This window comes from Vulpes vulpes, chromosome 12 (genome assembly GCF_048418805.1).
Source record: "Vulpes vulpes isolate BD-2025 chromosome 12, VulVul3, whole genome shotgun sequence".
In the NCBI taxonomy this organism is placed as follows: Eukaryota; Metazoa; Chordata; class Mammalia; order Carnivora; family Canidae; genus Vulpes; species Vulpes vulpes.
The window spans coordinates 144,185,470-144,243,627 of NC_132791.1; the positions used below are offsets into that span (position 1 = coordinate 144,185,470).

Consider the following 58,158-nt stretch of genomic DNA (forward strand, 5'->3'; position numbering starts at 1 on the left):
GTGCAGCTGCACTGCTGAGGGACAGTCTGGTTTTCACATCTCAATCAATGATCAATTTATGTCTGACGCAAATGCATCAACGTTGTTATATTAAGACGTGAATATTACAAGAGCTGGCAGTTCTGAGCCTGCTGCCCACTCAGACCAGTAAAACCCAGCCAGTGGGGGGCCTCCTGCTGCCACCACCCCTCCCACAGCTCTGTGGCCTCAGAATCAACCTCGCCTCTGTGCGCCTCACTTTCGTCAAATGAAGGAGTGATTCCAAATGGGCCAAGGGTCTCTTGGGCCTCCTGGCCTGTGGCTCCTCGGATGCCCAGATAAGCAAATATTTGTTGAGCAGTTACTATGTGGCACGCCCAGGGCTGGCAGGGGCTGCCCCACCCATTGGAAACACGGACCTTCAGAATAAGGCAAGCAGGGCACACGCACAGGGTGTTATGCACACTGCTAGAACTCCTACTGTGTGCGGGGCACCAGTCTCCATTCGTCTCATTGGCTTCTCTCATGGCCACTTGAAAGGGGGTGATTTGATAAAGACCTCAGCAAGGGAGGAGTCCAGAGTCCCTTTCCGCAGCTCTGCCTGGCTCCCTTCAACACTAGAGGGAGGCATGGCATGATCCACACCCCCCCCCCAATACCCACCCCCCCCTCAGCTACAGGGGGCGGTGCCTCCTAGGGCTAGGAGCCGCTCTGCTCATACAGAAGGAAGCTCTGGGGCAGGTGTGGGAGCTGGTTGGAGAGACACTCCCCCGCAACCCTGTTCCTCTGTGCCTCAGTCCCTGCACCTGGATCATGGTTGTATGTGCCCTAGGGAGGCTGCTGCCCCACATTGCCCAGCAAATGCCTGGGTGTCAGGTGCAGGACAGCTGCTTCTAGGATATGATTGAGAACTGAATTCCATTCCAGGAGGTTGGTGGGGAGGGTGCGATATAGACCCCAAAAGCAGTGGCCTGGGGGGTCAGGCTTTCGCCTTTGCTGGACATTCTTTCCTGGACGATCCTGGGCAAAAGACACTTGCTGTCTCTGTGAAATCGCTCTGATAGCGGCTCTTGGGAAAGCTTGAGGCCCAGGGACAAGACCCTGCTTGATGAACATCTAGGTGGGTAGGGAGCATTCTAGGATTGAGGATGCCCTGCTGGTAACCCTTGTCCCAGGAACTGTCAGAATCCTAGACACAGAGATCCCCCCAAGGTGTTCCGGTCCAGTCCCTCGCCAAGACCTTTTGCTGGGACTGTCTTCCAGTTGAGGGGCATCCTGGCTCCCTTGGTGACCCACGGAGGAGCCTCCTGGGAGGAGTGCCTTGGGGCCCATTCCTCCTGGGGTGGAACTGTGGCCTCTATCTTCGGTGAAACTGGGCAGGGGACAGTGGGAAGCTGGGTCACTTCCAGGGAGAAGGAGGAAGTTTCCTGAGAGGTTTTGGTCCTCTGGGAGACTGGTCTCTGAGGAGGAAACAGAAACCAGGACACTGTGTACGAGTCAGGGGCAGAGTGGGGTGTAGGGCTGGGATCTCCTGCGATGCCCCTTCTCTCCACTGCACCCCTTAGTAGCTGTCTAGGAGAGGGGACAAGGGCTCTTGTTCTGGGGACAGGCCTGGCTCTGAGTCCTGGCTCTACCTTCAACAGCTCTGTGTCTCAGCTTCTTTACCTGTAAATTGGGGCCAGTGAGCGGATGTAGCCCGCTTATTGTAGTGATGCAGAAATAATCCCAGCGGGGTCCTCAGCAAAGAGAGCCTCAGGCATCTCGAGTGTGCAACCAGTGTAGCTGTTCCCCAGCCAGAAGCTGTACTAAGTGCCTTAGGTATGCTTCCTATCCATTTAATCCTCACTGCAGCTCCAAGAGGTAGGAATTGTTACTCTTCGCATTTGACGATGTGAGGATAGGGAGGCCCAGAGAAGTGAAATGACCTGCCTCCACAGCTGGTCAATGGGATTGGTGGAATTCAAACCCTGGACGGCCTGAGGTGAGTGAGTTCTCTGGGTGGCTTGGGCCAGGTGGTACCTACCAGCTGCCAGGGGCCCGGAGCCTGGGGCTGGGAGCCTAGGGCTGGTGGGGCCTGCAGACCTCTCTGTCTGAGCCGCCAGCAATCTGGGCGGTGGCCAGAGAGCCATCCTCCTTGGTTAGAATCCTGCAGCCAGTCGCCCTGCTGTGCAGACACATAATTATATTTCACATTAAAGGGGAAGCTGGAAGCCAAAGGGGCCAGGGAGCCCTTTGAGGCTTGTGCTCTGGGCACAGACCTGCCTCCTTGGCCCAATTCTGTGGCCCCAAGGCTGAGCAAGGGGTCAGACTGGTGATAAAATGGGGTCTTCCTGGGCCAAGGCCCAGCTGGGCAGGTCTGTCTGCCAGGATGAAAGGCCTGGGCCTGGCGGGAGGCTGAGAGATCTGAAGCTCAGACAATAGGCCCCAGGAGGCTGGGAGGGTAGGGCGAGTGGGGACAGGCTAGGAAGAAAGCCTGAGCCTTGCAGGGGTGGCTAGAGAAGAGGGTCACATGGGGGTCAAGTCAGCAGAGAGAGAGAAAGAGAGAGAGAGAAAGAGAAAGAGAGAGAGAGAAAGAGAAAGAGAGTAGGGGGGAGGAGCACTGAGGAGAAAGCAGGAGATGAGAGAAGCCAAACACCACAAGATGGGGAGGAGAGATGCTATGACAGAGGGGGAAATGATGTATGTATACGAGTGTGCATGTCTGGGGTGCAAAGAGAAAGGATTCCATGGGAATGATGTACAAGCCCGGATCTGTGTGCACATATGCACACGTGCAGATACCACTCTGCACTCACACGTCTGAGTGTGGATGCACCTGTGCACCTGCACCATCATGCATGTCAGGGCGTGTGTTTTGCGTGCTTGCATGCCGACGCCTGAGCTGCTGTACCCGCCGTGTGCCCGCGGGTGTGCAAGATCTCCCTGCCTGTGTGTGCGCCGGCCATGCACCTGTGTGTGCGCGTGTCCCTGGAGGACATGCCTCTGTGTGTGTGTCTGTGTGTGCGCGCGCGCGCCCCGTTGCGCAAGTGGCTGGCGGTGTGTGTGTCGGGGGCCGCCCGGGGCTGGGGGCGCTCTGTGCCAGGCTAGGACCCGGGTGGGCGGGGGCAGCGGCGGTGCGACGCGGGGCGGGCGTGCTCTCGGCGGAGAGTTAGAGGAGTTGCCGCGCCGGGCTCGGGTGGCAGCGGGCGCGGAGCTGGGTGCGCGCCGAGCTTCTGCCTCCAGCCGCCTCCTCGCCCTCCATTCCTCTCTCCCCGCCTTCCCCGGGCCTTGCCGCTGCCACCGCCTCCCTGGGAACGGTAGCCGGGGGCGAGGGGCTGGCGCGGCCGGAGGGGCGGGGAGGCGCGGGGCGCCGGGGCGTAGAGGGGAGCGCGCCCGGCCCTGCCCGGGATCAGATAACAGCCGGCGGGGGAGGGGGTGGGCCGGCCGCGCTCCCAGCCGGACCGAGGGACGGCCGCCCGCCGCGCCGCCCAGAGCGAGCGCCCCGCGGCCGGGGGCGCCGTCCAGGCGCGCGCCCCCGACCCGCGGCTGACCTGGGGGGATCGGCGCCCCTGACCCACGCGCGCCTCGGCATGGAGCGCCCCCGGGGGCTGCCCTGAGGCAGCGGCCGCGATGCAGCCAGCGCGGCGGCTGCCAGGGCCAGGAACGGCCGCCCGGAGCTCGGAGGACGCGGAGCGCGCCGCGCCCGGGGCACTGACCCAGGTAAGTGCGCGGCCGCCGGGCGCCCGACCCCCGGGGCCCGACTCCAGCTCCCCGGAGGCCTCTCCCGGCCCGGAGCGAGCACGAGGTGGTGCTGCAACAGGGAAGGTGGGGCGCGAGGGTTTTTTTCTTCCTCCCTTTTTTTTTTCTCCTCCCTTGGTGAGCCATCGGAGGAAATGCTGACTGCGAGCTTTTCTTCCCCTGCCATGTCTCCGGCTAATGCCACCAGGGAACTTTGTTCCTTGCTAACCTTCGTCCTGGGGGCGCTCCGGGAAACTTTGAGGCACCCTCGGCCCCCCTCTGGCCGACTTGCACACGGGGGCTCGGGAGGGAGCGTGGGGAGGCACTTTCGCGTGCGGCATCAGTCCTAGGCGTGACCTTCCCGGAGACCCCGGGATGGGAGTGGGGGTGCAGAGGGGGACACAGTCTAGGAGTGGCCTGAAGATGCCCTCAGTCCCCAGACCTCGGGGTCCTTGGAGTCCTTTCTCTTTCCCACCTCCTGCGCTTTAATGGAGTAAAAAACATTCTGGAAATGGTGTTTTCTGCTAGCCAGCGAATGGGCAACTCCAGCCGCACCTTTTTGGTTTTAGAAGTCAGTCTTGACCCGGAAAGGATGACCCGTCAGCTGAGAAGCCCCCAGGGTTTCAGGATAGGAATCCTCCCTATGTGCTCAGCTCTGCTCTGGATGCCCTATGAGGAACCTGGGTAGGAACCAGGGGGCTCTGAGGAGTGACACCTGGGGTGGGGAGCTGCTGGGGGCGGTGGGGGCGCTTCGGATGTGAGTTGAGGCCGGAGTGCATGTCTGTGCTGCCTGTTCTGTTTGAGTGTGCACCAGTCATGTGAATATTTTAAAACCTGTGTTTGGCATGGGAGGTCACAGGAAAGTGTTTCTTTGGATGTGGTCTTCTGTTCTGGGAGGTTCTCCTCCCTCCTCAGAGCTTGGACTGGCTGGGAGTTGGAGCCATCCTGTTTCCCATTTCCTAGGGGGTGTACCCATCTAGGAGCACAGTGCGGCCCGTGACGGTTTCTACTTTATCCTGTGCTCCCTGTGCCCAGATGGGAGCCCTGGGACAAAGTGCTGGGCACCTCCTGTCCCCCATACCTATCACCCGGAACCCAGGTTCACAGGCTCTGTCTCCCAGGAGCGTGGAGGCGCCCACTCACCGCTGAAAGCAGCAGCCGCCTCCTCGAAGGTAGAACCCAGAAGGCGTTAGCCTCCGGCCTACCCCTCACTCCTCCCTTAGGTTCCGAAGGACGGCCATTCCCGCTACCTTGCCTCAGACTCCAAGCTCACTTTGTGCTAGGTTGCTCCTTTGTGACCCCAGGATGTGGCCTCCTCCCTGGGCCGCTGCCAGGTAGCCAGAGAGGGTCAGAGAGGGTCAGGGAGGAATTCCCTGCCCTGGGGCCACTGGAGGCCTATGGTCTTTTTTTTGTAGAATGCACTCTCCTCTGTTCTGAGAAGATCACCCCCCTCCTCCCGCTGGGACCCCAAAGAGAATCCTCGGCAGTCTGCCCTCAGCTTTCTGGTGGCCCTTCCCTACAGCCAGGGGACTGGAGGTTGGCATCTCCAAGAAGGGGACCTTGGAAGGGCTCCCTTCAGGTGGGGCCAAGACTCCTTCGGGAGGAGAGAGCTGCTTGCGCATTCCTGGGGATGGCATCGGGTGCACTGGTGTGCCAGACAACAGGAAGGACCCCCCTTCTCCCCTGGTGCACCACTGAATGCATATAGAGGGTACTGTGTAAAGGCTAGGGGTTGGCACAGCTCTGACTTTATTGGCCTTTCCCTGGAGCCCCCTCCCCACCATGCCCACATGCCACACCAGACTGCCGTACGGCTTCCAGTTGCTCAGGAAGGTGCAGGTCGGTGCCTGGTGGAGGAGGGATGTTCAGTGAGCTGTGCTGTGCTGGGAGAAGGATATGCCCAGAGAGGGGCAAGATCTTGCCCAAAGCCAGACAGCGAGTCAGGGATTTGAGCAGACTCCTCCACCTCGGTCTTCCCGAGCCAGGGAGGCTGCCCCTGTCAGGCTTCTTGTCCTGGGGCCACAGCTTTCCTGAAGCAAACCAAGGTGGTAGTGGTGGCCCTGAGGCAGGGGACTGGTACTGACAACAGCGACGAGAGGAGTAATAGTAATAACATCAGCATCGCCCTGCGGTTATGCGGTGCTGGGGTGGACTCTGCTTGCGGGCACTTTCCTCTGGGCCAGCCAGCCCTCCAGTGCCCCGGGCCACAGTCGGTGGCACCGGGCATGGCACCCGGATGCCTTGGCACACGCCTGGGGCAGAAGCAAGTGTGTCGTCACTCCCGGCAACCTCTGTGGCCCTTGCCGAGCCCCAGGGCTGCGGGCTGCTGGTGCCCCCCAGAGCCCACCTGATGTCCACCCTTCTCTCGCTGCTCCCAGGCCTGGCTCTGGGCCGGGCCTGCCTTCTGACAGGTGCACCTGGTATGTGCTGCTGGGCCCCCCTCCAGGGCTTTGCTGTGAGTGACACATGGGCACACCTGCCCCTCCCCTGGGGCCTGCAGCTGGAGCCCTGCCACCGGCTGGCTGGGAAAAGAGGCCGAGAGGGAGGCAGCGCAGGGGCAGCAGGAGGGGTGGAGGCTGGGCCGGCCACTCGAAGGTGTGGTGGGCGTGGGCTCCTTCTCACGAGCTGGCTGCACCAGGGGAATTGGCTGCGTGATAGGAAGACAGCCAAGGCCGAAGATGAAAGAAAGACAGCCGGCTGGAAACTGGGCCGCGGGCAGGGCAGGGAGGTTGGAGGCTTCAGAGGAGCCGTGGGGGTGGGGGTGGCATGGTGGGGTGCCAGGCTGAGGCAGGCGGATTTTCCAGAGGAGCTGGGGCCGCAGGCAGGGCTGGAGCCCTCACTGGGCACTGGCTGAGGGCCCAGCACTCCGCCACCTGATTTAATTTCCTAATGGTTTGCCAGTACGGAGGGTGGCACTAGCTCCATTGTACAGACAGGAGATCTGAGGCCCAGGGAGGCCCTGGGAGGACTGGAACCTGTGTCCCTCCGATGCCAAGCCCTGGGTGCCGTCCCAGGGCCAGAGCCGCACCTTCCTTCATGCCGCAGACACTCGGCCCGGCTGCCTTTGTGTGCCAGGCCGGTCGTGCTGTGCCTGAGTGCCCTCCGAGTGCCCTGCCATGTGCCCCTCGTGAAGGCCTGGGCCTGCTGTCAGTGCTCGGGAGATGTTTGGTGGGCCTGTGTCTGGGCTGCTCTGTGTGGCCGTGGAAGCGTCGATGGGGGCTCCTTCCTCTGTGGGGTGCTGTGATCTATGGCAGGCTCCCAGCTCTGGGGGCAGAGACCCTGGCACCATGTGCTGTTTCTGGCATACAGAAGGTGCTTAATAAACTGCGGTGGAATAGGTGGAGACCCAGCCCCTTCCCTGGAGCATCTCACTGTTTGGGAGGAGGCTCTGGGGCAGATGGCCAAGGCGAGTGAGGCCTGTGGTGTGACTGTGGCTGAGTCACTTCTCTTACTATTTAGCCTGTCATCTGTGAAGTGGGATCAAAGCCTCTGCTGGGGAGGCCCCTGAGAACACCTGTGAGGGGAGAGTAGAAGAGGGAGCTTCTGGATGGAGGGGGATCTGTATAGAAATGGCGGCTTGGAAAGGGAACCCATGAAGGAGGGGAATGTGAGCATTTGTGGTGCTAGAGCCTTGAAATCTGTCATTCCAGGGCAGCTTTCCCTGGGACACATGGGGAAACAGGCCCATGGAGGGCAGCAGAAGGAGACGGCCTCAGATGCAGGCCTCCTGCTCCCACTGTGTTCTCTGTACCCCTCCTCCCTTCTCTCCATCCACCCCCACTGATGTGCCACAACTCAGGTCTTCCTGCTCAGGTGCTTGAGTGGCACCTGCAGAGGCAGCATGAAGCTGAGGACACCTTGGGGACCCCTGGGCCAGCCCCCTAATGGCTTTCAGTCCTCCACACCAGATGGAGTACTGTCTGCATGGCCAGATAGGAACAGGAGCCCCTCTCTCATTGCTCCCAGGGAGCAGGTCTGCCCTGGCTGTGCCTTAATGCTGTCCTAGGATCAGTGGGCCCAGCCTCTTGGCTCCTGCTGGGGACCTGTCCCTCTCAATCATCTTGGACTGAGGTCTGGATCTCTGGAGGACTCAGGCTTGGAGAGGGCCCAGGGAGCACAAAATAAAGCCTTCAGAGTGGCATGGCTGCTTAAACACCTACTGTGTACCTGACATGGTCTGTGTCCTTTCATCTCAGCCTTGGGCTCAGGATCTTCCTGGGGTCCTTTTCTTTCCTGCCCCAACTCAGAGTAAAAGCCACAGTCCTCACTGTGGTCCACAGGGCCCCACACAATCTGGTCTCCACGACTGCCCTCTCTTTCTACTGCTGCCTTCCTGCCTCTGTCCTTGCTGTGTCTCCAACATAGGTGGCCTCCTCCTGCCCCCGGGCCTTTGCACTTACTGCTCCCTCTGCTCAAAACACTCCTCCCCCGATGTCCACACAGCTTCCTCCCTCACCACCTTCAAGTCTTGTCCAAATGCCACTTCCTCTGTGAGGCCGCTCCTGGATCATACCATGGCCATACCTTTCCCCAGGGTCCCTCTCCTGCTTTTTTTCCACTGTAGAATGTAAAGCCAGCTGCCTCATGATGTTTAATTTGCTTATCTTGTGTATTGCCTGTCTCCCCTGCTGGAATGGAAGCTCCTGAAGTGCAGAGGTTTTGGTCCAGTTTGTTCACAGCTACGTCCTCAGTGCCTACAGCAGTGCTCAGCAAACACGTGGGGAATGGGTGGGTAGGGTCATCCATGCATGGTCCTTGATATCTGGTCAGGGCTTCATAGCAGCGGTAGCCAGAATTACTGTCCCATTCTGCAGATGAGAAAAACCAGGCCTCAGAGAGATGACATCACTATCCTGGAATTTTGGGGCTCATGGGGGGCAGAGCCAGCTTTTAGACCTTTCCTCTGAGCCCTTGGTCTGCCATCTGTCTATGTGAGAAGGAGGGAGTTGGCATTTATTTCAGGCCCCGACTCTGAGCTCTTTTTGCCTGACCTCACCTGCTTCGAGCTCTGAACCTTGCCACATCCCTGCCCCTTGGCCTGCTTCCAGCTTAGGATATCTCCCACCCCAACCCTGGGAGGGGGGCAGGAGCCATTCTCATTGTAGATCTAAGCAAACTGAGGTGCAGAGAGTCAGGGCCCTTCAGTCCTCAGCGCTTCTCTTCTCGTTGGTAAATCTCTGCTTTCCTTCAATAAAATGTGGGGGGGCCGGGATACAGGGGTTCGGGTGGTGGAGGGAACAGTGTCTCCATTTCTTGCCCAGTTAAGCATTTTCACATGCCCATTGGCCATTCGTGTTTTGTCAGTGTGTTTCACCTCCTTTGCCCAGTCTCTGTTCTTGAGTATAACACCCAGGTTTTAACATTTTTTTGTTTCAAGATTTGCCATTATCAACTTTAGCAGCTTCCCAGTTGTAAAAAGAACCTACAAGCGTTCTACTTGGCAAAGCACAGCCCCTTCCATTCCCCGGGATCATCCCGTCACCTCTGACAAGCTCGGCCTTACAGCTCTTCTGTGGATGAGTGGACAGGTTACAAGGTGGTGGGCCTTGGCCAGGGCTGCTGAGCTTCAGCAGGGGGGTGGCGGTGGGGTGGGGTGGGGGTGGGGAGGTGGGGGGGCCAGGCTGTTTGGCCAGATGTGCCAGGGCGGGGCACTGGCTCTGGAGGCTCTCCTCTGGGGCAGAAAAGGGAACGTGTCTCGTAATGAGAATCAGAGCTCTCGCCAGAGTGTCTGTGACTGTCCTCCACCTCTGACCCGCCCCTGCTCTGCGAGTGGCTGTCCTAGGCAAAGGGGGCGACCTGACATTCCACCCGTGGGAGCGGGCAGGCTGATGCCCAGAGAGAGAGGACTCCAGCTGGAGGTGCTACAGCGACTTGGAAGCAAGGTGGGGGAGGGGTAGTGGTCGAGACTGTCCCCCAAGAGCTCCTTGCAGCTGTTTGGAGACTCACTTAGGAGAACTGGGGCCAGGAGGAGGGAGCGGGTAGAGAGCTGTGTGTGTGTGTGTGTGTGTGTGTGTGTGTGTAATGGGGAGGCTCAGAGGCCGAGGACAAGAGAGGTCAGGGAGGGGCTGGGCAGCCCGCACCTCCTGCCCACCTCCCTCTCCTCCCAGCTGCAGCCTGAGCCCCCTGAGCTGGCTGCTCCAGCCCTGCAATTCTCCGGCACTTAAAGCAAAAATAAATCACTGCCAGCAGCTGCCGTTCTGGGTGGTAGCGGCCGCCTCCCTCCTGCCCCCGACCCTGCGCCTCTGGTCTCTTGGTTCCAGGCCAAGACCAGGCCCGTGGGGGGCCTGAGGAGGACCGGAGAGGCCTGAGGGGAGCTGGCCCTGTCCCTTCCCGGGACTAGTACTCGGTGAGGCCCGGCGAGGCCCGGAGAGCACGGGGCCGTCTGGGTCACCTGGGTCACCTTACAGCCAGAGGCAGATGTGCCGTTGGGGGTGCCCAGGGTGCAGGGCTTCCCTGAGGCCTTGGCTGTGGCCTTGTGGAGGCAGGGCACGGACAGGGCCTGGGAACCCCCTCAACACGACACCCTTGGACCAGCTGCTGGCATCTCTTCTGCCGGCCCCTGCCTGCACCTCTCCGACAGGTCTCAGAGCGGGGCAGGATGGTAGCGCACAGGCTCCGGCCAGTCGGAGTGCGGGTGCCATTCATGCTTGCCACCCCTGGCTCCTGAGTCGGGTGCTGGGCCCTGTACCTGTGTTGGTGGCCAACGTCTGGGAGGTGGAAGGGGATGAAAAGAATAAGTGAACGAACACGGAAGTCAGCATCGACTGCGTCATATTTTTGCATTACTCAATTCTAGTTTTTAACTACCTGAGTGTTATATGCTCGTGGTAAAGTATGAAACCAGCGTAAGGGGGGAAAGTGAGCTGCTCCTCCTCAAACCCTGTCTCCACCTCATCCCGCCCCAAAGCTTTATGTTCTTGATGGGACCATTATTAGAGAACTTTCTGGATTGTCTGAGTGCTTACGCAAACTCGGGAATGTAGTTATATAAACACGCCTCCTGTCCCTGCTGGTGCCCTGGTGCTCCAGACCCAGGGACGTCGTCCTCTCTCCTTTGATGGGCACTGGGTTGAGGGCTGAGTCACAGAGTCTCCAGATCTTAGCTGTGGAGTCTTTGAATGTACAGAGCCACCCAAGTGCACAGGTCATGGATTCTTTGAGTTGTGAAGTTGTAGCCTCTTTGAGACAGAGAACCTAGAATTGCAGAATTGGCGCATTTGAGCCCTGGAGGAGGTGCCGAATCCTCAATGGGGTACCTCCTTCTTCAGAACTCTCTGGGAGCATTGGGAGAATCCAGATCTCCTGGCTCCATCCCCAGAAATTCTGGTTTGGAGGATCTGGGGCAGAGCCTGGGATCTGCGTTTTGCAGTCTTCCCAATGGTGCAGCCCCAGGGCCGGATCCCACCCCCTCTGCATCAACCCAGCTCTCAGCACAGCCTGAGCATCACGGGGAAGGTGCTCCCTGCCATCATGGGCTTCTTCACAGTACTATGGGGTTTGGGGTTGGGGGGAAGGGCCTCTGTTCTGGAAACTGGTACCCCCACCCTGCCCCGCCCTGCCGAGTCATCTCTGAGCTTGTCCATCTCAGGGTCCACCACCTGCTGGGCCAGCCCTGTCCTTCCTGTCACCTGGTTTGAGCCAAATCTGAAGGAGAGTGGCTGCCTTGTTCCTGAGGGCGCCTGCTGGAGAGGATCTGCTAGTCTGAGTCTGAGTCTGAGAGAGGTGTGGATCACCCTTGCTGTTCTTCCACCCCAAGACTCAGTTTCCTCATTCACAGAATGGACAGGAATATTGTGCCTGCATCTAGGCCTCCACTTCTTCATCCCCTTTTGGCTTCGGCATTGCGGTCACGGCAGGGCAGGGCACAGGGCAGCCCTCTCTTTCTCTGCTCCCCCGCCCTTTGCCATTCGGGCCGGAGGCTCAGCTATGCCCATTTTCTTGGCCTGCTGAGCTTCAAGCTGTCGGCAGCACCTGCCTGCCTGGGGCGGCCAGGCCCCCTGTTGGGCCCTGGGAGCCTTCAGGACCACTAGAGGGGGTGCCCCAGCAGTCCATGGGGAAGCTGTAGAGTGGTCTCACCCCTCCCTAGGGGCTGTGTGATGAGGACACCCTGGCAGCCCTCTTCCTTTCCTCTGCTGGCCCTGCCAGCCACAGCCTCACAGGTACCCATGGGGCCTGGCCCTTGTCCTGGAGCAGAGTGTCTGAGCCCTGAAGCTTCAGGGCCAAGTGACCAGGCTTTGGGCCCTGTCCTGACCTGGCTGCCTTCCTGATAGTCACAGGACTAGCTGTGGCCCAGTGGGCTCCAAGGGTCCTCTGGAACTATGACCCAAGCTGGTGGTCTCAGTTTCCTTATCTGTGAAATGGGAACCGTAGGGAAAATGGGTTGACTGAATCTGTACACTTGGAATCACACTGGAGCTGTGGAAGGAGCATAGGGGCAGCGGTCCGGGGGGACAGTCAGCCACGTCCAGAAAAGAAAATGGACGCAGGGACAGTGGGGAGCAAATTGCACCCAGTATTAGTTTCCCATGGCTGCCATAACAAATTACCACAAAGCAGAGCAGCTTAAAATGACACAGGTTTATTATATCCCAATTCTGGAGGCCAGAAGTCTGAAATCAAGATGTCAGCCGAGTTGCTTCCTTCTGGAGCCTCTGAGGGAGAAATGTTCCATGTCTCTCCCAGCTTCTGGAGCTGCTGGCAAACCTCGGTGTTCTTTGCCTTATCGACACATCCCTCCAATCTCTGCCTGTGTCTGGTCTTGTCATGTCTTCTTTTCTAGAGACACTTGTCATTGGATTTAGGGCCCATCCTAATCTAGAATGATCTCATTTCCGGATCCGTAATTTAACTATATTTGCAAAAATTATCTAAAGAAGGTCACATTCACAGGTTCTAAGTGGACACGTTTTTGATGGGGGCTGTCATTTGTTTGACCCGCTGTACACCGTCAACTGGGGTTTGCTGTCCTGTATCTTAACATTTTATTTTTTCTTTAAGAAAAATACTCTCTTTTAGCAGTGTACTTTGGAGACAGAGAGCATTGGGGTTACATGCTTTGTCTCTGCTACATCCCAGCCGTGTGTCCATGGATGAATTTTATTCGACCATTCTATGTCTCAGTTTGTCCATCTGAAAAATGGGGATATTCATGGTCCTCCCTCCCATCAGGCTGTTGGGAACAATGAAGGGAGACACGCAGCCTGCATATGGGGTGGGCATGGAAGATGACACCCTTTGTTAGTATATCAATCAGTGAAATGGTTTGGAAATCTAACTGGCATTTCCCACATGAGGCTGATTTTCCCTTCAGTTAGCCTGCTTCATTCTGATGCACGTCTGTCTCCACCCAACCAAATACCCAGGTACCTAGGTCCTTATGCCTGGGTTGTCCAAGCAGAAAGTTCCAGAGAGGGCCCGTGTCTCCGTGACTTTGAGAACAGTTGGTGCTGGGCCCTCCACCGGTCATCCCACTGTGCCCACCTCTCAGCAGAGTTAGGTGCGCCTGCCCCCCCCCCCCGTGCCCATGGCCACCGGTGTCACCTATCACCCAGACCGGGCCAGTCTTGGACGTGAGGAGCGGGGCTTCTACTTCAGATGCTCCGTTTATCTTTTGCTTGTTCTGGAGTTAGGTGGAGCAGCTTTCCACGTCAGAACACCTTCTTGTAGGTTTTCCTGCCGCTGCCAGCTCCTGCCAAGAGGTTATATTCCTGACCTTCGTCCTGCCCCCAGGTTGAGGGCTCTGGGAGTCAGGGGGAGTGCTCCTGCCACATGGGGAGCCCTTTCTCAGCCCAGGGGCTCCTCACGGCTAATCCCAGGGATGGAAAGCAGCTGCCTCATTTCACAGATGCCAGAATTGAGGCTGGGAGAGGCTATGGGGCAGCCCATCGTGGCTCTGACAGCCCAGGCTGCGGCCGAGCCCCAGGGGAGGGCTTCTCAGGGGTCCGGTTTTCCCTGAGAGCTTGAAGTCCCCGGAGAGAGAGGGGGCTGCATTTTAGTCCTGTCACTCTCCCTCCCTACCCGCCATGGCGGGCCATTAGCCGGTGTCCCTGTGGAGATGGCCAGGGCATGGACGAACCGCTGCAATGTCCTGGCCCGATGCCTCGTGGCCTGGAGAGCCTGGGTGTCCTTGGCCCCCTCCCTTGGTTTCTGGTGGCCCTCAGGATATCTGGAGGGGCTTTAGCAAAACGCCTGCCGTGGTGCTGGAAGCAGCAGCCCATGGTGTTACTGGGTGCCTTTATTTCTCAGGAAGTGGCATGACGTTTCACTGAGACTTGGCACCCAAAAATAATAATGAAAATGACTGTTTACCCAGTGTCTTCTGGTGCCAGGCGCTGTGCTCAGTGCTTTCCCGAACATTATCTCATTTAATTCTCAAAATGTCCTGGCCAGGCGGTGGAGGAGGGCTTGAGAGATGGGCCACGGACGTTGTACATGGCCAAACGGCATCTGAGCCCAGACTGAGAAGTCCTATGAGTGGGCCTCAGTTTCTCTCCAAAGGCATGAAGTCCTTTAGGAGTGGCACAGGCCCTCCCGGGTTCCCCGGAGGGGGCGGAGATGCCCTGGGCCAAGGATCCGGGAAATGCTGGGCTGGGCATGAGCCAGGTTAGCCTGAATTCATATGCGGCCATCCCCCTGTGTGTCTCGAGGCAAGCAGCTTCACCTCTCTGAGCTTCAGCCCCTTACTCTGAGAAATGGGGCAAAGTCTACCCCACTTAAACTATGAATGTGTGTGCCACATATTAAAACTATTTCAGGATTCTAGATGATGGAAGGTTCCTAGAGTTCTGTCCATTTTGCAGGTGGAGAAATGGAGACCCAAAGAGGGCGAGGGACTGCCAGAGCAGACGCCCACACCAAGTGACCTGTTGTCCATCCCCTGTGACCTCAACCACAGAATGTGGGGCTGGCCCAGTCTCCCCCATTGTTAGGCCCCACGAGACTGGAATAAGATCATTGTTTGAGCACCTACTGTGTGTTGGGAGGCTCACTCAGGGGAAAGATTTAGGTCAAGGTATTGCTAAAGATCTCAGGGTGGGGGTTCCTCCCCTTGATCCATTTCTTAGACAGAGATGGAACTTATATCCGCTCATGGCCCCATAGCCCTGGAGCCCTGCCCCTTGCCCAAGGCTGAGTTTTGTGCATGTGTGGATGTGGAGGGTGGGCACATCAGGCTGTCCGCAGACCTGGCCATAAATATTGTTTGATGCCCCAGGGGGTGATGCGGCAGCGGGTTTGTCACTTGTGCAGATGAAGGGAGCTGTCGATCATTCGTTCATTCGCTCGTTCATTTATTTTATTTTTTTAAAAATTTTTAAAAAATTTATTTATTTATGATAGTCACAGAGAGAGAGAGAGAGAGAGAGAGAGAGAGGCAGAGACACAAGCAGAGGGAGAAGCAGGCTCCATGCACCGGGAGCCCGATGTGGGATTCGATCCTGGGTCTCCAGAATCGCGCCCTAGGCCAAAGGCAGGCGCTAAACTGCTGCGCCACCCAGGGATCCCCTCGCTCATTCATTTAACTGTGGATTGAGAGATAAATTAATCCATGTGGTCCGAATAGGAGTTTCTGCAGAGCATGGGGATGTTGGGGGTGACAGAGCAGAACAGGCACCCAGGGAGGGGTCTCTTAGCTCCACGCCCCACAGGAGACTGCAGTGGCACCAAGGCCTCCCACGGTGAGTTTCCAGCCAGTGAGACTTTAGAGAGCCCTTCAGAGACATCCCTGGGGCTCTAGGCATGGGCAAGGGCAGAGAGGTCTTTTGCCACCTGCCTCCTGGGCCTGTTCTACCCTTTCTAGACTCACAGGGAGAAAAACTGAAAGGTCACAAAGCCCTGAGTCCAGTTTCAGCCCTCTGTTGCTTGGGGTGGCCAATTAGCCTCCCAGGCCCTATTCCCATCTTCTCTGTTCCAGAACCTTTCTCCTCCGTTCTGGGATCCTGCCTTCCACTCCGAGGTCCTGGAACTTCAGCCATCTAAGAAGAGAACTTCTACTTGCTTCCCCCCCACAGCTAGCCATGTCCTGGCACCGGTGGCCCTTAGCATGCCCTCCTCTCTTTTCTGTAGATGGAGCGTTATCCTGCCTTGTCCACTGGGCCCCCACCCCACTCACCTACCCAAGATCTCTTACTGTGGTGAATCTCCCTCTCTGCTAGACACTTTTCCACACTGCACCTGTGTCTTCCAAAGGCAGTCATGACTGGCCCACTATAGGCCAGCACTTTCTCCAAGTACTAGGACACTCCCGGGGACAGAACAAATTCCTGACAGCACCCATTCATGGTAACAACTCTCAGCAGCCCCGGTGGCACAGCGGTTTAGTGCTGCCTGCAGCCCAGGGCGTGATCCTGGAGACCCTGGATTGAGTCCCACATCGAGCTCTCTGCATGGAGCCTGCTTCTCCCTCTGCCTGTGTCTCTGCCTCTCTCTCTCTCTGTCTCTATGAATAAATAAAATCTTAAAAAAAAAAAAAACCCTCAGCAAACTAGGAATAGAGGGGAGCTTTCTCGACTTGATAAAGACTAGCTAAAAAAAAAAAAAACCCTATAGCTAACATCGTACTTAACGATGAGAAACTTTGAGCTTTCCCACTAAGATCAGGTACAAGGCAAGGATATCCCGTTTCACCACTGCTTTTTAGCATCATACTGGAAGTCCTTGTTAATGCAATTAGGTGAGAAAAGGAAATAAAAGATCTACAAATTGGGAAGAAAGATGAAACTCTTTGTTCACATATGACATGGTTGTGTATTTAGAAAATCTGAAAGAACAGAAAAAAACTGGAACAAATAAGCAATGTTAGCAATGTTGCAGGATAGAAAGTTAATGTACAAATGTCAATTGCTTTCTTGTATACCAGCAATGAACAAGTGGAATTTGAAATTAAAAACACAAACTGGGTGCCTGGGTGGCTCAGTCAGTTGAGCGTCTGCATGTGGTTCAGGTCGTGATCCTGGGATCCAGCCCTGTGTCAGATTCTCTTCTCAGTGGGGAGTCTGCTTCTCCCTCTCCCTCTGCCCTTCCGCATGGCTCGTGCTCTCTTTTTCTCTCTCAAATAAAATCTTAAAGCAACAACAACAGCATTGGGGGGCCTAGCTTGCTCAGTTGGTTCAGTGTCTGACTCTTGATCCCAGCTCAGGTCTTGATTTCAAGGTCATGAATTCAAGCCCCGCATTGGACTCCATGCTGGGTGAGGAGTCTACTAAAAACAACAACAGCAACAACAAAAATCCCCCCAACAATGCCATTAGCCCTCCCCAAAATGAAATACTTAGGTATAAGTCTAACAAGATATATACAACCTCTTTAAGAGGGGAACTACAACACCCTGATGAAGGAAACCAAAGAACCACATAAATGGAGAGATATTCTATGTCTCAATATTGTCAGGATGTCATTGCTTCCCCATCTGATCTATAGAATCAGTGCAATCCCAATCAAAATACCAAGTCAATTTATGGATGTCAACAAACTAATTAAAGTTATATGGAGGGCAGCCCCGGTGGCACAGCGGTTTAGCGCCGCCTGCAGCCCATGGCGTGATCCTGGAGACCCTGGATCGGTCCTGCGTTGGGCTCTCTGCATGGAGCCTGCTTCTCCCTCTGCCTGTGTCTCTGCCTCTCTCTCTCTCTCTGCATCTCTATGAATGAATAAATAAAATCTTAAAAAAAAAAAGTTATATGGAGAAGCAAAAGACCCTGATGAGATCACATAATATTGAAGACGAACAGCGTTGGAGGACTGACACTACATGACTTCAAGACTATCTGTAAAACTACAGATATCAAGAGAGTGTGGTATTGACACAAGATGAGATGAATGGATCAATGGAACAGAATAGGGAACCCAGAAATAGTCCCCTATAAATATTGTCAACCCATCTTTGACAAAGGAACAAAGGCCATACAATGGAGCAAGGATAGTCTTTTTTAATAAATGGTAGTGGAAGAACTAGACGTCCATATAGCTATATAGATACATAGCTGTATGAATCTATATATTCACATATATATATATGAATCTAACACCAACCTCACTTTACACCCTTCGCAAAAATTAACTCACATTGGATCATAGATCTAAATGTAAAATGCGAAACTATTAAACTCCTGGCAGGTAACATAAGAGAAAACCTAGATGACTTTGGGTCTGGTGATGCCTTCTTAGATACACCATCCATGACACGATCCATGAACGAAATGACTGACAAGCTGGACTTCATTAAAATGAAAACCTTATGCTCTGGGAAAGACTATCCAGAGAATGAGAAGACAAGCCATGGATTGGGAGAAAATATTGGCAAAAGACACATTTGATAAAGGGCTGTTCTCTGAAATGTACAAAGAAGTCTTAAAACTCAGCAGTAGGAAACAACCTAATCAAAAAATGGGCCAAAGACCCAAACGGACACCTCAGCAAAGATGTATGGATGGCAAGTAACATGTGAGAAGACACTCCACATTATATGTTGTTAGGGACATGCAAATTAAACCAATGGGGTGCCACTACAGACCTTTTAGAATGGCCAAAATCCAGGACACTGGCAACACCAAAAGCAGGCGAGGACAAGGAGCAACAGGAATTTTAATTGCTGGTGGGAATGCAAACCAGCACAATCTCTTTGGAAGGCAGTTTGATGGTTTCTTAAACACAAAACATACTATCACCATACCACACTTACTGGTATTTACCCACCAAAGTTCAAAACTAACTCTGCACAAAAACTTGTATGCCGTTGTTTTATTCATGATCACTTTATTCATGATTGCCAAAACTTGGAAGCGACCAAGATGTTCTTCAGTAGGCAAATGGATAAATCAAGTCCGGTCCACCCGGACAATGGAATATTATTCAGCAATAAAAAGAAATTAGCTCTCAAGCCATGTCTACTCAGCAATAAAAAGAAATTAGCTCTCAAGCCATGTCTACGGAGGAACTTTAAGTGCAGATTCCTGAGTGAAAGAAGGCAGTCTGAAAAAAGCTATGTGCTGTATGGTTCCAACTACGTGACATTCTGGAAAAGGCAAAAGCATGGGGACAGTAAAAAGGTCAGTGGTTGTCTTCTCCTGGGTAGAGAAGGGAGATGAATAGGCAGAGGGCAGAGGATTTTTCGGACAGTGAAACTATTCTGTATGATACCATGATGATGGATACAAGCCATTATACATGGTCCAAACCCGCAGAAAGGACAGTGGCAAGAGTTAGCCTTAGGTAAACTGTGGACTTTAGATGATTATGATGTGTCGGCGGAAGTTCCTCAGTTATAACAAATGCCCCACTCTGGTGAGTGATGTTAGATAATGGGGAGGCTGTGCATGTGTGGGTACACGGGGTATATGGGGAAATCTCTGGACCTTCTGCTCAATTTTATTGTGAACCTAAAACTTCTCTTAAAAATAGTCATGGAAAAGAGTCTTAGATGCCAAGGCCCTGCCTTCACACGTCTATGGGCAACTGAGCATGGGCCACGGAACATATGAGAAGGAGGGGGACATCTGATCAGGACCTTCCTGGAGTCAGGGAGGGGCCAGGAGGATATCTGAGGGAAGGGGGCCCAGAGAGAGGCCAAAGGTGGCTGATACTTACCAGGTTCGAGGACCAGCATGGCTGGAGCAGCATGAGTGAGGGGGCGTGGGTGGGTGGCCTGGCGTCCATGCAGAGTTCTGGTACTGTTTCTTCCTTTCTTACGACAGTGAGTGTTTCTTTCCCACTCTCTGGTCTGTGGCCGTAGCCCCACTGAGTGGGTGTGAGGAGTTAGGCTTGCCTCTGTTTTTGAAGAGTCACACGAAAGAGATTTGAGCCCAACTAAAAGCCTGACAATTTTTTTTTTGAAGTAGAATTCACATGACGTAAAGTCAACAGTTTAAAGCGAGCCATTCAGTGGCACCTGGTACCTTCACACTGTTGTGCAACTAGTATCTCATCTTGTTGCAAAACATTCTCATGGCAAGAGGAAGCTCCATGCCCATGAACTTGCTCTCCAGCCTCCCAGCCCTGGTGACCACGGGTCTACTGTCTCTCTGCGTGTGTACTGACTCTGGACACTCATACGCGTAGAATCGTACAGCATGCTGCCTTCTGTGTCTGGCTTCGTGCACTTAGCAAACTGTTTCTGAGGCTCATCCGTGTCTTGGATTGGGACTTGATTCATTTTATGGCTGAATGACATTCCATTGATGGATCTACCACAGTTTTTGTGTCCTTCAGCAGTTGGTGGGTGTTTGGGCTGTGTCTCCCTTTGGCTATTGTGAGTAGTGCTGCTGTGAACAGTCATGTTTGTGTGAACACTGGTTTTCAGTTCCTACCTAGGAGCGGAACTGCTGGGTCAGATGGCAACCCTGTGTTTATGTTTCTGAGGATGTAGTATCTTCCAACATTAAAAACACCCTCTTTCGACCGCCACCGCCCTCCACCCCCACCACACCAGCTTCAGCTCATTTCTTTGCTCTCTGTAACCCTAAAATTCCTCACAGGTTATGTCCCCAGTTGTTTTCCCCAGCTTCACCTCTTGGCCTTCATCTCGGATCTTTATGCCTATGATGGTAGTGAAAACTACTCAGGTTCAGGTCACCTGTGTCCCCCCACCTCCACAGTCCGTCCTGCTCACCATCAGTGCTGTCTGGGATCAGAGCCCTTAATCCCCCAGAAAGGCTTGTGTGGCTCAACACCTACCCCAGCACTCGAAGTCCGCTTGCTAGGATGCACTCTCCTTCCCCACACAGGCCTCAGCTGTCCCTGCAGCCAGCTCCCGGTTTTGTCTCTAGTCCCTGCCTGCCATCCACAGCCAGGCTCAGCCACTTCCCTGCCCAACAGCATCTGCCCTGCGTGTCTGTGGGCACCTCTGACTCCCCATAGCCAGAACCCCAGAACCCAGCTCCTACCTTCTCTTGAACCTTTGCCCCTGCCCCACGAGCCCCCACAACTCCAGGCAGGGCTGTTGGTGCCCTTAGGAGGGGAGGGCCAGCCACCGCTCCACCTTCTGGCAGGACTGCTTCCTGGCTCGGCCACCGTCCAGGCTCCTCATCAGAGCGCAGGTGCAGGCATGCTGGTCTCGCCTCAGGGCTGTCCTTAGGGTGTCCCAGGGCAGTTTGTGGAGAGTGCCAGGTGTGTGGCCTTCACGGGGAGGGGGGGAGCGTGTCCCGAAGGCTGCCCATCCCCTCTCTCTTCCTGAGAGAGCGCCTTCTGCAGGAAACAGTCCAGGCATGCCACTTTTTGGAGCCTCAGTCACCCTGTGTGCAAAATGGGAACAATAAGTTCAAGGTCCTAGCAGGGCCCTGTGTCCAGGAGTTCCCACAGGCCTTGCATACAGTAGGTGCGCAGCCTATGCCCACTTGGGGGTCAGGGACACATGTGGGTTCGGCAGTGCCTAGTCCCGCAGGCAGGGCTCCCTGGTGGAGGGTGGCTCTGCCTGCCGATGTGGGGGTGGAGAGGCAGGCAGGAGACGGAGACCACCTCCCAGGGGGGAGCCCCCTCCGGCTGCCTGCCTCCTCCCCAGGCTGCAGCTGCTGAGGCAGGAGGCACAGGCCCAGCTGATCTCCCACCCCTTAATCAGCCTGTCAGCGCTGAGGATCCGGCAGGAGCCCCCCACCAGGCCTGTGCCTGGAGGCTGGGTTTGGAGGGGGTCCCAGCCACCTGGCTCCCCTTGGCTTGGGCTGCTGGGACTGTTGGGATTGGGGGGGTGGTGCACGGGCCCCTACCCTCCTCTCTGCTTCTTCCCCTCCTTACAACCCGTCATCCTCGGGAGATGGAGCCCAGGCAAGGGGCTCTGAGCGTGGGACCTGGGACCAGCTGTGTCAACGAGGCCAGACTGCCCGAGTGGCAGACAGTAGAGATGGTTGTGGCCCACAGTGATGGGGCCAGTTTTGGGGCAGTGGCTGTGGGCGTTAGAGATGGGGGGTGCAAGGCTGTGCGTGCGTTGTGGGGGCCCTGAGCACATAGAGGGCGGATGCCTGAGGTTTGTAAGCAGATGTGAGAGATGTGTGTGCTGTGACAAGTGAAGACGGTGTGACCTCATGGGGACAGCATGGGTGGGCGTGGCTCGTGGCCCTGCCTGGGGCCCCATCCCACCTGCTCTGACCCTCCATAACTTCTGCCCCTCTTGCCCAGCCCCCCTGCTTTCTGGGGAGGGGCTGAGGCTGCCTCCAGGCCAGGGCTGGGTTGTTATTTTCCCCCGGGCCATCACTCTGCCACTGCTCCCTGTGTCCTGGTACCTGCAGTGCCCCACCTCCTGGGTTCTCTGCTCACCTGTCGCCCACCCTCCACCGCAGCTGGAGAGAAGCTGCAGGCTCCTGGGTCTCTGGAAAGGCCATCCCCTAGAAGCTTCTCCTGCCTCAGAGCTTTACGGGTGTTGACACTCTGCTTTCACATGATAACGCCAGAGGATGCCTTACCCTTGTCATCCCCATTTCTGGATGAGGACGTGAGGTTCAGAGAGGTTGAAGGGAGTTTCTGGGGTGCCCAGTGCTCCTCTGAGCCCCAGTCTCAGGGTCTGGCCCTGGCTCACAGAGCAGCCCTCCGAAGCCCAGCGTCAAGGGTGCACACGGCCCACCCTTATGTTGTGGGCTGCTCCCAGGGCCAGGCCTGCTTGCCCCCGCCCCATGCTGCCCTGCCTCGTGTCCAGGAGCCCGAGTCGCTCCTTGCCTTTGGGACTCCCATCTGGGCTGACCTGCCCCTGGCTGGTGGAAGCTGGAGTGGAGGGAGGCCAGCAGGTCTGAGGCCGTGAGGTCCCTCCACCCTCTCCTTCACCAGCTGATTGCCAAGTGCCTACTCTGCCTCCCGCACCAGACTTGTCTCAGATGAGGCCACAGAGGCCTGGCCTCCACAGGTCGGCCTTTTGGGTCTGAGGCCAACCCGTGCGCCCTACTCCTCCTCTGTCCCATCCCCACACTGAGTGCCAAAGGCCCGTCTTTGCAGAAGGATGCTTCTGCAGGCTCTGAGGGGTCACCAAGGGGCACTGCTGGTCATGAGTGCTGGTCTCTCTTGCCACCCCATGGGCTGGAGCAGAGAGGGGAATCTGGATCCGGGCTGTGGCCCACATAAAGTCTCCAGTGTTCTCAGGCCATCTCCCTGGGTCTCAGTTTCTCTTCTGGAAAATTATAGTATCTACCTCAGAGGACTCTGTTGTGCTTGTCCACGCAGAGAGGGTCTGGGGTGTAGTACATGCTCAGTAAACATGAACTCTCATTGTAGATCATTGTTGTTCTGAACGCAGACACGGAGCCCTTACTCTGTGCCTGGCCCTGTGCTGGGTGGTTCCAGATATGCATCAAGGACTAGAAGGTCAGCTTGAGGCTGAGGATAAGGGAAGGGGTGCCTGGTGTGGTCAGGGCTATCTCAAAGAGAAACCCAAGAACTACAGAGGGTTAGGGGAGTCCCCAAACCCAGTCCGGGAGCCTGAGGGACAAGCCAGAGGTCAGCCAGGAGGTGGGCACTCTGAGGGTTAGGGGGACAGCCTGGGTAAAGGCCTATGGAGATGGGATCTGCTGGGGGTTCACTATGTCCAGAGATCAACTGTCAGAAAATTTCAAGTCATTTTGTTTCCAGAAACTCTTTCTTGGCCCTGCTGGGGCCATAGCCAAGGGATGCCTGAAGATGCTTGAGGACCCCTGGAACTGGCCAGCGGGCACAGAGGCCATGAACACAGTGTGATCAGTGCTGGGGTCCATGGGCCTCTTCCCTCCATACCCCCAGTGCCTGGCACAGAAATACTGCTGCTGCTAATCATGGTGATAGTGATAATAATGCTTCTTTATGAACTCATTTGTCATCACAGCAATCCCCTCTTGTTACCTCTGTGTTACAGAGGGGGAAACTGAGGCCCAGAGTGCTGAATCACCTGGCCAAAGCCTCACCACATCTGAGGGACAGAGCAGTTTGAACATGGTCAGTGCTCAGGCAGGGGCCATGGACTGGACCAGGGAGCGAGCAGGGGTGTTGTGGCTTCAGTTTGGGCAGGGTGGGTGGGACTCTCCTCCTACCCCGGCATTGTCCTGTGTGTGGCCCACACACAGCCTGCCCTCTCTGGGCCCTGGACGTCCATGGCCAGCCTGGGACTCTTTCTGCTCCCCAGTTGGGCCACAGTCTTGCTGTCCTTTGTCCCTGCTGAGTCTGGCATGCTGGCCTCACTGGGTCCCTAACAGGCAGATAATGGCCAGGGGTTGCTCGGAGGTGCCTGCTGCCCTGGCCTTGGAGTTGAAATGGGAGTGAGGGGCTGGTTGCCTCCCAAGTGCTTGCCAAGGTCAGAGATGAGTGCTGTACACACCTGGGCTTGCTTTGTGCCCATGGTCCTATGGGGAAGGAGTGACATCCTCAGTTGACAGGCAGGAAACCGAGGCTCAGAGAGGGGCAGCCAGGTGCCCCAGATACGTAGCCAGGGAGTCACAGAGCTGGAATTTGAACCCAGAGCTGGCCTACTGGAAAGCTTGTGCAGTCTGGATTCAAACAGGTGCACTACCTTGGGCTTTGCAAATAATGTGAATGCATGGTGGCCACTTGCTGGGTGATCACTGCAGGCGGGCCTTGTGCTGTCTACCAAGTCCTCACATGCCCACTCCAGGCCTCAGAGGCACATCAGAGCCCATCTTACAGATGAGGATGCTGAGAGGCCTGAAAATAGGGCCAATCTGTCTGGCAGGATTTGGGATTCTAGCCAGCTCCGCTTCCATGGGTCTCCAGGAAAGCTGGGGGTTAGGGGATGCCCTGGGAGTGGTCAGGGGGGTTCCAGAATTCCCCAGCCCAACGTTGATGAGGCCTGGCCTATCTGGCTGCATGGGGGCTCCTTCTCTATGAGGACGATGACAAGAGGGTAGCACTCTGATTCGAGGGTCCTTCACACCTGCCATTGTGTTGACAGCTGGAGTTAGGAGAGCCAGCCAACCTAGGCCTCCCCTTGGCTTCTGGGCATTGAGGTAGGGCCACCCCCTGGCAGGTGAGGGGACCCTGCATGGCTGTGGCTTCAGATGGCAGTGGGCACTGACTGTACTGGGCCATCCTCATTTTCCCAGGGGCTGCTCCCCAGACACCTCAGTGGGCTCACCCAAGGCCTGGATTAGAGCACTGATCATTCAAGGTCATCTGGCTTCCATTCCCGGCCATTGACCCTGAGCAAGTCACGTCACTTCTCTGAGCCCCATGTGCTTACCTGTAGAACAGGGCTCATGCGAGTACCTACCTCGGGCACTGGCTTCTGTGTAGGTTGGTAAGGGTCGCTTGTGACAGGGTCTGCCGAGGTGCAGAGGGCTGGGTCCCCCGCCCGAGGTCTCGGCACAGGCTGCTCAGGGGCTGCTCTGGGACCCAGGGAGGCCAAATGTCCGGCCGGGGCTGCCTGCCAGTGGGGCGGCCCGTGCCGCCGGCAGAGTGTGGCCTAGGTAAGCGGTCACATGAGGATAAGCGCGGCCCTTTCCTGTGAGGCCTGGTGAGGACACAGCGGGCGGGCGGGATAAAGCCCGGTCCTGCCCCGTCCTGCCCCGGCTCACAAGGCCGGCGCCCTGCGGGGTGAAGGGGACCTGGGACTCGTCCTGCCTGAGGGCCCCCGTTGGCCGCCGCTGTGGGGGTTCTTGGGCCTGGGCGGCCGCGGGGAGCACATGGGCGCGGTTCCTGCCCGCCCCTCGCTGGGAGTATTTATAGCCGCAGCGGCGCTTGGCGGGGAGGGGAGGGGAGGGGAGGGGAAGGGAGGGGAGGCGAGGCGAGGCGCCGTCCCTGCCGGCGGGCTGCGCAGCAGCTATAGGGGCTCATGAATAAGTCATCGCAGGATCTGGGCTAATGGCCTGGCTGGGGGGCAGCGCGTGCAATTAGCGCACTAATTGTCCAGAGAGGGTGACTTGTGTGTGGGCCCGGCCCAGTGTCCCCGGTTTGCAAAGTGCCTAGTGTCTCCCTCGGGCGCCCTCTTCTGGGGCTCGGTGATCTGGGCGTGGGCTCCCATTTCTGGCCCTCAGGGCCTATGGCCCCACCTGGTCCCGGCTTGCTGTCCTGGGGTGGGGGGGGCCCTACATGGGGGATACTTAGCAAGCTGGGCCAGGTATGGGGCCCTGGACCTGCGCCTCGGCTCCGGCAGCGCTCAGCTAGCTCAGCGACTGGACCCTGGACCCAGTGGGGGTGGGGGAGCTGTGAGCAGAGCCGGGGGGTAGGGGCTGAGCTTTGCCCCCTCCCAGCCCTCCAGCTCCTTTTCTTTCCCCCAGCCTCTTTGCAGGGGTTTGGTTTTTTTTTTTTTTTTTTTTTTTTTTTTTTACTTTGAACCAAGGCTGTCCCAGCTTAGCAGGCTCCTGCCCTGTTGCCAAGGTGACCAGGCCATCTCTGCCATCCCATGACCACTGCCAACCAGGGTTGGGTGACGGACTGTAGTGCGTGCATGTGCACCTGCCCTGAGCAGACATGCATGTCTGTGCCACGCCTCACAAAGCTTAAACATTATATATAAAATACACACACACACACACACACACACACAGCTGTGTGCAAGAGCAGACACACAGGAACCTATACTGTGGTGTCCAACCCCAGCACAAACGGCAGCACAGATCTGTCCTTGGGAAAGCACAGCCCCGTGTGTGTGTGTGTGTGTGTGCAGTGCACAACACACAGTAGACTGCACAGGCACCTGTGTGCCCCTGCAGAGGAGCAGGGGCACACAGAGCCGTGCACACTACACGCATGTGTGCAGTGCCGTGCGTGAGACACAAGCTCCCGGGACTGTCCACTTCCTATCTCCCACTTCTGTGCACATGCTAACTCTGCAGGAGTGCCTCCTCAGGTCACCAGAGCTGCCTACAGTTGCAGCCCTGGGAATTAACACCTCCTAGTCACTCCTCCCCCAGCTCCCCTTGCCTCCCAGGCCCTGTACCCCTTGGTGGGGTAGACACCGTCAGACCACTGCAACTCCTCCTTCCCACAACACTACAGACCCCTCTGGGATCATCTTTGCCCCCTGGGGGAGATAGCCAAGGCACCAGTGGGCTGGAGCCTGGGTTCCCTTGGCAGGGACTCATTCATCAGCACCCCTCCAACTTGCTGCCATCCTTCCCCTGTATTTCCTCAATCCCGGGATCACTTCCCAAATAAATTTCCTGCTCCCAAATCCTTCACTCAAGGGGAAATGTAAAGGGAGGTCAGGTGCCTACACATCACTGATCCTTCTAGAAAAACATGCACCCATACCCCAGACCTTATGTCCATGTAAGGATATGCCTCATGTGAGCACCTACTGGGTGCTGGACCCCTGATCTGGGCCCTGTGCACAGTTTAACTCTATTAATTCCCCACCAATTGTATCAGGCAGGCAATAAAATTAGGCCTGTTTAACCGATATGGAAATGGAGGCAAAGATTAATCCTATAATTATGTATCTTAAAGCTGGAGGCAGGGCAAGCTGGAACGGGCAGGGACAGAGTGTGGGAAGAATCTACAGCCCCCCAACATCTCCCTCCAGCTGTCAAATGCTGACGTGAGAAGGGAGGTACGAAGTAGCTTCACCATCCTCCTTGCTTCTGGCCACATACCCCACCTCCCCCACTGGATACACATGACCTCTCCAGGATACCTAGCCTGAGGAGGAGACAGCTTTCCAGGACTGGCTGGCCTGTGGCTTTGGTGTGCTGGGTATTCTCTCTGACTCTGATTCTTCTAGGGGCAGGACATCCAGGCAGTGTCTCCAAGTAGTGTTGAGAGGCACATACAGTAGGTGCTAAATAAAAGCTTCAGATATGAGAAAGTTTTTCCTGGAGTTCTCAGTGGCTGTCCCACTTGCCTTGGACAGAAACCTGATGTTCACACATCCTGCTCCAGGACAAATGCCCGCAAACATACTTTATCCTCTTGGACACAGGCGAGGAGAGGACCAGTGGCTCAAGGTCACACAGCACAGCCAGAGCCGAATGGGTTGGGCACCAGTCCCCTGCCCCAGCAGCCCTGGGCTCTCAAGCAGCCCCTGCCTCCCCGCAGCACTAGTTGGCTATGAGGGAGAGGCAGACAGCAGCACACGGCCAGGGAAGTTTCGCTGTGGGAGGTGGTCCTGAGACCCTTGGGACACTGTGGTTTCTCCTAGAGACTTTAGGGCCAGGCTGGTGTGGTCAAGTCCAGACTCTCTGTTCCCATGTCCCTGGAAGTCCTGGATTCCCATCCCCTCTGCTCGGGACCAGCTGTGTGGCCGTGGACAAGGTGCTTGCCCTCTCTGAGCCCATCTCTGGCCTCTGTCAAGAGGACTGACCCCATGCATTATAGTAGTGTATGTCACAGTGTTGGGCGTGCCTGATGCACAGTCTGGCTGGCTGGGGGTGCCTTGACGCCCACTCGCTCAGGATAATATATTTGTATGCGTGAGCGAACCCACACAGGACCACAGAGGAAACCCGAAACCTGAACTATTGATTGACGCGTGATGTTGGAACGGGTGCTACAGCAACTAGCATGCTGTTGCCTAATAACACTTTGGATAGCAAGACCTAGCGGAGGGAGGCCCGAGTACCCCCTGCGCAGGGCGCCAGGCAGCTGGGCTCTGCTGCCTCCACTTGTCACAGAGGGAGCGGTACATTTTGCAGAGAGAAAAGGGGAAAAGTGTTTCTCCCATCAAGTTCGGAGAGCCCTGGATTTCAGTTTTGGGCCACAACATGGAACTTACCAGAATGTGCTTGGTGTGGCAGGGACCACATAGCCCTGCCCCCACCCCGCAGAGTCCTCCAGACCCCTCGACCCCCGTCTTTCCCCTCATTTGTTTTGCTTCTCATGTCCTTGGGCAGGCCTCATGAGGGTTTGGGGAGCAACACAGGTGGCCAATGCTGTGATCTCTGCTTCAGTTTGCGTGGCCGTGGCAGGGAGAAAGGGTTCCCTGCATCTTCAGCCCCACCTACCTGGCTGTTCTGGGGAGGCAGGTATTGTGATGTTTCCCAGCAGGGTCTCATGAGGGGTAGGAGGACCCCCCAGCACCCCAAGGCTTGGCCTGGAGCCCCCATGCTGACATGGCAGAGAGCTGATATTTCCTGTTCTGTTGGCTTGCCTGGAGCTCAGAGGGGGCTCTGATGATGACAGCCAGGCCCCTGCTCCCTGCAGGGCTGCACTGCTTGGAGCAGTTAGTGGGGAAGGAGGTGGGCAACTCCCATTCAGGCCACAGTCTTCTCCCTGAGACAAAATGAATAACACCCAGAAGAACCTCTCGTTTGGCAGATGGGGAAACTGAGGCCAGACGGGGCAATATCCCATGACAAGTTCTGACGGAAGTGGTCTTGGGATGGACTGCAGATATTGCCTGCTGTCTTGCAGTGCTGGCACAAGGGTAGTCCTGGGTCACAGTGGCAGATTCAGGAGGGGCCTCCTGAGGCTCAGTCCCCATTGCCCTCCTTAGTCTTTTCCAGAACCTGGCCCCATGCTCGGGGCAGTCAGACCCGGGCCCTGGCCTCAGAGGGCCCCTGGCCTGGTGGGGGAGACTGAGAGGCGTATGTAATTGCCACCCAGCATGGTCTGACCGAAGATAGAGGGAAGCACAAGGGGTGGAGACTTTGAAGTGGGTGTTGAAGGATGTGTAGGAGTTTGAGGGAAGGTAAGGAAGAGAAGACATTGGGCAGAGGGTCTGGCATGTGGCAAGGCAAGGAGGTGGGAAGCATTTCCTCTGTGCACCATTTCTGGGGCATGGGCTATTACTGCCACTGGCAGTGAGGAAGAAGGGGCCCAGGGGCTCTCATGCATCCAGAGGGCTATGTGTCCCCACCAGGTGTTCTCTCTTTCTGAGTTGATCCTGTCCCCTCTTACTTCCTCCCCTCTCCCTGGCACACTCAACTCCAGCCCCGCCACTCTCCCTCCGGGTCCTTGAACACATGGAGCAACATTCCAGACTCCGTGTCTTCACTGTCGCTGTTCCCACTTCCAGGAGTTCACAGATGCTCTCCTTCTGCAGGTCTCAAGTCAAGTGTCACAGTTGTCCTTCAGGCAAGCTGAAAAACCTCCAGGATACTGCCCACCCTGCCTCTGGAATCACTGGGGGTTGCCCCAGGCACCCTATCTGCATCTCGCAGAGGCTCAGCAGATACCTGCTGACTGACTGAGTGCATAACTGTTAAGCGCCATTGTGGTGAGCATGTGAAGGCCTGGGGCCTTGGTAGAGCTCCCAGGCCTAAGCTGGGGTGAAATGCTGGTCCCTCTAGAAAGCCTTCTCTTTTCTGGACTCCTCCTCTTAGAGCTTAGCCTCCTGCCCATGCCAGAAGGAACCCCAGGCCCCTCAGAGGTCTATCAGCACCCCCCCCCCAGGGCATTTTCTATTCCCCAAATAAAGCTACATTTACCAAATAAGGAGGCAAAAAAGGGGGAAGAAAGACAACTGTCTCTGTGTGCCCCTCAGCAGATCATTAGGGTCACTGGGGGACTGAGGCCAGGGTCTCAGGCTCTGATTTGCCCAGCTTTATCCTGGACAAGCGCCACATGAGCCTGTTAGGAAGAAATATGGCTCCCAAGGTGGAGCCTTTTCCCTGATGGGGTCAAGGCAGGTCTGGAGGGCTCATCAGGGAAGAGGTGGCTGGAGCACAGAGGGACCAGAGGCAAGACACCTGGCTCAGCTCGTGGATGGTAACCTTGGACATGGCCATGCTCTCTCTGTGCCTTATTTACTCCTCTGTCAAAAATGTTTGTGTTATTCCACCTGGAACATTCTCTAATGCGGTGCCAGGTATTCAGCCAAAGTCAGGCACTCTGTTCCAGGGCCCGAGACATTGGAGGACTCAGCAAGGAGCAACAGGGGAGCCGGGGGAAATCTTGGAAGGCTTTATAGAGGAAGTATCCTTGGAGCTTGAAGGATGCATTGAGTTCTGGAAGGCAGCTCAAGGCATTCCACTGGGAGGGGCCATCTCACGTTGAGGTTGTGAGGTATGCACATTCCTGAGTCATCAGTCACTGGGGGTCACATGATCCTCAGCGGAGAGCCCAACTCTAGCACTCTAATATTCCTATCGCGTCCTTTTCTGTTGTTGATTTATAAGAACTCTTTCTGTATTAAGCACAACAGTCCTTTTTTTTTTTTTACAACAGTCCTTTTTATAACACATTTTCATTTACCTTTTTGCTTGTGATAGGTTTTGATAAGCAACATCATAAATATTTTTGTGTTGGTGAATTTTCTGCCTTTTATTTTCACAGTCTTCTTTGTCCCAGGCGGTTTCTTGTCACATGCTGAGTGCTTAAGCAATGTCTAAGGGATGCCTGGGTGGCTCAGTGGTTGAGCATCTGCCTTTGGCTCAGGTCATGATCCCAGGATCCTGGGATGGAGTCTCACATAGGGCCCCCTGCTCAGCGGGGAGTCTGCTTCTCCCTCTCCCTCTGCTTCTCCCCTTACTCACGTTGTCTCTCTCACCCACTCTCTCTCTCAACTAAATAAATTTTTTTAAAAACTTTATAAAAATTTTAAAAAGAAATCTCTGAGAGTCCAATTAAGTTGTAAGTTGAAAAATTACAGCTGTAAGAATAGAGGCCATGGTGCCTTTGCTCACTGGGATCCTCCCCCTGGGGTTCCTTCCCATTCTTTCCCTCTGTTCCTTCCTGCCTGCCTGGAGCCTATGCCCCCTCTCTAAAGTGAGTTGGGGATCAGATAATGTGATGATGGCAGTGGGGGGGGGGGAACCAGGAAATTTCCAGCTGGGCAGCCTCCCTGTATTCACTTGCTCAATACTTGCATGAGGTGGAAACTATTATTAATCCCATTTTACAGGTGAGAAGATGGGCTCAGAAAGGTTATAGGACTTGCCCCAGGTCACACAGGAAGGCACAGAGATAGGATTTGAACCCAGGCCATATTTCCCCAGAGCTCATACTTTCACATATCCTTCTGGCACCTCATTGCCCTCAGATCCAGTCCAAGGTCATTAATATGATATCCGGCACCTCTCAGGTCCTCCGTGTCTTCTTCTGTGTTACAGCGTGGCCCCAACATCTCAGTCACACAGGATCTGGAGTGTTGGGCTAGCAAGGGCCAGCCCCCGGGGTTTTAGATAGGAACCGGGAGGCTCAGAGATGGAGAGAGCCTTGTCCAAACCCCAGTGTGTAAGGAGCAGAGCCTCAGTGGGACTCTTGAGTGCTCCCCCCGGGGTTTCTCCTGCTGCTTCCTCCAGGAAGCCCCCCTGCACCGTGACTGGGTTGACTCTCCCCTGGGGTCCGAGGACTTTGCCTGTGGCAGGCCCTCAGCAAAGATTGGCGGCAAGAGGGAGGCCCAGAGAGGGCAGACACCTGCCCCAGATCACACAGTGGGCGGGAGCAGAGCTGGGGTCCTGTGAAGCCCCTAAGACCTTCTAGGTTCTGCGTGCCCCTGGGATAGGACACTGGGGATGGAGCAGTGTCTATAATGGCCACTCTAGGAGAGAGTGCCCAGGGGCCTCTGTCCTCTGCTGCTCCTAGGGGCTCGGGGCCAAGGACACCCTGTCTCCCTCCAGTCCTCACCTGCTGTAGAAGGATGTTCTCAAGATAAAAATACCCTCTGAAACATTCCCCAGTGTCTGGCACGAACTGTCGTCCGTCCTGGGGGCCAGAACCTCTTGCCCCAGCTTCACCTTGGGGCCCAGAAGGCAGATGTCCACTCTTCCTGGGCATTTGGCACAGCCTGTGCCCGGGAGCCGTGTGTCCCGCCCCTGTCACTGGGCCGCGGCGGCTAGTGGCTGTCAGCCCGCCCCGGGCACCCCAGGCCAGGGGAGCGGCGGCAGGCTCCGTGTGCGCCAGGTCCGTGCTCCCTTCGGTGCCTGTTGGGAGGCGTTCGGGAGGATCACGTGGGACCGCGGGGGGCCGCAGGGGTGTGTGCCGCGTTCCAGCCCTGCCGGAATCCCACTTGGGCGCCGGGGACACCCGAGGGGCCCCGGCATCGCCCCGGCTGCGCGGGCGGGCCCTGCCTTCACTCTCGGGCCGGCTCCCCGAGGTCGCGGGCTCTTCGGACTTTGGGAACGAGGCTGAGGCCCGGGAAGGGCCCTTCGTGCGCGGGGGTCAGCCAGGCCCTTGACGAGGGCCCGGGGCTCGCTGCCCCCTCGGAGCCCCCTCCAGGAGGCCTGTGTGTCGCCGGCTGCCCCCCCGCAGGGCCCTTCGGGTCCAGGCCCTGTGCCCAGAGCCTGAGCCTCCGAATTCCTCGGCGGCCGGGGCAGGCGGCATCCGCCCGTTTTGTGGAGGAGGAAGCCCGGCGTCAGGAAGGGGAAATGCCTGGCCCTGGCCCCGGGCGGTGTCGGCCCCAGCGCTGGCTGACAGACTGGCACGGGCAGGGCTAGTGGGGGAGCCTCGGTGTCCGGCGGCCCTGCCCTCACTTGGCGGGAGTCTGAGGGCCAGTCTGGCCTGTCTGGGCTCGGCCGCTCCTGCGTTATGTGGGAGCCTCGGGCCCCCACCCCACCTCTCCCAGGCAGGACTGTGCCCCGTGCCCCAGGAGGCATTTGGTGATCTTCAGGGGTTGGAATTCATATCATGGGCTGCTGTGGCCATCCCGGGGTGGCGGGGGCAGCATTGGACGGGGTGTCCAGAGACCTGGGTTCTTGTGTCACAGCTGCCACTTAACCCCAGTGCAGCTTTGTGACCTCGGGCAAGTCACTCCTCTGCTCTGGGCCTCTGTTTCCTTGTAGAGTGGAGCTGATTTTGCCCACCTCACAGGTGAGAACAAATGTGGCTGGATTTGTGGTCTGGAGAGAGCCCCTTTAGGAGCTAGGGCATCAGGAGCAAGGGGAAGAGAGCCTGGGCAGGTCAGGTGACAGGTGACCAACAGGAAGTGGGGAGGGCAGGCTGTCTCACATCCTTCTCCCTATAAACTTCTTTGGCTCCCATTGCCCTGTGACATCTCCTTTTTTGGAGTTCCAGCTCAGGGTGACCCAGGGCAAGTGACTTAGCTTCCCTGAGCCCCAATTTCCCTGTGTGGCCAGCCAGGAGAGGCATCGCTCCTTCAAAGTGGGGCTGTGAGGGCTGGAATAAACGAAGCCAGGAGCTAAGCCCTCAGGGCTGGGCACGGTATAAGCCCATTTCAGGGGCAGGGCATAAGATCAAGGACTTGGGCACAGGTCCTAGCCATGGAGATTCCCAGCTGTGTGACGTGCTTCTACAGTGGAGCTGCCCTAAGGCTCAATCTCCCCACCACTTTAAAATTATGAGGGCTAAGAGATGCACCCTGCAGACCTGTGGCATCTGCTTAGGGCATGATGAGGGACAGGGAAGTGGGGGGCTGAGAACTGGGACTCTGTCCCAGTTGAGGGGACAGGGAAGTGGGGGGCTGAGAACTGGGACTCTGTTCCAGTTGAGATGAGAGTCTGGAAGGTGAAGAAGGACCAGCAGGACATTCCCTTATGGAGTAAGCAGACGCCCAGAAGGGAGAAGTGAGTCAGCCAAGGTCACACAGCTTGTGACAGGCAGTGGACTTGAACCTAGGTCTGTGTGCCTCTAAACCCACGGCTGTCACCTGCCCCAGGAGGCTTATGATGTGGGGCTGACTCACCCACAGTTCCTTGATCCCAGCCAGAAAAGCCAGTGCGACTGTGGATTACAGCCAGCTCAGCTGTGACGGGGTGGGGCCCATGATCTCAGAGGCTGGGAGGTGGGGGAAGGTGAGAAGGGCCAGGCAAGTCGGCTTGCCTCTGGGAATTCATGGAGCCCCTTCCCCGCCACACAGCATACTGGGGGAAAAGTAGGGGGCTCCTTTGACAGTGGGAAAATGATGTTTGTGGTTTGCTGGGACCACCCAGGATGCACGAATGCCCAAGGCAAGTCTCTGAGAAGCTACTGACATGCACTCATCCATATAGCCATTTACCCACCTGTCCACTCATCTGTCTATTCATCTCTCCCGCTCACTCAACCACTTCATCCATCCATCCATTTACCTGCTCATCTCTCTACCCACTATCCATCACCCACCCATCCATCCATCATCCATCCATCCATAATCCACCTACCCACCCATTGGTAATCCACCCACTTACCCAACCACACACCCACTCCCCTACCCATAATCCACCCACCCCATCCATCCATAATTCATCCATCCATCTGTCTGTCCTTCTGTCCATCCACACTTGAACCCTGGGGTTTGCATTGGGTAGGCTCCGCAGGTGGTGGCTAGGAGTATAGTATGATAGAGACCTGAGTTCCTCTGCCGCATTACCCACCTCTCTGGAATGCGACCAACAATTGTTCCAACCAAGTGGGGTTGTTGTGAGGATGACATGAGCTAATCTCTGTAAAACACCCACCACCGTGGGTAGGTACTGACAATTGGTAGGTACTCCAAGTTGTGAAGGTGTGGGTATCAGAGGTGTGGGCTGGAGGCCTCTTCCACCTCCCATGGGACCCTGAGGGAAGCTGCAGAAGTGGGGGTTCAGGTGGAAATTTCAGACTTTTGAACCCTTGCTTTTGAGGAGAGCAGTACCATCTATAGTAATTTGGCTTTGCTCTGTTGACTTTAGGGTCTTCTAGTGACCGATTCCTCTCCAGCTGGGGTACAGGAAATGGAAGCTGCTGCTGACACAGCCTTGAAGACAGCCACTTGCCTGCTCAGCACTGTTACTTAGAAGATAGGATTCAAGAGGTAAGATGAAGGTCACTGATGTGCATCTACCCATCTAGCCATCCACTCAACTAAATACTCCTCTGTCCATTTACCTCTCCAGCCTCTCATTCACCCATTGTCCATCCACTAGTTCCGCATATCCTCCCATGTGTCTGCCATCTACCTGTCCACTCATTTCCCCGACCCACCTAGCCATCTTCACTTCCACATATTCACGCATTTCCCAACCATTCACTCACCATCCCAGCCATTCATCCATGCACCCAAGTACCCATCTGTCCTTCCCTCCACCAGCCATCCATCTAGTCATCCGTCTGTTTGCCCACCCACCTGTCCATCCATCTATCCATCTCTTCATGCACCCAAACCATCGAATGATTTTCTATCGACTTAAGTCATTCATCTTTCTGTTTCCCACCTATCCACTCATCCATCTGCCATGTCTTCATCATGCATACCACCACCCATCTGTATTTATATGTGTCACCTCATGCACTGTTCCGTCGTGCTCCTCATCCATCTGCTATTCCGCTGCATAGTCCCTCAGCCTTTTATCTGGACAATGAGCGTTTCCTGGGTGTCCTCTCTGGGCTAGGCCTGTACCAGCCTGTGTAGGCCTCTGAGGTTGGCCAGAAATGCGGCCTGGGCAAGGTCAACTCTTATACCAGGTAGAAGGGGCTTCTGGTCATAACAGGAAAAGCCCAGGGCCAGAGGATCCAAAAGGGCTCTGTGGCAATGGTGGCCTTCAGATGATTCCTGACAAGTGGGAGGATTCTAAGCCTTCACATTAGGTATGATTTGGGAGTTGGACCACATGCGACAGAGGGTCACCAGAGCACAAGCCCTTAGAGGCCTGTTGGTATATCAAGACAGGAGTGGCCTGAACTGGAAGGAGGATGTGGGTGAGCAAATGGTGGACAGCTTTGGCAGTTCAGGAGACAAACCACACAGGCAGGATCTGGTGACGGAGTGGATATGAAGGCTGAAGGAGAGAGAGGAGACCAGGTTTCTGGCAGCTCAGGCAACTGGGGAAGTGACCAGGTTACCAAAAGACTCTATGAGGAGGGAAAGGGGGAGGAGGAGGTCCGAGGAGGGGGATGGAAGGAGGGACAAGGAAGAAAGGAAGAAGAGGGTGAGAAAGGCGAGGATGAGGGGAAGGAGGGGGAGGTAAAGAGGCTTGGGAGAAGAAGAGGAGCCATGTTGGCCACATGGTGCTGTGGGACATCCCGGAGGCAAGGCTAGGGTCTGGGGAGATAGGCTAGAACAGGCACCCCAGAGTATGGCTGTCAGGGGCTGGGAGCTGCCCCCTCCAGGAAGGTTGTTCTGGGGGCATTAGTTCCCTGCCTGTCCAGTGCATGAGCAGAGTGTATACCAGTGGCCAGAGAGAGCTTTCGGGCAGAGACTAGGGTCAGTAGTGGCTGGAAATGAGCACCCAGGAGTGGGGAAGGCCTGGGCTGCGGGCGGCACACCCACCACATCCGGCGTCACACTAACTTATTGTGACTGTTTCTGTCCTTGCACCTAGCATGGGTTTGGCACAGAAGAGCTGTGCGGTGCTGACCCCGAATGCGTGTAGGCTGCGCTGTGTGCTGTGGGCAAAAGCGGTCTGTGCATTGGGGAGGGGAGGGGGATTCGGGGCTCCCCACTGCCGGTGAGGTGCTTGCCCCGCTGCGGTGCGCTCTGCGGGCCAGGCCAGGCCTGCCTCTCACGTCCTGCTATGTGATGCTATGTGACCTAACGGGGGAGCCCTTCTCCCTGCCTACAAAGTAAAGATGGGAGCCTTTAGGCACTTTTGCGAAACCTGCTGGGTATGTACTAGATGAGGACAGGCTCCGAGGCCTTCCCAGGACACGCGAGAGGTTCTCTGGCGGGTTAGCGACGTCTGCCACCGGCACGGGCTAGACGAGGAGGTGCCAAGTGCATGTGGGTCACACGCTGGCTTTCCCTGAGCCAGGTGATCTCCAGGGATTCGTTCTGGTCATCAGCTTTGAGCAGGAGGCAGTGAGTGCCCCATCCCTGGACATTCGAAGCGAGGGCAGAGTGGCCCGGGGTCAGGGCTGCTGCTGACAGGCTTCCTTCTGCTTCTAGTGCCGAGACTGGGGGCTGCTTGTGTGTCTTCTTACCACACGGTGTGGCAAGGGCCTGGAGGCCTGCGATGGGAATTCATGTCCTGCCTACAGTCCGGCCCTGGGGGTGGTGGGGGTTGGCTTCTCTCCCACCCTCTAGTCTGGAAACTTGCTGCTTCATGGCCATGTGATCCTGGGCAAGTGACTCAGTGTTTCTGAGCTTCAGTTTCTTCATCTGGAAAATGGAGCTCATAGTCATAACGTTGTCGAAGGGATTAAGGGAGATAATTAGAGCTCTCAGAAGCTGGCCTGGCCTGTAGTGAGCACTTGGTCTGTATTGATCACTACACTCCTGCCTTTCAACGTACTCTGGCCAACTGAAAGGCCCAGGACCTAGGGTGCTTAAGCCCCTCCTGCTCTGGGCTCCCTCCATTGGCTCTTCCAGTTAGTGCTTCTTGACATCTGAGAATGTGGGCCCAGGCCTGGCCCTCATTCCCTCCCGGATGTCACTGAAACCTGAGGTGCCCAGAGCTTCAGGTGACAGGGCATGGGGTGTTCTGCTCCATCCGGAGGCACCTCCTGGTGATTCTTGGGCCCCACCTTGGGTCATGTGGGAGCTGCCTCTCTAAAAGCTCCCAGCCCAGGCTGTGTCGTGCTCTGAACACCCTGGTGGCTCGGAGTCGGCATCCACAGATGCCGTGGCCAACAGGGCAGTGGGCTCAAGGGACAGCCAGGCTGGGGACAGCTTCTCCATCACTCAGAGGTATCTGGGTCCACGCTCTTCACCACCCCTTCTCTGCCTGCCGGACTCACTTCGCTCCCTATCTGCAGTGCGGAAGTCACATCGTCTAGTTCAGGTAGCAGACCCTGGGGCGCCTCTCCTGTTCCCTTCCAGAGAAGGCCTGGGATCCCCTCTAGCCAAGCCAAGCATCTGCCAACAGTGATCCTAGCTGTCATCTTTAATGTCTTATCCAAGCCCATGAGCTGCTGTGTGACCTGGGACAAGTCTCAGCCATAGTTCTCAGATCTAGGAAATGGGAAGTTGGCCTCCTAACTTGCTGAGGCCTCTTCTAGCAAAACAAATCTAACAATATTTCTTACCTGATCTAACCATATGCATCCATTGAGCAAGCGCCAAAGAGGCCTGCATGTCCCTGGTTGAGGATGTTGTCCCACATTTCTTACACCGAGTCTTTAAAGATTCCACAGCTGTGTGAACTTCCTGCCACATCTGTGTTTGTGTGCATGGAGTGTCCTTGGGACGTTTGGCAAGTTTGTAGTGCTGGGGTTTCTACTTACGGGCCCTCTTCTGGGTATTTCTTTATGGTGCTGCACTCACCAAGAGCCTGGGAGGGGCTCCTCACACCCCTAGCAACACACCCACACACGCACGCGCGCGCACACACACACACACACACACACACGCGGCAGAGTGGGGCCACAGGAAGCTGAGGACTGGACCTACACAGGGAACTGCCAAGTCGCTGTAATCCTTAGTTTCTGGGTGCCTTTGGACAATGACTGCTCATATTCTCAGTTTCTAGCTGAGAAACAGCAGAGCAGAGTGTGAACGTGACTTTGTTGATTTTCTGTGTGGTTTGAGGAGGAACACCAATGGAAGAGGGGGTTCCCAAGCCTGTGTGATACGGTCTGGGTGGGTCCCAGTTGCCCAGCCCAGGCACAGACACCAGGAATCACTGCAGCTCCCTCACCTGCCTGGAAGCTGGCCGGGTGCGAGGCTCCCCAGCGGATGGGAGCAACGTGCCAGGCTGGGCTCTCCGGCCTTTGATTCTTCCAATTCTGTCCCTTGCAGGCCTCCAGCTGCTTAGAGCTCCAGTTGGAGCAGCCATGACCCGTTGGACATCCCTCAAGGCCTCCAGGTCACATAAACCTGCCCCCTGCGGTCTGGTGGCCTCCTGCCAGCATCCAAGTACCCCAGCCCTGAACACTTCTTCCCCGAGGGTCCAGGAATCTGGGGCTGAGCCATCTTCTCGGCACGTACCTGGGGTCCCCACAGCCACCAGCTCCCTGCCTCCTGGCCTGGGCGGAAGCAGCGTCCACCATTACAGCCCCGGGTCTCAGCTCCTTAGACCCGTGGTGAGGTGGTCAGCTGGAGTAGCCCTGGGGGGAGGATGGCAGGGTGAGAAGAGGCCTCTGCAGAGCCTGAAGGCCCCACAGCAGGAGACCTCGCATTAGACTAACTGGTCTGAATATCAGCTCTCCTGCTTATTGGCTGTGTGGCTTTGGGGAAGTCACCTAACCTCTCTGAATCTCCATTCAGAGTAGAAATAACAATAGCAGTCACCTTCTTGTTTTTTTTTTTTTTTTAAGATTTATTTATTTATTTATTCATGATAGACATAGAGAGAGAGGCAGAGACACAGGCAGAGGGAGAACAGGCTCCATGTCGGGAGCCTGATGCAGGACTCGATCCCGGGACTCCAGGATCGCGCCCTGGGCCAAAGGCAGGCCACCCAGGGATCTTCCCTTCTTGGGGTTTTGAGAGGATAAGCTAAGACCATTTGCTAATATGTCTGGCCTGCTCTCTCTGCAGCTTGAGGAGTGGGCAGGAATAGCCATGAGAGTTGTATACGTGCCCGCTCTGGGGATCCAGAAGCCCGTGGCAACAGAGACAGATTCTAGGAGGGGTCTGCAGGCTGGCTGGTCATGTGGGCTTCTCCCTCACCTGTCTCCCAGGTGTTTGAAGCAGAAGTCAGATGTCATGCTCCCTCTGAGGCTCTAGCTGCACCTGGTTACACAGACCAGGGCTAAATCGGTGTTGCCTCTTCCTGGCCATGTCACTTCCAGTTTCTGGGTCTCTGGTGGGTGCCCAGCCACCTGCCTGTCTGCTTGTGGCCAGGCTGTCCTGGGACCTTCTTAACTGAGGCCTACTGTCTTCTGGGCACTCTAGGGCTCCCTGCCTTGTCTAATGCTGACCTCCTAGTATGACCAGGTGGGAACTGGGGGTGGATGGGGTCCCCATTGGTGGGGAGGAATATGCCCAACTCCTCAACACACTAGCCAGGCCAGCTAGCCAGGGTTCTCCCCCTCCTTCCAGCCCAGCCCCGGCTGAGCCAGGCTGAGGGCCTGAGCACTTGCAGCCCTAATGCTAATGGCCAGATGGCCTCAGCGCCCACAGTAGATGCCTCAGCCTGGCACCGACAGGCCAGCCCAGAGCCAGTGGGGCAGTGGGGGAGGGGCAGCTGCCAGCCTCTCTGAGGGCTGAATGTGTGCTAGTGGCCACGAGAGCAGTGTTTGTCCAACTATGGGTGTTATGCCCTGGGGCGTGCCTGAGACTTCTTGGTGTGCATGAGTGTGTGTATACGTGTGTGCAGCAAGCCAGCCAAGTGCTCCCCTGAGTGGGCCAAGGATAGTGATGCTTCTGAGTGCTCCCTATGCTCTGTCCTGTAGAGCTGAGAAAGGCAGGCATGGGGAAGGCCCCTGGGCTGCAGTTAGTCAGTGATCCTTCTGGATGTTGATTTGTGGACGGCCTCCTAGCTTCTGATGGGGAGGGAGAGGGCATGGTGTATGGGTGCCGAGAGTTGGGTGCCTCGGAGCATAGCACATGAACATTAGGAGGGTGTCCTTGGTTTTCTAGGCTCTGGGGATGAGACTGCAGTGAACAAAACAGCAAACTCACTATGCTCAGGTAGCCAGTGGTGTGTCTCATGGTGGGAGTGGTGGGTAAGCGCAACCCGCCCAGTACATGTCATTCCTATTCCTATTATTAGGTCAGAAGTCGATGATTTGGGGTGAGGAACTGGGTGAGGGGTTAGTCTCCGGAGGGTGCAGGAAGGCCTCTGGAGATGCTTTTGGGGCCTTGTGGCCAAGGACTGAGGGAGGTGAGGCAATGGGAGGACATCTGGGTGGGGAGCATGCAGGACAGGCTGGAGGAACAGCGTGGAGACGGTGGGCTGCAACAGCACGAGTGAGGAAGAGCCTGGGAACTGAGATCTGAGGGGCCTGGACTCCACTCATGCAGGCCTCGTGGGTGCCAGCAGGGACTCTGGCCTCGAGCCGAGGATGGCAGGCTCCCCCTGGCTGCCTCTGGAACGGGGTTGGGGCAGGAGCACAGAGGTTGGCGAGGTGGCCACCATGCTGGTCCAGGTAGGTGATGACGGGGACTCAGGCAGTGACAGTGGGAGAAGAGGTAGGATCCTAAATATACTTTGAAAGCAGAGCTTTTGGGGTTTCGCGGCCAGAGCTCCCGGGGGGACCGAGTGTCACTTTTCCACACCGAGAAGGGGGGTGAGTTGCTGGCTGAGGAGGGAAGATGGAGAGCTCGGTGGGGGGTGAGTTAGGGTGAAGACGTCGGAGGGCTCTGGGTGGGGGCGGAGGCGGGGGCCCGTGTGGCCTGCTTTGCCAGCCCCGCTGTCTTCCCTGTTGCAGGAGCCGCCCCCCGCAGAGCCGGCCCCGGGGCGAGCCAGGGCCCCCCCAGCCCCGGGATGACCTCGGCCGGCAGGGCCAACCCCTACAGTATCGTGTCATCGGAGGAGGACGGGCTGCACCTGGTCACCATGTCGGGTGCCAACGGCTTCGGCAACGGCAAGGTGCACACGCGGCGCCGATGCCGAAACCGCTTCGTCAAGAAGAACGGCCAGTGCAACATCGAGTTTGCCAACATGGACGAGAAGTCGCAGCGCTACCTGGCCGACATGTTCACCACCTGCGTGGACATCCGCTGGCGCTACATGCTGCTCATCTTCTCGCTGGCCTTCCTCGCCTCCTGGCTCCTGTTCGGCATCATCTTCTGGGTGATCGCGGTGGCCCACGGCGACCTGGAGCCGGCCGAGGGCCGCGGCCGCACGCCCTGCGTGATGCAGGTCCACGGCTTCATGGCCGCCTTCCTCTTCTCCATTGAGACGCAGACCACCATCGGCTATGGGCTGCGCTGCGTGACAGAGGAGTGCCCGGTGGCCGTCTTCATGGTGGTGGCGCAGTCCATAGTGGGCTGCATCATCGACTCCTTCATGATCGGCGCCATCATGGCCAAGATGGCCCGGCCCAAGAAGCGGGCGCAGACCCTGCTGTTCAGCCACAACGCCGTGGTGGCGCTGCGCGACGGCAAGCTCTGCCTCATGTGGCGAGTGGGCAACCTGAGGAAGAGCCACATTGTGGAGGCCCACGTGCGTGCCCAGCTCATCAAGCCGAGGGTCACCGAGGAGGGCGAGTACATCCCACTGGACCAGATCGACATCGACGTTGGCTTTGACAAGGGCCTCGATCGCATCTTCCTCGTGTCCCCCATCACCATCCTGCATGAGATTGATGAGGCCAGCCCGCTGTTTGGCATCAGCCGGCAGGACCTGGAGACCGACGACTTCGAGATCGTGGTCATCCTGGAGGGCATGGTGGAGGCCACGGCCATGACCACGCAGGCCCGCAGCTCCTACCTGGCCAACGAGATCCTGTGGGGCCATCGCTTCGAGCCTGTCCTCTTCGAGGAGAAGAACCAGTACAAGATCGACTACTCTCACTTCCACAAGACCTACGAGGTGCCCTCCACACCCCGCTGTAGCGCCAAGGACCTGGTGGAGAACAAATTCCTGCTGCCCAGTGCCAATTCCTTCTGTTATGAGAACGAGCTAGCCTTCCTGAGCCGCGATGAGGAAGACGAGGCTGATGGAGGCCAGGATGGCCGTAGCCCCCAGGCTCGGCATGACTTTGACAGACCCCAGGCCAGTGGTGGTGGTAGTGGTGGTGGTGGTAGTGGTTGTGGTGTCGGTGTCCTTGAGCAGCGGCCTTACAGACGGGAGTCAGAGATCTGAGCCACCATGGGCCAAGGTGCAGCATCCACCCCGCCAGGGAGAGGCCCGGCGTCCCGTGAGGGCCCTGGGTTTGAGCAGAATGGGCCTGGTGCCCCGGTTGCAGACTCAGTAGCGTTTTAGATGTTTTATGTTCCTTCACAGTGGCCTGGAAAGGTTGGCGGGAGAGTGGGCGGCCAAAGTGGGCCGCCCCTGGCCTCAGAGGCCGGAGCAGGTGCAGGGGCAAGGAGGTGACCTCTGGGGGTCCAGGCCAGGAGCCAGGGGCTTCTGCCTGACGACAGAACAGCAGCCTGCCCAGTAGTGGCTGGACAGCCATCCAGCCTCTGTGGGTCAATGCTGGCAGGCTGCAGTGCACCTCACTGGTTTTTAACCTGGGGAGAAACACCAGTTTTGGCTTTCTCAACCTTAGCTTGAGTAAGACTGTTTACAAAAAAAAAAAAAAATTAACATGTGATTTAAAAAAATTTGATTTGTGGGGGTTATAAAAAAAAGGACAGTTAGAATTCCATTGGTCTTCCCAGATGCAGGCAGGTAGATGGAGGCCCCACGAGGCTCCCCGAGGCTGGACAGGCCTCTCCTCTGTGGAGGCCGCGCACGTGCCAGGTGGCACAGTCCGCAAGCGCAAGCACGGTGCTCATCCGTGGTTCCTTATGCTCACGGCGGATCAGGTGATATTTGCGCTAGAAAAACCAAGACCATGTTAATGATCATCATAAAAGCTTTCCAGAGTCATAGAGGTGGGGGGGTGGGGGCTGGGAAAAAACTACTTTGAGCTTTTCGGGTTTGACTTTTGTACCTTAGAGGTGCGTCTCAGGGCTGGAAATGGGACCTGCCTGCCGTGGAGGGCCCACTCTCCCCCCATCCACCAGATTTTCCTGTTTTACTTCTCTCTCCTTTTCTGCCTCATAGCCTCCACCCTTCCATAGTGAGGGACACTTGGAAAATGTTGGAGTAGATGGCTCCGTGGGAAGGGAGGGCCGGTTCCCGGACGACAAGGAAGCAGATCAGCCCCATTCCCACGGGACCCCAGTGTGAGTCGTGCCTTAGAGACCTCAGGTGGGCCAGCTCCAGCTGTTTCTGTTGTTACCGGACTTGCCCGTCCTCCCAGCTGCCCCCGATTCCACCATGAAGTCCCCACCAGCCTGTCTGTCTGCAGAGGCTGGGCTATCCTCCTTGCACCTGGGACAGCACAAGGGAGCCCAGGTAGGTCCCAGCCAGGCTCTTCTCTGCTGCTGAATGGCAGAGGATCTTAGAAGAGGTGTGGAACTGTCAGCAGAGATGACTGGGAGTGGCACTTGCTTCCAGGCCCCCTCGTCAGGAGGAAGTTCGGAGCTGTTGGCTCTGCTGGCCCCAAAGTAGGGCCCTGGACCAGGAACTGCCCAACATGGGCTTGTTCTTGGCAGGGGACACAGCTGGCAGGGGTGGAGCTGGCCAGGCCTTTCCCAGGACAGCTAAGATTTCTGTCTTCTCCAATGACCAGGCCTGTAAGGAAGTCCTTAATTAGAAAGCCCATACATGTCTCCTCAGCCTGCCTGCCTAGGCCACTCCAACCTGTGCCCTCTCTGAGACAGCTAGGCACCAAGGACTCTCGCACAAACGGGGAAATGGAAGGAGACTTCAAGGTCACGAAGTGAGTGGTGGGTCTTGGGAAGCAGGGAGAAGCCAGGGGCCTGGGGTGGGGACTGTTACCTCTCCCCTCCTCCTCCACCAACCCCCAGGGCAGCTGGAGACCTGGTCTGAGGCCAGAGGACCTCGAGGGTCTGGGCATGAGCCATCAGTCCCCCCCTCCCCCGCCACACACACACACACACACACACACACACACAGGCGCCCTGGGACCGTGCCCTGAGTGGTGTCAGACTCTCAGCATTGTGCCCTAGCCTCAGACTCCACCCTCATTTCTGGCTGGGGGAATTCCAGCAGTGGAGTCAGCTCTTTCCTCTCAGGATCTGCTGGAGGGGCCTTAGTCCTTCCCAGCCCGGGGCCTGGCTTCCCAGCCCTGAGCCTGGCTGCCTTTCTCCATCTTAGCTCTGGGGGGGGGGGTGGGAGGGGCAAGGGTAGAGTTGATGTGGGACGGCTTCCCTGCCCACCCCCTAGATTGTCAGGCTGAGCCAGGGAGGGATGAAGGGACCCCAGTCACTTGAGGCTGGCAGAGGGGCCTGTGTCCTGCTCTGCCCAGCAGCTGGAGATCCTTCCAGGGCTGGTGAGCCAGGCTTCCACTGCCACCATGCAGAGCAGAGCCCAGGGACGTTGGGTGACTTGGTGCACCTCCTCTCAGGCCCAGGCTGGATGGTTCAGCCCCAGACCCTGCGGGAGAGCAGCCCTGGGCTGCCTTTCATCTCTCGGCAAAGGCAGATGCTGCGTTTTCAGACTCTTCTGCCCTTTTTTTTTTTCCTTCCCTGTATTTATTTATTTATTTATTGCTTGTGCTAAAGACCAAAATAGTCTCCCTCTTTAGTGCACTTGAAACGGGAGGGTGGATGGGAGGAGCCCTGTGTGCTCGCAGAGCAAGGATTACGTCGTCCCTGGGGAGTGTGTGCGGGGGGGGGGGGGGGGGGGGGGGGTGTGCCCGCGTGTGTGTGTGTGTGTGTGTGTGTGTGTGTGTGCATGTGGTGTGTGGAGAGCATGTTAGCCCTCTGTGTGTGCCACATGCCACGTGCAGTGCGTGTGCCGAGCACAGGCAAGTAGGGAGCATTTGTACACTTGAGTGTGTGTTGTGTGTGTTTGGTTGCGTGTGCATCTGTGTGTACATGGAGTGTGGTCTGTGTGCTGTGCAGGTGTGTGTTCCAATCTACTCCCACCCTCGCCCTTTCAGGCAATGGGATTTCCAGGAAGTTTCTTAACAACCTGAACGAGAGGTGTGGCTGTTGGAGCCAGCCAAGGTGGCCTGGGTGCCCTCCTCCCTGAGACATGGAACTGCTTATGTGGGAAAGGGGCCGTGCTGGCGGCGTGTGTGTGAGTGTGAGTGTGTGAACACCCAAGTGCGTGCATTTGCACGGGCAATCATCTCATCGCTGTTCAAGGAAATATGTGCAATTGTGGCTTTGCCTGAGTGCATGAGCGTGTGGATTCACCGTTCGTGGGCATGCTGTACCAATGTGTGCCCACGATGATCTCCATATGTGTGTGAATCTGGGCTGATGATGTACACACGTGGGATGTCCGTGTGTGCATATACACACAGACTCAGAGTTGTATGTGTATTTACCCACAGTTATGTTTGTGAGTGTGTGTTTTACACGCGGGCATTGGTTTAAATGTTTGCCAGGCTGCAAGGCTGGGCACACACTGCTCAGGATGGATGCCGGCTGGGGACATTGGCACAGCTGAACCCAGTAGCCCGACTGCCCTCTGCCCGGATTACATCCATATGGGAATGCATGGAATGTGTGTGCCAGTGTGAGGCTTTGGTGTACTTGGGCATGAGGTAATATCATCCCGTGTGTGTGAGCACATGGCATCCAAGGTGAGTGCTTGCATATGGATGGTGTATGTTTGTGTGTGTTTGGCCCAGTGAAGACATCGTGCGTGTGGTGCATTTGTGTGTGGCAGTTTTGCCGGATTCTGTGAGCAGGGCTGGTGCCTGCCTGCTGGGGGCAGTGTGTATGGGAATGCACGGAGCGTGTGCAGGTCCCAGGGCTGTGTACACAGAAACGTCAGTGGAAACGGTGTGTCCGTGTGCACGCCTGCGCGTGCTGCCTCGAACATGGTGGCCGCCCCCCCGTGCCTGCTGGTGCTGTGCTGCCCGGTCCCTGCCTGCCCGAGGGTCCCGGGAGGGGCCGGGGGCGGGAGCGGGCCTGATGGGAAGGAGGCCCTGCACAGGGGTGTCTGCCCTGCGTGAGGTCATAGAATGTCAAATCTATTTTAAATGGTGAAACTGGAGAATTTTCATGTTATTTTCAATACATAGCGGTATCTAAAGACATAGGCCACGAGACTAGACCACATTAAATGCATTTTGATCTCTTTGAGTGCCACCGTGTGGAGATGTGTGTTTGAAAATCCCTGCCTGGCCTTCTGGGGTTCACTCAGCCCACCGTAGCCTGGGGCCATGGGGCTCCCCAGGGGCCTGGGGGGCAGGGGTGGGGGTGGGTCAGCACAGGAGCTCTGGGAGAAAGCACAGAACACCCTGTGCTTGCAGGCCCAGGGTGCTCTTCCAGTTGGCGCACACACCCTCACAACCTGGGACCACACACCCTCTCCTGCACGGGCCTCTGGGTGCGCTGTACCACCCACTGCAGCTGGATGCTACACTTCCCCAGCTGCGTGACCCAGAACCGCTGCCCTGGCCTCCCTGGGGGCACACCTGCCCACTGCTCATCCCTTCTGCAAGGATTTGGTGAGCGCATGCCCACGTGGGCGTGTGCTGAGGGGAGGAGGGCAGCTGCTCTTTCCTGGGACTTGGTAGTGGGGGAGCCCCTGCAAGAGAACAGAACCAGCAGCCCTGGTTCTCACCACAGTGACAGCAGACAAAGCTCAGGTGGGTAGGGCAGCCCTAAGAGCCCTACGCCAACCTGGCCTGGTGACAGGAATTGGAGGGGTGTCCTGCTCAGTGAGGTTGGGATGACAAGGGCCAGAGGGCAGACAGGTGCCGCCGGCAGGGGGAGGAGCACAGGCAGGGAGGAAGACAGGCAAGGCCCATTCTGGGGAAAGCAGAATTTTCTCCGTACCAAGGGCCCAGTCTCTGGGATTTCAGTGGCCATCCGGGAGAGGCCCACCGGGAGAAAATTCTTTCCTTTGCCCAAACTAGTTCCATACTTGGAGGTCTTCTCTGCATCATTGAAGGAGCTGGAACCTTCATTCTGTGGGATTCAGATGATGATTCCACACCACAGGATTAGAAGCAAGGGTAGTGGTGACAGGCAATGATGAAGGACAGGAGGTCAGGAGGGACGGGGGACAGGTCATGAAGACTTCTTGGAGGTTGGTCCTATGGGTTGAACCTGGAGAAAGGACAGGTCCTGAAGGTGGTTGGCTCGGGGGTGTGGGTGGGACTCCCCTAGCCCTGGAGCCCTCCTCGGTACCCCAGTACTAGAATCTAAGCCAGTTGGGGCCACCAAACTCTGGCTTCCCCAGCCCCCAAGCACGAGTTCCCACAGATAGCTACGGGGCCCCTGTCAGTGCTTGATACATACCTGTGACCCAAACTTGGTGGCACTGGAGCTCAGGAGTCTTCAGTTCAGTTATGCTCTGTCCTGGCTGTGACCCTCACTCAGACCCAGGCCACTCTCTTGCTTATGACCTATATTGAATTCCTTTCCCCCTGTGGCCTCAGTCTCCCTGTCTACATAAAAAAAAGTGTTCATAATAAATGCTAGCTCGCATCCTCCGTGGAAAGAACGAGAGGGAGAAAGAGAATGTAGATTTAGCCGACGCCTTGCACATGTGCTCAGCACCAGCCCTTGAGGTGGACACCAAGTGGGCACGAGGTAGGCACGAGGTGGGGACTGAGGTGGACACGAAGTGGGGCCGGCGCCCGAGGTGGAAGGAGCATGCACGCGGCTCATCTTTGCAGCAGCGCCAGTGCGTGTGCGGCAGAGGCCACAGGCTTGCCCTGCACTTTCCTGTCTCCCCAAGGATGAGGTGAGTCCAGCTCGGATCTGCTTTAAAGAACAAAGAAATGGGGTGTGGGGTGGAGGATTGGGTGACAAATGTTTACAGGCATTACTCCTTTGACGTTTGAGGCCCAGGTTTACCTGTTTGAGAGGTAATCAGCTCAGGGACACAAAGGGACTTTAAAGGGAGGGTAGCTGTCTGAGCCGGGATTGGATCGGGCCTTGGGTCCCCAGGTGCTCCTGCGGCCTTCATTTGACCCTGACATCACTCCCCTCATGGCGCTGGACCCCTCTGCTGCCTACTAGCGGCCCCTAGAGGGATGACAGCCCAGCCAGCGGGCCTGCCCTGGACTCAGTTTATCTTTCCAAAACTCCACCTCCTGCAGTGGAGGGCCCCAGTGGCTCAGGAAGAAACACAAATGGGTTTCCATCAGTGTGGAGGGGCCCAGATGAGACCTGTTTGCAACCCAGAGATAGTGAGGGCTTCAAAGGATGTATATCCCCATCCCACTACAGCCCACCATCCACCAAGCACCAGAGTGGTCTTAGAGCCAGAATCAGGCCTTATGACCCCTTTCTGGCTTCCTGCTACACTGACAGTAAAATCCCAAGTGCTTGTCCAGCCTCTGAAGTCCTGTCTCATCTTGCCCTGACCTCACCCAGCTCATCCTCATCTCCCTTTTCCCCTGACCCTCTGCCCTTTCCCACCTCCTTTCAGTGCCTTAAGAACACTACATTCTTCTCTTCACCCCAGGACCTTTGCATATGCTATTCCTCTGCCCAGAACAATTTTCCTTCAGAGATACCTTCTTATCCTTCCAACCTATGCCTGCCCTGACCTGTAAGAGAGATCGTGAAGGCAGGGATTGTCATCTCTTTCATCCACTGCTGGGTCTCCCGTGCAGGGTACAGTATGTACTTCATGTATATTTGTCTCCTGAATGGAGTACAGGTCCTGTGGGCTTCCTGGCCAGAGAGAGGTCTGCAAGTCTCAACAAACCTATAGCCCTCACGTCTTCCCACTGACCCAGCTTGGACAGAGCCTACTGCACCGAGCAATGACAAACTAGAGTGATCCCTGGGTGGTAATGGAACACAGTGTGCCATGGGAGGAAAAGCAAGGGGAGACCTGGTTAGAGAGACTAGAGTGGGTCCCCCAGGAATTGACATTTCGTCTGAGATCTAAGGGATGAGTCAGCCTTTGCCAAGCATGCGAGGAGGAGCTCCCAGGGAGAGGGGTGGCACAAGCAAAGGCCCTGAGATGGGAGAGAGCACAAGAAGAAGGAAAAGGAAGCAGGTGGGTGGGGGCGGGTGTGAGGAAGGTCCCAGCAGCCCCCATTCCTATCGCTCAGCCTCCCTTGGGCCTGTGTGCCAGCCTTGGTGCCTCTCCCCGCTGGCATGGCAGCCTCTGGAGAGTGGGAACTGTTGCTCTGCCTGGGTCACGGCTGTGCCCAGTGCCCAGAACGTCGAGACCTGGCACCCAGGAAGCACTTGGCCGTTGGGTAGGTGCTCAGCCAACCGTCGGCTCTCCCGCAGCTGAGAGAACCACAGAAGTCAGAGGTCAGGAGAGCTGGGGTCAGCCTCATCCCTGCTCGGGCAAATCTCCAGGCGTGGATTGCAGGAAGCCACCACGCAGAGGCTCTTACACTCTTCTGTGTTACAAAATAGGATTTTATCAAGAAAAATCTTGAAATGCATGACATACAAGATACAGGGTCACACAGGAACCCCACTTCATGGGAATACAGGTATCCCAATGTGGACACACGCATCTGTGGTCAGCCAGTGGCGGTGTCTCCTCGCTAAGCACCCGTGAGCGAGGCCACGCCGTGGTGGCTATGCTGCTGCTATCTTCCTGGGGCTGAGCACAGCCTCTGGGCCCGGCCAGTGGCACTGGGGCGGGGCAGTGCCTCCCATCCTGCGAGGGGCAGAGTCCCAGCCCTGCCATTGTTGCTTGCCTCCATCCTCAAAGGAAGAGAACACAAAATTTCTGTTTGAAGTGAAGCAACGTGGACATGTAACATCTTCACATCCAAGTGCACGTGGTCTTAATTTCACCCATGGGCCCTTGAAAGGGTGCAGGTCCTGGCTCAGGCCCCCGCGGTGTCAGTTTGGGGGCCGGTTTGCTGCCAGGAGGCAGGGCAGCCAAACTGTCTGCAAAGGACACACTAGTAAATGCTTCAGAAATGTGCAGGTCCAGAGCTGCTGGCTCTGCTGTTGTCATACAAAATCTGCCGTAGATGGTTATACACGCGAATGGGTTCCAAGAAAATCCGGTAGTTATTAGGGACTCAGTTCCAATAAAAACTCATTCATGCACCCTGAAATTTGAATTTCATGTGATTGTCACATGGCATGAAATATTACTGTTCTTTTGATCCCTTCCTCCATCACTGAGAGGTGCAATTCCCACTCTGAGCTGGATGGAGGGCCATGCAGGGCCGCAGGCTGCAGGCACGTTACGGGCGCCCAGAGAGCTTCTTCATGCTCCTATGGTTGGGCCTCGCTCTCTGACTCTGGATGGGGCCCTAGAGGTTGGGGAGTTAAACTCCTAACCTAGGCTCTCATCCCTTTCCAGGTGGGAGTGTGGGGAGCCTGGCATTCCCTACAGAGATGCCCTTCTGCAATGTGGGAGAGGAAACTGCTCCTTCTTTTTGTCCTCTTAGATTCTCTACCTGTTGGCCTCCAAATGAGATGGACAAAGACGAGTGACGACAGACACACAAAGAGGAAGTCATTAACCAGAGCACCATACACACATAGAGGAGAAGTCCCGGATGAGTGACTCCAAAGGATGCTTTGCATCTCAAAACTGTTTCACAGATGAGGAACTGAGGTGCAAGGAGCAGAGGAATGGTCCAACAGCCTGTTTGTCCTGTGGCTCAGGCCAGGGTTTTGATGTCCCTTGTCTCTCCTCACTCTGCTCTAGCGTCAGATGATGACCTGTTGAATCTTGAAAATTTGTTTAGCCTGACTGTTTCTCTGTCCTGCTGCTGCTGCCTGGTCCAGGCCCCCATCATCCCTTCTTGGATGACTGGTCGTCTCCTCTCTGCCCTTGAGGCCCCTCTTGCTCTACTTCACCTGGGCAATCCTTTAGGGTCCCTCGATCCTGGGCCTGGGGAACCAGGCCCCCTGACCCCCATGGGTCCCCTGTGGCACTGCAGGGGGGATGCTCCAGCAGGCAGAGAGTTAGGCTGGACCAAATGGAGGAAATCAGTGACCTGGTACCTGTTTCTGTCCTCCATGACTCTGCCAGCTGCAGCCCTGCCCTAAGCTCCACCTACAAGCTGCCATACCAGGACTGATGGCCCTGAGAGCGGTGCTGGCTCTGCTGGCCCAGGTGCTGCAGAACGCTTCCTTCTCCTCCCTGGATCAATGCTGAGATCATTGCTAAGTCCTGGGACCATTCTTCCTCCCAGCTGAGGCTCGACACGGAGGTTGAGCAGGAACTCTGAGACCTCAGCTTTGGGCCAAGGCAAGGCTCCAGGGCAGGTTCTGGAACAGTGCAGTTGCACAGGTGGTATACGACACAAACCCAGTGGTGCCATTCACAACTGATACAAGCACACAATCTCCGAGGCCTTTCACCTCTCCTCACGGCCTCTGGGCTCCAGGGAGGAGCTGCCTGTGGGCTTGACGGGGTGAGATCCACAGCACACGTGGAACATGCCATATGGGATGGCAGGGATGGGGGGCACAGGGTGGGGGTTGCTTCTACAAGTACCAAAAGGTTGTTTTGTGCACCCACTGACTAGTTAGAAAATGTTTGAAAGGTGATGCAGCCTCATACCAACATGCAGACCCACAGATACAGACACACACACACACATACACAACCACACATAGCACATGTGCACACACACCAAAATGCACACAAATCCATGCACACACGAAGTACATACACACATGTAACCGTGTATGGAATATCACATGGCCATGAACAAGAGTGGCCAGCCTCCTGATACATGGAACAATGGGGACAAATCTCGCAGTCCTAATGTCGAATGAAAGGATCCAGACACAAAAGGGCACATGTTGTTTAAGTTAGTCCATATGAAATTCTACAAGAGGCATTAATCGATGGTGCTAGACATCAGGACAGTGGTTGCCTACAGGAGCAGGTGGGCCAGTGACCGAGTATGGGGAGTGCTGACTTTCCTGTTGGATCAGGGGGCTGGTTTTGGGTTCAGAGGACAGGCAGGTCTTGGATAGGGAAGAGGGATCTGGCAAGGGGAGGTCCTGTGTCCATGTGTCCTACTCAGCAGAGAGCAAGTTTCACAGTTGAAGTTTGGAGGTGAATGACTTGCCCAAGGCCCCATTTTCTTGCCCTTGTAGCTGGCTGCTGCCGACAACAGTCACCCTGGAGGCAGAGCCAGAGGGGCAGAGAGAAGAGGGGAGCCTGGGGGATGGGGTGGGCTGTGCTGGCTGTGGAAGAAAGTAGCTGGTGGTCAGAGGGGTGAGTTGGGGGGGTAATGGTGTGTGATGAGCCCCTCACTAAGGTGGGTGTGAGGCAAGGAACACATGACATTCAGTGTCTCTGACAGGCTGCTTTCCACGGGCTCTGACCCTCCCGGAAGTCACTCAGCACAAACAGGTGCCTCCACCCTTACCCTGGCCCCTCAGAACCAGCCCCACTTGCCCCATTCCCTTGGAAGAACAGCTGAGCTCAGCTGCTGTGGCCAGATGGGCAGGTGATGAAGGGTGCATTAGTGAACTCTGCTAAACAGCCTTGTTTGGTGGAGGGGAGTCAGTGAGCCCAGCTCCTCCCAGGGAGGGTCCCCTGGCTCCCAGTTCCAAGACAAGTACCACAAATAACCATGAAGTCCCAGCTCATAGAGTTCCATTCATAGAGGGTGGAGTGGGCTTTGGTCATTTCTTGAACCTTTTGCTACCTCTGTCCCTCCATCTGCCCAGCCAGAGACCCCCAGTGGAGCCCTGGGAAAGTTCAGGTGGCTGTGACCTCTCCCCAGGACCCACTTAGAGGCAGGCACAATGAAGTGTGGCTTTTGTTTATTCAGCAGATGAGTGCATCCGTGTCTGGCCTAGAAAGCAATAAATGCCAAGGATGCTGCAAACCAAATGGGTGGCCAAGAAGTGCAGTTGGGATGACCCTTGGAGAGATGACCTTCACACTGGCCCTGAAATTGCCCAGAGAGCATGAACGGGCTCTAAAGTCAAACTCTTGGGATCCCTGGGTGGCTCAGCAGTTTAGCGCCTGCCTTTGGCCCAGGGCGTGATCCTGGAGTCCTGCGATCGAGTCCCACATCGGGCTCCTAGCATGGAGCCTGCTTCTCCCTCTGCCTGTGTCTCTGCCTCTCTTTCTGTGTCTATCATGAATAAATAAATAAAATCTTAAAAAAAAATAAAGTCCAACTCTGGGCATGAACCTGTCTTCACCTCTCTCTAATTCTGTGCCCCCAGCCCAGCAAGCTTATTTCTTTGTGCCTCAGTTTTCTCCTCTGTAAAATGGGGTTGATAATCACAAAGTAGCGTGGAGATGTAATGAATAAGAACCAGCAGCATGCACAGAGGAGCCACGGAAGAATGGGCTCTCTCTGTCGTGGCCATTATCTGGGGATGAGCATCCCCAGTGGGCTCGACCTTGGGCATGGTGCTTCATGGGCCAGGGGAGCAGGAGGGAGGCAAGGGTGTCTGGACCAGTTAGAGCCAAGGACAGAGTTTGAACAGAGGAGGGATCAGCTGGGGTGGGGTCTGCTGGGTGTGGTGGGAGCAAGAAAGGCCTGTGAAATGGGAGTCTTCTTAAGAAGAGGACTCCAGCTGCCATGTAGGAAGTAGCAAGAGAGGTAATGTTGGTGGCAGAAAAGAGAGGACGGGACTCGGGCCAGGCGTAGGAGACTTCATGGCAGTTGGGCTGAGGGGGCCCGTGGGGACACTGAGGTATCCAGCTGACCCGGTTGATGTTCATGTGAGCCACCAGGTGGACAGGTTGGAGCTGTGGGAGGAGCAGACCTCGGCCAGAGGGAGGGCATCCCTGGACACTTTACATTGTCAACAAATGGCACAGCCACTTTGGAAGGCAGTTTGGCAGTTTCTTATATAGTTAAACATACACTTAGTGTAAGATCCAGCCATTCCTCTTCTGCATGCTGCTCAGGAGAAATGAAAACTCATTTTCACACAAAAACCTATCAGTGGATGTTTATAAGAGCTTTGTTTGTAATTGCCAAAACCAGGAAGACACCCAAGTGTCTCTCACCCATAAGACAGAGTGAGCAGACTGTGGCCTGTCCCCATGATGGAATCCTCTTGAGCAATAAGAAGGTACAGCTGTTGATCCCTGGTGTGACATGATGCATCCAAAGGCATGCTGAGTGACAGAAGCCAGACTCAGAAGCATTCTATTCATGTGGCATTCTGGAAAAGCCCATACTACTAGGGATGGGGAACGCCAGTGGTTGCCAGTGCCTTGGGGCCAGGGGGCGAGGGGGGGTTGGAGGCAGTGCGGGGAGGGTTAAGGAGGCAGGGCTACAAAGGGATGGGAGGGGATTTTGAGAGGTGACGAAAATGCCATATATCTTGATTGCAATGATGGTCACAGATGTGTGCAATTTGTCAAGACTCGCAGGACTCCACACAATGAAGCATAAATGTACAGCAATTACACCTTACTAAAAAAAATAAATAAATAAAGGGAAGAAAAAGCAGTTGCTCACAAAACTTGTGCACAGAGACATCAATGTGTCAGATTTCGGAGAAGAGATCAGGTCTAAAGGTTGAGACTGGGGACTCACTGGCATGTGGAGGGGATCAAATGACCACGAGACAGCAGAGACATGGATCCTGCAGCACAATGTGGTGGGTGGGAGGGAGGTGCTGAGGATGACCAGGGCTTCTGCTGCACAGTAAGTCACCAGGATGATGCCATCTGTGTCGCACCCCAAAGTCAAGAGAGGTGGTGCTGCCGGAGCAAAATGAGCCCCAGTAGCTTTGAACAGACAAGGACCCTCCAGGGCATCTGGACTTCCGAGAGGAGCAGCCAAGGAGCAGGGGCTCCGCTCCAGCCTAGAGTCCCCCAGCACACTTTCAAAGTGACTGAAGGTCAAAGGTGACCTTTAATTTATTGTCCAAGCCAGAACATTTTTGCTAATAGAAGGAGGCATGATTACTAATAAGTACATGGGGCACATATGCATTCTGGCAGACCAGCTAGATCCCATACAGAGATTGTCCAGGCAGGGGTAGGGCATCCTCAGCCTCAGCCCTCCTCCTCCTGCGGCCACACCATCCCTGTGGGGGGCACGGCGACCCCACCTTCCCACCCTCAAGGGACCCGGATGTGAGCATGAAGGGAGAGGAGATTCCTATCACTTCAGCTCAGGGCTTGGTCCAGCCTCCATGGTCCATCTATAAATGGGGGCATTGGATCAAAATGCTCAGAGACCTCCACAGGCTTGAGGTTTCAAAAGGAAGGCTTTTTTTTTAAGATTTTATTTTGGGGATCCCTGGGTGGCACAGCGGTTTAGCGCCTGCCTTTGGCCCGGGGCGTGATCCTGGAGACCCGGGATCGAGTCCCATGTCAGGTTCCTGGCATGGAGCCTGCTTCTCCCTCTGCCTATGTCTCTGCCTCTCTCTTTCTCTCTCCCTCTCTCTGTGTTTCTCATGAATAGATAACAAAATAAAATTTTTTTTAATTTAATTTATTTATGATAGTCACAGAGAGAGAGAGAGAGAGAGAGAGAGGCAGAGACATAGGCAGAGGGAGAAGCAGGCTCCATGCAGGGAGCCCGACGTAGGACTCGATCCTGGGACTCTAGGGTCATGCCCTGGGCTGAAGGCAGGTGCTAAACTGCTGAGCCACCCAGGGATCCCAAAAGGAAGGATTTTTAAAGGTAGCATCACCCGCAGTCAATGCATCCAGGTTAGGTGTTCGCCCATATACCTCTGCACGCAGCATCTCACACACTCACTCTTGCTAAGCACAGTCTCTCGCGTGCATCCCTGAACACAGTGCCACATCCGTGTCAGGGAAGAGTTTGCCACACTCACACTAGCGACTCAGCTCTATCTCTCTCTGTCTCTCACACACACACCAACTCCCTTAAACATGGTGTCTCAAGTAGACACATCACAACACACAGCTCCTCACAAACATGTTAAAGTGGCAAACAGAGACACTAGGAGAGACTGATACACATTTATACATAAAACAGATACTCAGAAACAAAAACACAAACAGATTTCATACCTATGTATACACAGAGATATACAGAGAAAACAAAATAGAGACAGAGAGACAGATAGATAGATAGATGATAGATGATAGATAGATGATAGATAGATAGATAGATAGATAGATAGAAAGAAAACCAGACAGACACAGAGATAAGTCAGATAAAGTAACAGGTGGCCTGAATGACATAGATATAATGGATATAAAACAGACACAGTAACAGATAGAAATACAGCTGGAAAATACATAGACAGGAAAATGAATAGAGAGGTACATGTAAACAGACAACTATAGAGACAGACACACAGAAAAATTGGTAGACATACCAACATTCACATGTACATATAGTCAGAGAAAATAGATGCATAGCCATTCAAAGAGACATATGTCTGTCTAGCCATCATCTATGTATCATCCATCCATCATCCATCCATCATCTATCCACTATGGATGGATGAACTATGTATCTACTGAGAAGAGCAAGATGGCAGAAATATAGATATATGGGTACAGAGGCAGAATGACAGATAAAAAGTCAAATAGACATACAGAAAAAGAGAGATGGACAGATGGAAAGACAGAGTGGAGTCATAGAGCTAGGTGGGTAGACAGCAGTAGACTTAAGGGAAGAAGGTCAGATACACAGCTGAACAGACTGGTAGGTGGGCAGATAAAGTCATGGTCAGAAATACAGATGGAAAGATGGAGAGACAAAAAGTGAAAAATAGGTGGATGGGCAGATGGACAGATAGTCAAACAGATAGGCAGATAGAATGACAATAGGACAGGTAAAGAGACGGGCTGAGAGAATGACAAATGGACAGCAGGGAGACAAATATACAAAAAGAGACAGATGGAAAGATTGACATACAGATGAATAGATTTACAAAGATAAATAAGTGGATAGACAGACAATGATACAGACAGAAAGACACGTCTACAGACAGGTAGGTAGACAGACAGACAAATAGAGAAATTATCAGAAAGGCAGACAGAGAGACATAGAAACTCAGAGACAGAGTGACATATTGACAGATATGCAGACAAAATGTCAGGCAGTCAGAGAGACAAACAGAAACTAATTAAGCGACAGGTTGACAGACAGACATAAAAATAAAAAGGTAGATAAATAGAGAGCAAGAGAGACAGCCCATCAGGCAGATGTAGAGGCAGACAGACAGAGGCACAGGACAGACAAACAGGCAGTCAGAAGAGTCAAGAATGCATTAAAGCACGTCCTGACTTTTTCTCCAACACTCTTCTCGATCCTGGATCTGTTTCAACCCCTCCCGGTATTGGCTTGTCTCCTCTTTAAAGCCACAGTTGGCACCACAGAGGCCCCCTCTAAGTCACTACCTGCTCCAAACTATGTGTCCTCGCTCCAGCAAGTACTGGTCAC

General features: G+C 55.7%; 1 protein-coding gene and 1 long non-coding RNA gene across 2 annotated transcripts; one reads left to right on the forward strand and one right to left on the reverse strand.

Moving 5' to 3' along the window:
* The first annotated feature begins 3,394 nt into the window (after window positions 1–3,394).
* KCNJ12 (potassium inwardly rectifying channel subfamily J member 12) lies at window positions 3,395–43,456 on the forward strand. The gene is made up of 3 exons (XM_026005664.2): window positions 3,395–3,678; window positions 35,079–35,200; window positions 41,638–43,456. The coding sequence occupies exon 3, from the start codon at window positions 41,694–41,696 to the stop codon at window positions 43,014–43,016; it is 1,323 nt and encodes a 440-aa protein (XP_025861449.2). The 5' UTR covers window positions 3,395–3,678; window positions 35,079–35,200; window positions 41,638–41,693; the 3' UTR covers window positions 43,017–43,456.
* Window positions 16,398–25,303, reverse strand: LOC140594740 (uncharacterized). Its single transcript, XR_011995956.1, has 2 exons — window positions 24,863–25,303; window positions 16,398–20,921 (listed from the first exon to the last, which is right to left on the reverse strand). It is a non-coding gene; the product is annotated as an uncharacterized lncRNA (long non-coding RNA).
* Window positions 43,457–58,158: the final 14,702 nt, after the last annotated feature.

What these genes read in the sequence shown, in the direction of transcription:
- KCNJ12 (XM_026005664.2), top strand. Translation starts at nt 41,694, where the DNA reads ATGACCTCGGCCGGCAGGGCCAACCCCTACAGTATCGTGTCATCGGAG.